This window comes from Saccostrea echinata, unplaced genomic scaffold (genome assembly GCF_033153115.1).
Source record: "Saccostrea echinata isolate AGI-Se365-2 ecotype Australia unplaced genomic scaffold, CSIRO_AGI_Sech_v1 ptg000012l, whole genome shotgun sequence".
NCBI lineage: Eukaryota > Metazoa > Mollusca > Bivalvia > Ostreida > Ostreidae > Saccostrea > Saccostrea echinata.
The window spans coordinates 15204426-15276514 of record NW_026889761.1 but is presented as its reverse complement, the minus strand read 5'-3'; the positions used below and the strand labels follow the sequence as shown (position 1 = coordinate 15276514).

At 32.7% G+C, this 72089-nt stretch overlaps 3 protein-coding genes across 4 annotated transcripts in view; all 3 read left to right on the top strand.

The window, feature by feature from the left end:
* LOC133185412 (hsp90 co-chaperone Cdc37-like) overlaps positions 1-7443 on the top strand; it is a 16964-nt gene extending 9521 nt beyond the window's left edge. Inside the window, exons 6-11 of the mRNA XM_061320598.1 lie at positions 405-464; positions 798-956; positions 2619-2734; positions 4099-4219; positions 5644-5712; positions 6222-7443. Coding sequence (XP_061176582.1) covers positions 405-464; positions 798-956; positions 2619-2734; positions 4099-4219; positions 5644-5712; positions 6222-6446 — 750 coding nt within the window. The 3' untranslated portion in view covers positions 6447-7443. The remainder of the gene's footprint in view (positions 1-404; positions 465-797; positions 957-2618; positions 2735-4098; positions 4220-5643; positions 5713-6221) is intronic.
* A 13313-nt stretch (positions 7444-20756) lies between these two features.
* Positions 20757-26714, top strand: LOC133186001 (ras-related and estrogen-regulated growth inhibitor-like protein). The gene is made up of 4 exons (XM_061321283.1): positions 20757-21443; positions 24529-24585; positions 24711-24787; positions 25821-26714. The coding sequence occupies exons 1-4, from the start codon at positions 21377-21379 to the stop codon at positions 26292-26294; spliced, it is 675 nt and encodes a 224-aa protein (XP_061177267.1). The 5' UTR covers positions 20757-21376; the 3' UTR covers positions 26295-26714.
* Positions 26715-47028: 20314 nt separating this feature from the next.
* Positions 47029-64315, top strand: LOC133185417 (phenylalanine-4-hydroxylase-like). 2 transcript variants are annotated; one of them, XM_061320605.1, is made up of 14 exons: positions 47029-47152; positions 49514-49639; positions 51059-51248; positions 53425-53439; positions 57568-57656; positions 58326-58393; positions 58498-58548; positions 58641-58786; positions 59377-59512; positions 59690-59816; positions 61056-61151; positions 61442-61575; positions 61784-61899; positions 64061-64315. In XM_061320605.1, exons 1-14 carry the CDS (start codon positions 47099-47101, stop codon positions 64108-64110), a joined length of 1398 nt encoding a protein of 465 aa, XP_061176589.1. In that variant the 5' UTR covers positions 47029-47098; the 3' UTR covers positions 64111-64315. The 2 variants fall into 2 exon arrangements, with proteins under 2 accessions (XP_061176589.1, XP_061176590.1); XM_061320606.1 differs by lacking the exon at positions 53425-53439 and having other exon boundaries at positions 64061-64314.
* Positions 64316-72089: the final 7774 nt, after the last annotated feature.

Genomic DNA, 72089 nt, shown 5'->3' with positions numbered 1-72089 from the left:
AAGATGTGTTTTAGTATAGCGTCTGACTGGATTCTTTGCCATCTTTGCATTTGATTTCTCCTCTGTTTTCCCTATGTAAGTTGAAAATTGACATTATTTTCCCACATTATTTAACATTGTTGTTAATAAATTTGTATTCAAATTTCAGGTAATGTATAAAGTATATTTTAGTTTGTTTGAACATAGCTAAGAAATATTTGTTGGAAAATTTTAAGATACAGTGTATTAAAAAATCTTGAATATTACATGTATGTGACTTCATAAATGATATTTTATATTGAAAACAAAATAAAATTTAATACATGTAAAACATAAAATTATTGAAAGGGGAAATTCTTCCCAATCACTCTTATCATGTTGCTTTAGTAGAAGGTTGGTAGTAAATGTTTGAGTTTTAATTACAGGTGATAAATAAACCAATACCAAAGAAAGAATTAACAGAAGAAGAGAAAAGTCAGAGACATGTAGGTACTCCAACAGCTAGAGGTTAGAAGTAAAAACTTCATTTTCAAATATCATTAATATTAATTTTCATCGTTAATATTAACCTTTCATATTGTGAAGGAACAAAATATACTTCTAGAGACAGCCAGAATTACTATTATTGGATCATAATTTGTTACATCCCATATTCTTTAAATTATCTCGCAGTATTTTGTCACCAAGAAGTAGCTTTGTTATAAATTGATATTTATTAAAGTTGATATAGGTACATGTAGTAGTTGTACACAATAAAGCTAAATCTGAAATATCAACAGTAAGTAATTACTCATTAGAAATTTTTAATCTCTTCTCAGAAAGAGTTTGTTGAGAAACATAAAGCTGATGCTAAGAAGTTTGGCATGTTGCGTCGGTTTGAAGATAGCCAGCAGTTTCTCATTGACCACCCTGAGCTTGTTTGTGAGGAGACAGCCAATGTACTTGTCCTCTGGTGTATAGATCTTGCAATGGAGGAGGTAAGGGCAGACAACTCCTGTGTACTTAAACTTTTACTTTTCAGTATGTCTTCTTGTCTTGATGATCTAAAATCTGTATTTGAGAGTGAATAAAAAGTCTATTTATTTATTGTCAAACTTTCAAACTGAAAATATAAAACCTGGTAGTAATTTAACAATTTTACGATTTATGTTTAATAGCTTAACCTTATTTCAGTCAAATGTTTATTAATAAATTCAAAAGTACTCACAATAAGCATATATTGAGGAGAGAATTAGTAAAAACTTTTCCCATATTTAACAAATAATGATACATAAACCCACATTTATTATGTGGATTATATTTGATTTTAAAACCAATTTAGAGAACATGCCAAGGTGATTCAGTGTAAGATCATTGTTGTCCTTGGGCCTTTTGTTTTAAGCTCTATTGGTCACAGACTAGAGGAGATTAAGTGATAGAAAGGTGTCAGTTGGCTGTCCATCAGTGTGTTTGTCTGTAAACAATTTTCAAAATGCTACTTCTCCTACAGTTTTGGTCCAATTTCAGTATAACTGGGTACACAAGAAAATTAGACCATGATTCATAATATTAGTTATCCAGGTCCAATCAAGGGTGTAAGGGGATTTACCCCAGGTTTTATTCCATACACCCTGAGGCCGAAGGCCCGAAGGGTGTATGGAATACAACCCGGGGTAAATCTCCATACACCCTTGATTGGACCTGGATAAAGAATTTATTTCCTATGTACCCAAATAAATTCTTTGTAAACAAATCCAATCGACTGTGTTTCAAGCTATCGATAAGATTTACTATATGTCCTACAATGCATCGTGACGTCATGTTATTTGCTTTTTATCGTAGAGAAACTATGCATTGTGACGTCACATTTTTTACCCCCGGCTCAAGTCGGGTGTACGGAAATTTACACCGGACTTTGTAACCAATCAAAGCTCATGTTACATAGGAAATAATTCTCTTTATCAGTTTTCAATTTTGGTGAATGATGTTGGCATGGTTATTATAAGTAGATATTTCAATGAAATCTTTTTTACCTCCTACAATTTTTGCCTAATTGCAGTAAAGCTTGCCACAAAAAAGAGACTAAATCAAGGGTCATTATTCTATTAATTGCTGCTGCAAAAGTTTGAAGTCCAAGTGCTTCCTGTTATATGTTCAAACCAGTAGAGCTAGGGATGCGCGATTTTATCAGTATACCGGTATATCACGATTTTTCACTGCGTGATACGTATCATGATACAGAGACTAAAATACTGGTATTTGGTACATAACTATAAATTCCAAAAAATTATTCATTTATTTGTTCAAACTATTGAATGACAATTATAGGAAGTGTAAAAAAGGTTGAAAACAGTTAAACAACATCATCAAAATATGCTTTATATTAAATAAATGAAAATTTAAAAAGTAAAGATATGTTTTTATAGCATATTTTTAAAAAATGTTATGGAAATTCATTTGAAATTTTAGTAAAAATTGTGTGTAAAAATATCACGATTTATCGTGAAATTTTTGGGAAAAAATCATGATATATCATGATACGAAATTTTTGCCGATACCCATCCCTAAGTAGAGCTACATTCTTGTCAGAGATTTCTGTTTAATATTCAGACTTAGCTTAAAACAGAACTGTAAGCTGTTAAATTTTTGTTTTTACTCAGAAAACTGATCTTATGAACCATGTGGCTCATCAAACCATTGTGATGAACTTTATTATGGAGTTGGCCAAACAGATGGACGTAGATCCAAGAAGCTGTGTTCGTCCGTTCTTCTCCAGGTATAAATGGCTGCTTTTGCTGCAGAAAACATTGCAAGAGGTTTTATAGTGAAACTGTTATTCTGAAATTTAATTGTATTATAACCATCAGAGCTTCCTTAATTAAAGCAGTTCATAAACTTTATTGTATGCATCATATACTCAAAATACAATTAACTTTATGCAAGAAAATTTGCAAACATTCATGTATATGAATGTAGCTTCTGAACTATAGCTCTCTGGTACAGAAAATTCAGAAAGACATACCAGAGAGCTACACACAGTTTCACCCATTGTAAAAACCTTCAGGTAATGGGTTTGATGTGGTGTCATATAATTTTTAGTAACTGGTTAATCACCTGTCTTTCTGATGGAGTACTCAAGTACGCAGTCATTATAAAAAAAAAGAATCCAAATTTAAACCTATCAATCTTCATGATTGTATATTGTTTTTATAGTTGTATGTAATTTTAACGTTAATTAAGTCAAACAGTGAAAAGAAGAAGATAAAATAGAAATATTTTCAATAAATATAAATATACAAAATTATTATATACATTCAATTTTAATTTAATGCAACTTTGGAATGATTATCAATATGAAATCAAAGCTAAATTTATGTATTACATTCATTAATTTCACTGTGCAATGTGTTTCGACCATTCGCACCATTGTGTAAATCCAAACTTTCTTTTGAACTTACATGGCTCCGTTATATCATCAGATTGCTTGCCTCAGTCACCTGTTAATTTTTTTTGATCTGTGGAAAATTTAGAAAGTTTAAAACAGTTGTTCCTCTGGTGATGTCACTATATTTCACACATAACATTAAATGATTTAACTTATTAGTTGTTCCTACCATGTAAGTAAATTCAAAGATTAAAGATTAAAAGTTGTCAGTTCATTTAAAATATTTCCAGACTGAAGATGGAAGCATTTTTGCTACAAATTAACAAAAAAATATTTTATCTAAATAATTTGAAGTGGAAATGTCAATCATGGCATGCAAGCAAAACCATGAGCTGCTGCTGACCAAGTGTTAATGGCTTGTTGTCAAAACATGACAGGGTCCTATATCCCTGCTAGCTAATTGAGATTATAGTATGATGATCACTGAATGTAAAATGTGCTTAACAGAAAACAAGCATTGTGTGGTTATATTTTTTCCCCAATACTTGGGTACTGATTTTAATATTCAATACTAGGATCTTTCGACAATTAAGCTGGGTGAAATCAAAGTCAAAGGTTTTTTTCAATGGATGGATATATAACTCTCTTATGTCTCCAAATTTTCTGTCAGCAAGGTACAATATTCTGCAGCTAACATTAACATAGATCATTTCTCAGTACAAAGTCCAAAGTTAACCTTTGTGGACATTTTTCAGGATTAAACTTGGAGAAAAGCAGTATATGGAAGCCTTCAACAGTGAATTGGATGCTTTCAAAGAGAGAATTACAAAAAGGGCCAAGGAAAAGCTACAGAAGGCCATGGAAGAATATGAAGAGGTTAGAAACTTTTAAAGAAAGCAGTAGATTCACTTGAATTTCCTCCGATTGAATTTGTGGCCTCTGGGTAAAGTCAGGCTTGACAAGGATTGAAGCTCAAAATTTTATCTAAGAATGCATTGGAATCAATGTTTTTAAGAACAAGATTTAGATAAGTCAAATAAGAAATCATAAAATTTATTTGATAAAAAGTAAAAAATACTTTTTTTTTACATTTTGTTTTATTTTTTTGTATTTATTATGTTCCCCAAACGAAGTTGGGGAACATATTGTTTTTACTCTGTTTCTTATTATTATTATTATTTTTCTTCTTCTTCTTCTTCTTCCTGGGTACTTTTTTGTCCGCGAGTGATCTCGTCAACTACTCATCCGATTGAGGTGAAACCTTTTTTAGGGTTAATGGGCATGTTATGTAGATTTGCGGAATCAAGGTCATTTTGAGCGCATGTGCATGCACGTGCGTGCGCGTGCAATGTGTAAAATGACCAATATACTTGATATAGCTGTAACTTTTATATTTTTTGATGAAATGCTTTGATACTCAGAATATAAGGATATATTAAAAGTGTAAACAAGATGACATGGTCAACATGTGCATGCATGCACGTGTGCGCACGCGCAAAGCGTAAAATGACATATACTTGATATACTCGTAACTATTATACGTTTTGATGAGATGCTTTGATACTCAAAATATTCATATATATTAAAAGTGTAGACAAGACGACATGATCATCATGCACATGCATGCATGCATGCATGCATGCACGTGCGCGCGTGTGCAATGTGTTAAATGACCAATATACTTAATATAGCCGTAATTTTTATATTTTTTTTTTATGAAAAGCTTTGATATTAAGAATATACAGATATATTAAAAGTGTAGACAAGATGATGTGGACATCATGCTCATGAATGCACATGGGCGCGTGCAATGGGTTAAATGACCAATATACTTAATGTAGCCATAACTTTTATATTTTTTTTATGAAAAGCTTTGATACTAAGAATAAACAGACATATTATAAGTGTTGACAAAATGGCATGGTCATTATGAACATGCATGCAGGTGCGCATGCGTGCAATGCTAAGATGACCAATATACTTGATATAGCCGGAACTTATTTATTTTTTGATGAAATGTTTTAATACTGAGAATATAAAGATGCATTAATAGTATAGATGAGATGACATGGTCATCCTGCACATGCATGCACGTGCGCGTGTGTGAAATGCAAAAAACTATCAATATACTTCATTGGCTTATTTAATGAAGCTTACAGGAAATAAGACACCAAAAGGGTGTTGGGGAGCGTTTGGGGAACATCTGTAACGGTCCCCGTTACAATTATAACTAGTTTTTTTTTTTTTTGTATTTATTTTGGATGTATTTTTTAATTCTGATTCCTTCTGATGCTGTGTAGGAGGAAAGACAGAAGAGGTTAGGACCAGGAGGACTGGATCCAGTGGAAGTCTTTGAGAGTTTACCTGAGGTAAGGCATGAAAACACACAACAACCTCCTGAACCCCCCACCCTACCCCCCAAAAATAAAATAAAATAAATAAAAACAAAAAAAAAATGAAATTAAAAAATCCGATATTGCTTGATACTGTAAATCACTTTTTATTTGCAGGAACTTTATTTTCACATAATTATGCAAGACCATATACTTGTGAAAATTTCAAATATTTTTATAATTAAAGATTATATACAGCATTATCCATAATTCATTAAAATTTTGTCTTGCTTGTTAATACCAAAAAAATTTCTTGTGAAAATACGATGTGAAAATTTAGTGATCTACAGTACATGTATTGCATTTAGTAATTTCAGGAATTCAAGTAAGACTGTTTAAATCAATTCAGCAAGTAAAACTATGTCATTTACATTATAAAAACATTGCAGAATTCACCATATTTAAGCTCATTTTTCATGGGCACCATCTAACCCTTACATTTTTGTCATCTTTTCTGTTACGATTTACTTGTTGCCTAATTTCAGTGCTTACAAAAGTGTTTTGAGTCAAAAGACATTGCATTACTACAAAAGACCATCACAGAGTTACCAGAGGAGGAGGCTCGGTATCACATCAAACGCTGTGTTGATTCAGGTCTCTGGGTCCCTGATGCCAACAAGGCACCAGAGGGCGCTCAAGAAGAGGAAGTCTACGACAAAGTGCAAGAAAGTGCCGATGGGGATGAAAAAAGCTTAAACAAACTTGATTGAGGAAAATGAAAAAAAATGCCTAAACTCTAGCATGCTTAAAAAACACTGGTCCTCAAAAATATGAAGAATTTTTGCATCATTTATGTGCAATTATTTAAGATATTTCAGTGCTCATAAACACATTATGTAAATTTCTGGTCCCACTATTTATCTTTTTGAAGATTTATCTGTGTCCAGATACATGTGTAGTATTTACCTTTACTTTGAGTTCTATTTGACAGTTTATTGTGAAGGTAAATGTTTCAGGACAGACAGGGACATACTCGCAACTCAAATATAAAATTGAATATGAGCTTGCCATCATTGAAATTTGCCATTGTTTGGGGCATTGGATTCACAAGCACATGTTGTTTAGTGTTTAGTGTTTTTTCTGTAAAAGTACAAAAACAACAATTAATGTTAGTCTGTGAGAATTGTTTTTGTCAGAGATGGAAAAGAATTGTTAAGTTTTAGTTTTGTGAATGATTAATTGGAGAAAGGAAGTGGCATTTGAAAAATTGAAGATTTCTTTTTGAGTAGTGGTACATGTATTTTGCTTGTACATGTGTTAGATAAATGTTCTCTTTAATTTACATACATTATATGTATATGTAGGTATCTGCAAATTTGTCATTACTACACTAGTATTTCAAGAACAAAGCATACATTTTTACCTTACCTCAAGCAAATCTTCATTTTTTTGTGATCTGATAATGCAATTTTGGCATATTTGTTCCAACAAAGAATTAAATGATTAGTTTGAAATGAGTTTTGTCTTGTGAAGATAATGCTGATTTTCCATGATCATTCAATCGTTTGATTAGTATTACGAGTTCATTAACATGAATAGGGAAATTAATAACCCAGAAAGAAGAGGAGTAGTGCATGTGTACCTGATCAGCAAAAAGTTTTTATCTTTGAATTGAAGTTCATGTTGTTAATTTCCTATGTATTTATTCACATCTGTAATTCATCTTGGCTGTTAAAACCATTTATTGAAATAAACTTAAGAAGTCACCTTCATGCAGTCATTTGGTTTGAACACATTGCCTTTAATTTTACAAATGGGCTAGGGCAGTTTCTAAAAACTTCCCCTTCAAATGAATCAAACATTTTTACAAATATATATGGGTTGTTGCAACCACTATTGAAATAATGCCCACTTCTGAAATGATTATTTCTGTAGTGGTTGACAATGTATTTCAAAATGAAGACCATTTTGCTTTTTACCTCACCTGAGCCAAAGGCTCAAGTGGGCTTTATTGATCAAAATTTGTCTGTTGTCATTGTTGTCGTAAACTTTTTAAAATTCCATCTTCTCTGCACCTGGATACTTAGAATAAAAACAAACTGCATGGTTATGATGAGCAAGAGTGCTTCTTCCAAAATTGTGAAGTTCATGGCCCATGGGTCAGGGATTCTGGAGTTAGGGCTGGGCTCCATTGATCATATACTGAAAATTCTTTTATTCTGCTCCTAGGTATTTAGAATACTAAATGCATGATATGATGATCAAAAGTGATTCTTCAAAGAGTTGAAATTCATGGCTCCTGGGTCAGGGGTTCTGGAGATGGGGTGGGGCTCAATTGATCATTTAGTGAAAATGCATTAATTCTTTGAAAATCTTCTTTTCTACTGCTTTGTACTAGGCAGACAACTATGTGCATATATAATGAGCAAGGGTGCCTCTCCCAAAACGGTGAAATTCAGGGCCCCTGCATCAGGAGATAGGACAGGGCTCCTTTAATTATATAGTGAAAATGCATAAATTCTTTGAATTTTTTTTTCTATGCTGTTGAGTATTCAACAAAGAAACTAAGTGGACGGTTATGATGAGAATTAGTGCTTAGTGCTTTTTTTCAAAATTGTAAAATTGATGGCCTCTAAGTGAGACAGGTGTTCTGGAGTTAGGGTGGGGCTCCATTATAAATTTATAATCATTTACTCTGCTATAAGAAAAGTTATTCCGGATCCCCTCCTTTTTTCACATATGATAATTAATGTATATAATGTAATTGACAGGTAAATTGAATACTAGTAAAAGAATTATCCTAGAATTTTTGATAGATAGTTTAAAAAGTACTTTCATGTCTTTAATAGTCAGGTAGATTTGTAAATAATAAATGAATTGAAATGAGACGTAAATATCTAATATATGTACATTAAATATCATTCAAAGACCAAAAAAGGCAAATACATGGGAAGGATTGTGCTGGGTGTACTCTGGCAACTTGAATTTTATGCTTAAATTCTAATGTCTAGTGTTTGGTGATAGTGATGGAGTGTAGATATCAGTGACATGTACAGGCAAGTTTCCGAGTTGCTGATTACCAGACTTACTATTGTGTTGAGCCCTGATCATGCTTTTTATTGTAGTTTATTTTATATTATTGTATAATTATTTACCATTCCATGAATTTTTTTCAGGGTTGAATTACACTTAGGTGACTGTTAATGCCCATGAGCCTCTTGTTAAATAAACAAAGTGGAAAAAGCCATTCAAAAAAAATCTCCAGGAGTCGTGAGCCTTAAAGGCCGCTGAACCTCCTTACGATTTTCCATTTCATGATGACGGCAGCTCTGCCTGAGGTGTAAAATTTTGATCGCCTTTTGTGACACATCCTTCCACCGGTTATCGTAATTTGAACAAACTTGAGTCTACACTACCGTAGGATGCTCCTTATCATCACTAATCACGCCTTTGCTGTTCTTGAGAAGATTTATTTTAATTTCCTTTAACTTGACTTTGACCTTCCATCTTGGCTCCACCCTACCCTTGGTTTGTGATTTTAACAAATTGAAAGCTATCATGTTATAAAGATTTAACATGAGTTTCAACTCTTCTGGCCATGCGGTCCTTGAAAAGAAGATTTTTAAAGATTTTTTTCCTATATTATCCTACGTAAAAGTTTGATCGCCTATTGTGACCCCACCCTATCCCCGGGGGACTTAATTTGTACAAATTTAAATCTACACTATATGTAATAAAGATTTCACGTAAGTTTCAACTCTTCATGCCCAGTGGTTCTTGAGAAGACGATTTTTGAAAGAATTTTTTTCCTTTAAAACTTGATTAAATGTAATTAATTCTTAACTTTCTCCCTTTAAAAGAGGGCATGTCCCTTCATTTGAAGAAAACTGAATCCCCTTCTGCTTTTTGGCAAGTTTGGTTGAAACTGGTCCAGTGGTTCTGGAGAAGTTTAAAATGTGAAAAGTATAAAAATACTCACAGGCAAAGCTCACAAGTTTGAGCTTTCAGTGCAGGTGAGCTAAAAAGGTATACATGCAATTCATTCTCAACATCAGTTGACGATTTATCTCCCCGGAGTAAAGTATGAGTACCAACGGCATGTAATTTCACTCTTCGCAGAAATTTATTCAAAAAGTCTTTTGTGGCTTCTGTATGAGAAGAAATAATAATGAGTATCTTCCACACTTCCACAAGACCTTACTAGCCTAGTGGTAGGGCGTTCGCATCGGGAGGCCTGAATTCGATTCTCGTTTGCAGCGCCGCGTCTAACTTAAAACGTTAACTTACAGTGTAGGTAGTGAATACTCCTTCGCCAAGCACCCGGCACTATACGTAGAAGTGGAATTCACGCGTCTTTCGGACGAGACCTTAAAAACCGAGGCCTCGAGACACGGTAGGCGTTGGCACGATAAAGAACCCTCACTGCTCAATGGCCCTAAGTGCCGAACATAGGTCTAAATTTGAAGCCCTTCACCCGTATATATGGTGACGTCTCTATATGATTGAAAATTTTGGGACGTTGAATAACATACAATCGATCATCAAATCCACAAGTGGACAGGTGACTCAAAATTACATCGAGAAAGGACTCTATTAACCACTGTGCACAGAATTGTGATGAAGCCTTGTATGTAATATATTAAGCGTCAATTTCCACAATTTTATAAACGAGGTGGCATTGGTTTATTATTAAAAATCGATGGATTAAAAATACATGTGGATAATGAGGACAAAAATCTTACAGCAAGGGGGAGCGAATTTCATTCATCACTAACAACAAAAAGTTGACTTTGCAGTAGGTATATTATAGTTTTTTGAATTTGTGTAGTTGTAATTTGTTGAATTACAACACGTGTTACGCAGTATGTCACTCAGATAATCAGACACTAGCGTTATCTGCTAGGTTATATTGTCGTTCAGCCATTTCTGTTTCGCCTTAACAAAGTAACAGTTATATAGGTTGTGAAATGCCCAAGCGTCTTTGTGCAGCAGATCAATTTCTTAAGTAACAAACACCTATCTATCCTTCTACAATACTTGGATTGGTACTATTAAGCTGGAAGGATGAACAGAATTACATACAGAGTAGGAGGGGAACAAACAGCTTTCTGGGGAAAAATGTTCAATATGAATTTCATGTACTGTACGAAAGCCAACTTCTTACTGCCAACTGCCCTCCGCCACTAATTATAGATGATCTTAAATGCACATGATTGAAATAACCTATGATAGCAACAATATTATAACATAAACAAGATGTATTCGTGAAACACTGATGAACCCGTATGGCAGCTCAAGAATAAGGTTAAAGTTTTTCAAATGCAGGTTAAACTCCAAGGTCAAGAGTAAAAAATTGTTGATACCTAAAGAAAGATCTTGTCACAAGGAATGCATAAGTAAATCCCTATAGCAGCAACCGTTTAATAATTATAGGCAAGGTTAAAAATTTTTCAAATGTTGGTCAAACTCCAAGGTCAAGGTCATTGGATAAAAAATGTTGGTAGCCAAAGAAAGGTCTTGTCACAAGAAATACCCATGTCATATATGAAACCCTAGCCAATCAAAAAATATGAGCAAGGTTAAAGTTTTTGCGGAGAACAGACAACAGTCTAATAGACAAACAGACAGTTGGGCGGACAGACCAAAAACCATATGCCCCCGAATCTTCGAATACGGAGGCATAAAAAATTCGGGAATTTCTAAATTGGGAAGGCGTAGGAAGGAGCATTTCTTCTTCAATTGAAAAACGACAACCTACTTTAGCAAAAGTTTACCAAACTTTAAACTTGGCCATAACTTTTGAACGGTTGGGGCTAGGACTTTTATATTTCACATGTTTATTCCATGTGTCCAAACCTTTCTTTGGGTACCAAACTTTTTTTACCTTTTGACCTTGACCTTGAGTTTTTTTTCTACTTTTGAAAAACTTTAAACTTGGCCATGACTTCTGAACAGTTAGTGCTAGGGCTTTCATATTTCACGTGATTGTGTATTTCTTTTTTTCCAACAATATTGACCTTTTGTCCTTGACCCTGGAGTTTGACCTGCTTTTGAAAATTTTTATCCTTGACCATACCTTTTTAACAGTATTGGGTAAAAATGGTAAAAGATTTCTTAAGACTCATATACATGGCAAAATTACTTGTGATTAGTCGTTCCATATATCATAAATTTTTAAGACTTGGTAACATTTTTAAGTTTGGCACGTTTATCCACAAATTTTATTCATTAACACTGCTAAACATAGAAGTCCCTTCTTCAGACATATCGGAGCAACAACTCCAATGAACTGAACTTTTAACGAATCCAAACTGTGGCATATATTATCTATCGATGCCATGTTCAAGCGCAGGAAACAATCAAGTGCCCTGATGAACTGACCCTTAAATCGAACATAACTGGGTGATAGACATAGTTTTGGTCAGGGAAAAGAGTAACCCGCCATCCATCACGCGATTTCCAGCGGTTTTGTTTGTTGTTCATCATTGACAATGATTGATTCACAGACACGCATTTAATCTAGATATGACCTGCATTTAGTTGGATTTAAATATAGCTTCCTGATAAGTCAGTAAGTATTTAGTTGATTTAATGTAAAGCTGAAAAAGATAATTATTTGTCTTTATCATTTTATTTTCTTTTACCTTGCTGGAAACTTTATTTTGCATGTCCCATTGTTTTGTCAATATCAAAATCTACTACATTTTAAACCATTAGTTCAGTCAATATCTACCCATTCATCTTTTGAAATTACGAGTAACATCTTGCAGATGATTGGAAATAATTATTCAAAGACAAATTTATTTTTAAAAAAATCAGTTTGCTTTTGTGGTCATTGAAATGTGTGCTAGAACAGCAAATAATTTATACCCACAATGCACCAATCATTGATCACAGAAAGGTGAAATATTGGTGGTCCAGGCACCATGCATTTTGTTTCATCATTGATAATTTTATTAAATTAAGAATTTAAATTGAGATGCCTTCTATAAAAGCTATATAGCCTCCAACTTAGCTTCAGATGCCTGGATATGTATGTCCTCGTTATAACGGCATAATTTATCATTCAATCATAAAAATAAATCCATCATTATACGATTCTTCTCCATTAATAATGTAGCCATTTTATCTCATTTTGCTTCTTTTGATATATTAAATATGAAATCCTTTTTTCCTGCAAGCCTCAATCAAAATGGTACACGTTTTGGCAATTAGCTTTTTAAAAATAGATTCCCCTATAAACAAAGAATAAAAAACCTTGGAAGGTTTGTGTTTTAATACAGTGTTGCCATCATCTACATTTTAAACGGTCTTCAAAAGTGGGCTTATCTCATCTAGTTACATTTTTTCCCTATTTGTTCCCAAAATATCCATTTCCTTGGTTTCTTTAATTACTTTCAATTGAAAGCAGATGAAGAAATCTAGGATTTAACCTCAGAATTAATTCATATGTCTGTTTCATTAATTTGATGCCAATTATCATTATACATTGGTCGTTAACGAAATCGTTGATTTTTGAAAAGTCAGCACAAATGAATTTGTTTCATGTAATTCACATTTTATAATTAACTAGTTAAAACATGTCAAACCAATTATCTTACACTCTTATCATCCGGAAAAATTCTTCCTATGGTAAACTTTACAATATTTATTACATCGTGTGACCCCATTCCAATTTATTCCTATCTTGTAGAATGTGTGCCAGTAAGTGCCTGGTAGAGTTTTTTCGCCCTCAGTTTTTATATTGACGACGTTTGACCCCTTAAATCTCGATACCGTGTCTCCACCCCCAGCAGGGTTCCATCAATCCATCGACTTCAAATTAACGAGCCCCTCCAACATCTTCAACCCGTCAGCGTCAGAGAAATAAATTACCAGATAGTTCTCATCCACGTTATCTCTTTACCTTGATCCTTTTTCCATGATACGGTGTACCTTTGCTTAAAATAACAAATTTTTAATTGATCACGCAAGCAATTAATTGAAGAGCTTGGATTCTGTTATTTTTGCTATGCATAAAATTACATAACAGTACTTTTGTGAGCATATTTTTTACATACGTATAAGGCACCAGAAGGACATGCATCCTATCGCAAATTTCAAAATTTCAAGAACTTTTCAAATATTGCTCCCATATATCAAGATACATATGTATATATCTTGATTTTTTTTTCCATCTATTTATTTTGGCTCATGGACCACAACGCTAACCAAAGTTACAGTAAATCACAAAACCTGATCCGAATAGCCTTCGTTAGGAGGTGAAGAATTTCGACACAGAACACGGATGTCCTGGCTGAATGTCAATTAAAAAGAAATACTTGCTGCTTGAGGAAGTGTACATAAACCAACGGAAAAACTTTAAAAATCCTTCTGTTGCTTCACCATTCAAGCCTGCAATCCTTTTTCTCGTCAGAATAAGAAAATCAAATTATATATTTGTTCAGCATGCAACAAAACAGGAACAACCACTTTGTCAAACAGATCTAACTGGCAATCAAAAAGTTATACTATATGAAAGATTTCCCCCCTAATATTGCTGTATACATTGCCTTTTGTGCTTGGCCACATAAGTATTTTTTAGCCTGATCTTGAATTCCCACACAGTCAAATTCTTGGATAGTTTCCGTATCTTCATCATTGTACTTGAATGTATGTTTTGGAGCTGGTCCTTTTGAAAAGAGAATACATTTTTTGTTTTCTTTAAGTTTACATGTAACAGTGCTTAAATTTAGAACAAGGAATCTGAAGACTAAGCTTGTGTGCATCTATGGGTGATATCTTCCAACGGTGTGTCAATGTGACACAATCATCGCTCCGATGGCAATGGTTTGGATCTGAATCTATATCAAATAGGGATGCTTGTACATATTGATTTAAATTAATTTATTGCCTTGCTATTCTGTAAAAGGAAATTTTCAAAGATTATTTCTATACATCTGTGAGCAATATTTAGTTTATCGTCTCAAATTAAGAATTTCCTTCATTCTATAAGACGAGGCAATAAAATTTTATTTTGTATTTAAGCATTTGAAATTTTTGATAAAATATAAAACCAAGGGCAGAAAACCAATTTCCCAATTCCTGATGTGGGTCTGTGTGTCGCTAGGACATTTTAATTTTTTTGTTTTCTAATCATTTCCATTAAATAAAGTTCCGGGATGGATCCTGCAGCGAGTACCTTGTAACTTTACGTTGACATCGGAATATTCTTATTTTTTCGCCTTTCAAACTGAGAATGTATAGATTATGGGAACCATTTACAGATTTTCTTTAGAATGGTGACCTGCGTTATCAGAATATTTAACGCTGATTCTCTAAAGTTGCAATAAAATGGGATAAATCGCGGCAATAGCTAATGCACAATTTAAAATGCATTGAAAATGCTTGCATTGCATATTATCATACTATTTTTTACCACTATCATTAAAAAAAGAAACATTTATTGATAAAAATATTGTTTTACAGAGTGGAAAATCTAGCATGATGGGGGGGGGGGGTAATTTTACTAGTACGAATCGATCTCTTACATAATTGTATGACAGAAAAAAATCTTCAAATTCATTCTTTTGTTGCCCATAAAGCATTATATTTTTTGTTTTTCACTCACATGGAGTGAACATGAATTTGAGATCCGTAATTAACACATTAAAAATAAGATAAACAACTCTTGAACTTTTGAACGATGAAATTATAGGTTGAAACCTAAGCAAATTTATACATACGTATATACACGATGTGCTAACATTATAATGAAGTTCAGGGGACATACATGTAATGAAGCCTTATATACATATAACAGGTTATTCTTTCGTGAATGTAGACTTTCTTAACTAACAGAGCTGATAAAGTACTCAAAAAATAAGTTTTAAAATGCAATATGACGAAGATCTGAATGCTTATTGGCATTATTAATGACATTTATAATTATACAATTGGTGATGGAAAGAGCACGTAAAATAATCTAAGGAATGCACTCTTTTACGAACCTTTACCGATTTGATACCTAACTTGGTATTTATAAATAAATTTTACGGTAAATATAATCAAGCAACCAATTTTCGTGCACTGTCTTGACCACATGGGGTTATATTCAGGAATGTGAAATATGCAAGCCTATTTAACTTTTGATAATGGACTTCGTCAATGTAATGTCATGAAGTCGACGTAAACATCAAATAAAGTGGGAATCTTTTCTGTGTGCTCTATTAAAAAAAGGTAGGCTTATGAAAAGAGTTTATTGTATTCCCAGAATGGGGCGGTGATCTGCCCTTAAGCTCTAAAGAATCAAATTAATTTCCTTTAAACATGCCTATATCGAATTTTTACCGGCTAGTAATAAAAGTTGACTATGTATTGAGCTTGTTCATTAAGAACTAAAACTTGATACACCTGGTGATGAGGCGGGTAAAAAATAAGCCTTCACAAAAAGCTTATTCTCTTCTTTTCATAGTGTCATTTTGCAAAGAAAAAAAATATTTGGCACTGCCTTGCCAATGTTCTTGAATTCAAGTGACAACTGTCTCGCTCTGATGTTAAAATTGTCTGTAACAGGATGAAATGCTAAATATAGATTCATGATTGATTAACCACCCCGAGATAACTGTTATTTACACAATTCAAGGTTACTAGGCAAACTAAAAGATCCAGCAGGGAGTAATAAAACTCGATGATTCCTCAACATTTGTTATTTTTAGCAATATAAGTGATAATATGCAACATAAAAGTGGCATGCACATCTTTTCATGCAAGAAATTAAACAAAATATATTTTCTTTCAAATGAGGAGGACACATCCGTAATCCACACAGACATAATTCTGTCGATCCCCCGTATAACTGCTGAAATGTTAATAGATGTACAGACTCTTCACGTTCTATTTATAACAAATCTTTGAATAAAATTCAAATTGAACTGATGCTGACTAAAAGAGATGATTTATGTAAATGATCCTGTGACTATGGGAGTTTCTGGACTCGTCATACTTTTTAATTGTCCCCCGCTTTCGCAAAAGCGAGGGGACATTAAATCTCATTCGTCTGTCCGTCTGTCACAAAACTTTAACCTTGGTCATTGGACTTTCATGTTTGACCTAATTTTCAAAAATTTTAACTTTGGTGATTACTTTGGAATGACATATGATAGGACATACATATTTGACACCATGTGCCATAAATAATGGCATCCCATCCACTAAGACACCGAAAGCAGGGGATCATAATTCTCTGAATTTGCTTGTTTGAGACAAATATGTTAATTAGAGATTTCGAAAGATTTTTAGTCATATTTTTGTAGGGATGTCGTTTTTCAATATGGTTGTGGATTAATATTTTTTTTAAAATCTCATTTCATAAAGACAAAATTATCAATCCCAAGAAATATCAATATGAATGCAAGGTACTGTAAAAGTATGATATTTGGCTGAGTATTCTATTTAGCGCCTTTAGCGGAAAGCAGTTTCCGCTAAACCAAGTACATCGCTAATTGTCTTGTATATATAAGATAAATCTCATCTACCCTTACTTGTCGAAAAATCAATTTCCGCCAAGTGAAATACATTTACAGTAATTTCGTCTTGAAAGCATACATAAAGATAAAGTTGTCTTCTTACGTTTGCAGAGAATTTGAAGGATGAAATGGGATTATTTCACTTAACATCTTCAATTTAGATGTAAAACGGCACATTGCCCGATCCCAGGCCAAGAAAACATTAATGATCAAGCAACCAATTTAGTTATTATACCTCTTAAATCATACATTTTCATTTCAAATCATAAACAAAAATATGTTTTTCCTGAAAGATTTCAAGTGTTTATGTTTCGATAAATCTTGATTAATAGTGATTTTATAGATTTCTTATACTCACCTGTTCTAGCTCCCTCTAATCAGGGTCATTAATCAAACACTAACACAGCTTTCAGCCATGTTAACAAGTGCCAACATCTCGCTCCTATCTATACATGAACAATTTTCACCCATTCACCCCTCAAACTCACTCTTAATTCAATTACCTGGGAGGGGTGTTATGCTTTGTTTATTTTTCCTCCCCAGTCTTTCACCTCGCACCTTTTCTTTAGCAGCATTCTTACTTTCTATATCTTTTTGTGATAGACTGTAGAACTTTGGGGAGAAGTCAACTAAAGATGTCGTCTTACTCCGCACTCAGCCCGGGCATTATTGTCATCAATCGTACATTGTAACTTTTTTGTATATATGTAAGTCATTTTTCATTGTAATAAAATATAAGAGAAGTGTCCTCAGGTAATATTATACAATCAAAGCAAAAATAATTAACTGATGTGGTTAAAGAAAGGCATACAAAGGTCCAGATTTACGTAAATTCAGAACTAAGGATTTACAATGATGACTCAAGTGTGAGTATAGTTCCTTGCAGATTTTAATTCAATAATTCGAAGATCAAAGACGCGAAAAGCGAGAATCTTGATCCTTTCATTAAGGACATACGCAACGTAGTTTGAACTTTATTGTCTTTTTCCATGGAGTTGAAGAGTTCCAATACTTTAAGGAACTGTGTGCTACATTTTAATGTCTATATATGCTATTGTACACTTCTTCTAAAACAAGTTTGGATAAACAAAATATCTAGAATATATGTTTAGTAATTTTTGTATATTTTTCTTTGAATTACACAAGAATTTCCATCAATTGATATCTTTTCAAAACCCCTGGTAACGCATGCTGATTTTTTGTCTACAAACATCTGATGGCACTATAATCTTAAATTAAGAATATCTCGAAAAATTATCAGTATGTAAGGTACGTTGCGTATGTCCTTAAAAGGCAGAAACGGAATAGCCTTGTCGTGATCAAGTTCCTGTGTTAAAAGTTATGATTCAGACAATTCTGTTATTGTTGAAAGATTAAAAAGAGATAAAGATTTTTTTTTTATCTAGGCTCATTTAGAATTAACGATGTCTGCGTTAAAATTGACATCAATCATAAAAAACGAGCCGCTAAAAACTTCAACCCAGTAAAAAAGGATTTAAAATTTTCCAGTTGGATTGACGGCTCCTTAGTAAAAGCTGTGATGTGCATTAACAATGTTTAAAAAGATTCCTTTATCAATTATCATCCGACAGGTAGATATTTATCAGAGTTTTAAATTGCAGATTTAGAATACTTAAATAGAGAGGAAGGGAAAAACGGGATATATTGTGGGACATGGTTTCTAGATATACATAGTTGATACTACGTACAGATAATGTAAGAAACATGCATGAATGTTTGATAATACAAATGTATTTTAAAGATTAATACAAGAAATAACAATATTGGTAATGAATAATGCTTGAACTGTAGATCTATATACCAGGGATGGGGGAGGGAGTATTGTAAGATTGTTACATATTCTTTATTATCCGTGAGTACAATATCCTTTTCATCACGATCCTTTCATGCTTTAAGATTATATGAATGGATCTATATATATATATATATATATATATATATATATATATATATATATATATATATATATTGGATAGTCCTTATCTTTTTGGACCAGCATATGGGTACATTGTTTCAAAATAACACAGGCAATCCAAGCTTTGTATGCATATAGAAGTGTAGAAGTGTACAAAATCCCCCACAATGTACAGCTCTTACAAATTCGTAATATCTTATCGATTCCATTAGTAATTTATTATCTACAAGGCGATAACAAAATTTAAAATTATTATCTGGAATCTATTTTTCAAATGAAATTAAATTTACTTGGGTCCGTTTTCTGATCGAGAAAGCGAATGACACGAAAACTAGGCGAATGCCCTCGTTACTAAGTGACGGCTAAGCACTTCGCACGCGAGATCTAACAAACTTTCAAATCCAGGAAAGGTCGGAGAGATAGGTAAAGGACTCCCCTGTCCTTATTATGGATTATTTGAACTGTGTGTCATATACACTCAGAGAAAAATCGCAGTCTGGGTCAATTCACCTCGCTTCATCTGATCACGATGATAGGAGACCGGTATTTATGATACAATTTTCATCGTTAACTATCATAAGGCTTTCAAGGTTTATTTATATTAGATAGAAGAATCATGAAATGAATGAGTTGATGAAATTCTGAAGGCGAAATGAGGAACATAACGAACATTCTGATATTGCGAGAAAAGGAGGGGACGTTTTTCTTTGTTACAGCATTGTACCCCGATCCATTTTTGACATTTCAAATCTTAAAAATTATCATAACTATTCTGTTTATAAACAAACAGATAACAGACTCATACACTGTATATTAACGGGATTCCTTGAGTAACAATGGTCATCGTGTGATGTACGTACACCTCAAAATAATTATTAAAGAGAATCTCTTAAATTTAAAATTATCGAGGTATTATCATGTAGCAGAAAAATTTTGCTTATGCACGTCACATCCCAACACACATAGGTCTTATATTTATAGGTATACAGTGATGTTCCAGGGGGAAATTATTCTGAAAAGGGCGGTATACCTGTGAGAGTAGGACTAAAATACAATGCACAATATTATAATATTGAATACAACAAACAGGTAAACAAGGAATAAATTAAATAAGAAATTCAACCCTATGTCTAGATATGACTAGATATTATGTCATATATATAGGCTGGACAAAAATTGAGTACATTAGCATTTTAACCAAAGGGATTTTGTCGTTTTGAATACCACAAGATAAATGCGTTGCAGTCGACCTGTGTGTCAAACAGTTAAAATGACATAATCGGAAATCATTGAAATTTCACCTCCATGTGCAAAAAAGTTTATTAACCGTATAGTACAATAGATCTCAATTCGTGTGAAGAAAATGACCGCAGGATCTACTCATCCCCATTAAAGATTGACCCAGTGAAACACAAATTTACTCAGGTGAGAGGGGAAAACAAAAGGTGTTGTATGAGTAAGTAAATTAGGGATGACCGGAGAATTTACTCAACTTCATGGCTCGGTCTGACCCAGTGATACACATTATATTGGCGAAAATAGACAGAATAGGTAGAGAAAAATATAAATAAAAAAGACGACTGAGATGTACATAAAAAATATTTGAGGTTATTGACAGAAACTGTGTCTCTTTGACGTTAATGTTTACATTGTGAGGAAAACTAGTCAAAATTCAGCCCTGTTTTACCTGCGCGGCTTTCTGTATTAAAGCACCTGCGTACACCTTTGTAAGCCCAGTCTGTCTGATAGCACACACTAAGACAGGAAGAACTCTGTTGTGGAATAAGCCCACTATTCTAAAAATATTGATTCAAAGGATCAACCTTGACGTGCAACACCTTAAGTGCATCGGTAAAGAAGAAATTGAGTGAACTTTTTTTTATTCATTTCTTACATAAGTTATTTTCTACCAACACCAGGTATTATAAGCTCCCACACAGAAGCCTGGAGAGTCATTGATGCCACAAGAAGCCCGGAGTGCAGTGTGTTCATGGTTTTTATGGAGGAGAGCCAGATTTGCAGCTGTATGAATTAATATCCGAAATCGTCTAATGGAGTAAAAAAAAGTCATCAATTATCGAACTCTGTCACCAATTATCTATCGGCTTTACTCACTTTTTTTTTAAATTTTGGAGTATATATAAGTAAAAGTGTTTACAAACGATGTAGATATACTTTGTGACTTAGAACTGTGGCATATAGCTGGGACATTAACAACATTAATACTATATAGTAGATCTAGCAGGACTATTTCCTAATGAGGACCATAATGACGTCATCACTAAGAGTCATGGTCTTAGGAGCAGAGAAAACTGGAAAATCTGGTAAGTTTATAAGTTATTCTGTATTGGGATTTGCAAATCTGAATATGTTTGTTGGGATTGACTGAAGCTTTTTTGAGCTTTATTTCAGAGAACTACTTGGACAGTTAATTTCACAAAGCCTTTAAATTTTAGGCTTGGTCATGTATGTCGACATATTAAACTGAATGAAACAAAACTATCAAAATAAACCTTAATAATTCAGTTGATGAAAATCTAAGTGCAATTCGTTTGATTTTGAATATGAAGAGTCCGGATATTAAAGATACAGTGTTTGAGATAAACGATGCTTGATCCTCTGCGTTTATCATGGGTACACCAATAATCCATCATAAAAATGGGCTGACTCTCTGACCATCTGTACGTAGGAGGGACATCTGTTGAAACATCTGACTACATGAAGGCAAATTCCGACTTAACATCGTAAATCCTACTATTCTAGAAAAAAAGATTAGTTATATATGTTTAGATTTCAGATCACGAAATCCAACCACATCAGCGTGTCTCTGTAGATATTATTCTTACTTAGCTGTACACAAATCCATTTGGAAAGTTTTAAAGTACGCAAAGCGTTCAATAAGATCATTGTTTGCTATGAAACCTCTTTGAATTTTTGAAAGACTGGTTACGAAATTGAGACTGTTGAAAATATTTTCACACATTTCAAGGACAATTCAGTCATTACGTATTGGAATTAAAGCAGCATCATGGTTTAACACGTGAAAACAAAAATAGAGAGAAAAAACCCTGACAAGAGGTGTCAGTGAGAACAGAATAACAAAAGACATGTTAACAAAGAACAGTGCATTTTATTAAATACCTCTTTTGGGAGCCCAGTGCTCTTAAAATGACACTGCAAAATTCCAAACAGATAGAAAGTTCTTTGATTGACTCTATTTTTTGTTAAGGTCAAGCATTAAATGTTCATCAAATAAACTGAAATGGTCAAGTATTTTTGCATAAAGTAACTTACTTTATTGCTTTAAACGATTTACAAGAAGTCCCACGAATAGTAAAACCTCAGCATAAATTTCTTTACATATGTTAATGTTCTGTTATTGTTGGGGGCTTTGTTAAAGGACATCACCAGACATCAAAGAAATATTTTGACAATTCGAGGCCAAAAGGACGGTTCCTTGTTGGGCCATTTCGTGGTCTGATGCTTTTGTCAGTGGCACAAAAAACAGAAGGGACGAGCTCGTACGTATAGAGCAGTCTTGTTTTTCGTGACAGCAAATGAGGAAATACAACCTTAAAACAACATAGATGAGAACTTTAAAAGAAATTTAATTTAGAGAAACGTAATACACTCTGACTTTGGAATGAACCAACAAATTTCTCAAAATAATAAAGCACATTTTTGGGATATAATTTGGGGTTGAATAGAAGTACAATTTGTACTGTTAACAGACAAAGGTAACAGAATGCACCAGGGAGTTCGGGGGGAAAAGCCAGACAACTGTTCCACGCACCATTAATATAATGTTATTTGAATTGTTATTTTACTTTTGTTGCTAAGGATAATTGACTTTACATGAGATGTTCTCTTTTATTGCAAAGTACTGTTAATGCGTGCAAACTTCTTCTTCTTCTTTTTTTTTTTTTTTTTTTTTTAAAAGATCTCACAAATCTATTAATTACATATTACTGTGAAATTTCGTTCATAAAAAAAATACGCGCATTAAACAAGCATAACCTCCTCTGTAACTAACTAAATTTTTTTTTTTTTTTTTTTTTTTTTTTTTTTTTTTTTTTTGGCGTGTGATTTTCTGATATTGGCCCTCGGGAACAATAACACGTGCCAAATCGCTCGATTACGCAACATTTAACAAAAATAATGTATCTCTTATTAAATGTAGCAGATAAGCATAGAGTACATTTCTTCACATGATAGGCTGATGATGAAAGGAAGAATAGTTCAATCGAGGGTAAATAAAATAAAGTCATTCAATGTATCGTTACCGGGATCAGCAAACGTAAAACAGTTCGTGAAAAAGTGCTAGAATTTAATCCATTCATATTATTTCTTTTGAAAAAGGAACGAGTTCAGCATCTTGGTTATATCTCGGGGATTATCGATATAAATGTATAATAAATCGGATAATGAAACTCCGGGTAAAATGTCGGTCGAGGAGATTTCTTCATTTCTCAACAAAATCGTTTATAACTATTTTTTTTATCAAAGTCCTATGCCACCAAATATGAATTGCAAAGTTTGAGACTTTGATACTTTTGAACCTGTATATGCATGATTTTCTTTAGATAAATAAGAACTATGATATTTTTGTCAAAATTCTGGTGGCTCTTCATATATATAGGTCAATTACCAATGTAATTGTATATTGTCATGAAATGAAGACTTGTCTTTGAAGAGACAAAACTGTCTCTTCAAAAGGATGATATACGGTACCAAAATACACCACGTTTTTTTGATGTGTTCGTCAAGAATTTTTGTGTATTGAATTCTCTCACATAGACAAGACGAGCAAAGGCCTTTCATAGAGACGAGACAGGCATCTTAAACGTTAGAAATTTAAATTCGTGCGTGAAATACAGTACGGGAATTAAAATGCTTCGGCGGGATGCTTACTTATTAGCGCCATGAACAACTAGATAAATAGGACGTTAGATATAGACAACCCCCCACGCCACATTTAACAAAGGACATCTTACCCTCGACTTTAATTAAAACAATATTTGTCAACGAAGTGTAATCCTAGGGTTTCACGACATTGGCCTCTTAAATCTTCTATTTCACGACACAATATACATACAGGGGGCTGTTTGACCTAAATATTTCTGTAAAGAGTGGCTCTTTAGCTGAGGACCATCTCCTCTGACACATAAAAACTAAGAAAATAAGAAAAAGTATGAAGATTTAACAAATAAAACATCAAAGCTTTTAACGATAGTGGTTTACTTTAAAATTCAAAACAGACGTTATAAAATCTGAGTAGCAGGAATGCATTCCAAGAAGACAGAAAAAGGCGGGGGGGGGGGGATAGAAATTTAAACTTTAGTCACATTTCAATTTGATTATAAATGTGTTCATTTTTTAATTTTTAACGCATTTTTCTTTATTTTTCAGCTGTTACCGTAAGATTCTTAACCAAAAGATTCATAGGTGAATACAACTCCAATATAGGTAAGAAATATTGAGACAAACATTGCTTTCTTTTAAATTCGGGACGACTCTTTACATATATGGTAGTCAATTGTCTTATAAATATTCTGATTTGATGACTCAATGCTAAAGTTCATTTTTTTCAGATTTGTTATATAAGTCATGCATTAAGCAAGAAGACTATTTGACAGACATTGAAATCCTAGACACCAGTAGCAAGAAGGTAATTTTCATTATTAATCATCAACAATTAATTAACATTACAGTGGATAACAACTTTTTGATATTGATTGCGTACTGTTATAGATGTTTGACGCAAGAGAAAAAATCCTAACTTTTTGTGATGTCATGCAAGAGAATTAAATAAAAAACACGCAGGTTATCTTTAAAACATGAATGGAGATTACACAGCTTTAGGGAGAAGCTTTTAAATTTTCTTGTGCCTTCCATTTGTTTTGACGGGAAATCCAGAATATATAAACAAAAACAGAATATTAACGTTCTCTTGCAGCAAGACACCGAATTTACTTGGATAATTGGTATACCTAAACACATTCCATGTCAAAATATTAACCGCTTTAGTTCATAATCTATTAAATATGTTTTGGTTATATTTGCTTTGGCCTGACTTCGATCTTAAGAATGTGTAAATTTGGCCGCTATTGTTATTGACATTGTTTATATGGGGGATGGAATTACGGTGGATTATGTAGTAGACTTAATACTCTCGCTGAGTTATCTGTCAAATTCGTGCTAACATTCGATTGTATGTAAGCATTTAATATGATTCCATATCGTATATGGGTCATTTAGAATGTTACGCAAACAAACCAAAACTGAAAATTTTGGCCTGTGAAATAGACTGTGTTTATACCGTATAAATTGGGTAGCTATTAAATTCATTCCTTATAATTTAATTTTCATTCATTTGGTGTAAGAAAAAAAGACGATTGTCTTTAAAAATGACTTCAATTTGTACAAAATTTTGAATGTAACGTCAGGCGGATGGATACGTTTTTGACGCAAGTCATTGTGACTTAGGCAACCCATTTTATACGATATAAAGTAAATTTTTATCCAATCAAATACAGCGTTACAACTAGAATTAAATTATTATTATGAAATGTTTCACAAGAAAAGTATTGATATGAATTCTAAAAATGTAAACGTAAATTAAAAAAATATATATACCATATCAAAAAGGCCATACAAAATATCAATTTATAACTTTCAATTTTCTATTTTTTTTTTTTCAGAACAATTCCTCCTCGCCATCTACCGAGACTCAGTTGAACTGGGCAGATGCTTATGTGATTGTGTACAGCATATGTGACGCGTGTTCGTTCGAAAGAGCTAAGACTCTCTTGGAGAGCATTAATAAAGTTCGTTCAAACTCCTACATTCCTGTACTTCTTCTTGGAAACAAAACCGACCTCGAACACAGAAGAGCTGTTGGTGTTGAGGACGGCCACCAGGTGGCGATTGAGTATAATTGCCAATATTACGAAGTTTCGGCGGCGGAAAATTACGTCACGATCAACATTGCATTCCAAGCTTTGCTCAGAGAAGCGAAGATAAACCAGCAACAGAAATCTATGTTAAAACGAAGGAGAACGTCTTTAGTGAATGTATCAAAGAAACTTGGTGCCATGTTTAGTGGGAAGAAAGACTGTGATTTCGATAAAAGACGGACTTCCGTTGATATGAATTCTCCCCTCAAGCTCACGTGAAACAAACTTTGCTTACATCTCAAAGAAAGCGCCATGGGCAGATTGTCTGAATGTTTTGATGCCACAGAATATCATATCTGAGATCTGACATGCGAACATTAAAAATAAAAGGGGATACAATTCAATTTCTCTATATAATTAGCAAACAATTGCTTGACTTTAGGATAAATTATCTCTTTGTGGAAGAAACAAAGATGTTTTAAGACACGTGCTGATTTTATAATGCTCCCTGTGATGTATTAACGAGAGAAATGATCAAATCATTGCTCATCTACAGAATGCCTGTGAATTAGAAGTGGAGACAGAGTTTATTATTAGCATTGAATGCTTCGTTGTTTTGTTACATTTGTTTCCTTTTTATGTTATTTCGATTATCTTTGTATATCTACAAAAATAAACAATGTGATTTCATACAACACTGTTCCAGTTTTCTTCGCTCTGTCTTCAAAATACAAAATGTGTAAACGTAAATGAATAAGTTTTATCAAACGTGCTCTTTCTGTAAATCGACCTATGTCAACAACTTGGTGAAGGTTGTTATAAAAAGGAATATTGATTTTGGCAGAAAGATAAAGGTTTCCGTATTGGCATATTTACACGGCTTGACAGCCTGTTACTCAAGTCGACATGGTGTAGATTGGAAACCATACGATGTGTACATTTATCATGCAGCTAGTGCATTTGGTTTGCAAACATGTCAAAAAGGTGTAAGGATTAAAAAAAAACGTACGCACAGACAATATACCCAAAACGCATTATGGGCAAAGGCTTCAACAATGAATTCAAAAATCTTCAAAACGTTATTTAGATGGAGACTTTTGATCTCTCTCATGTTTGCTCCTTCCATTGCCCAGTATTCACATGATACATTATGATAATATGCCTGCTTTTTGGCACATTTATCTTATTCTAAAGTCACGATATTGTTGTTTTGTTTTTGTTTTTTTTAAAACGGATGTTTCCTCGTCGTGCATGTGTATTCGCTCTTCACCTATATCTGCTCCAGAAACCAGGTTATGCAACCGTTTAAGTATCTAAACTTGGAAAGTACTTAAGACTTCCATTTGAAATATTGTAATCTTAATGCATTTAATGGATTTGTCAATGTCTGGACCGGCCAAGGTGCTAGAGACAAACAAATCACACCGATTTTCGTTATAAATCAAATATATATTACATAAGAAGGTATTAAGAAAGTTCGTTCCCATGCATTTTGATTCGTTAAAATTGGCCTTTTAACCCATTTGAAGGTCTTTTAAGGAACTTGCTTTATACTCTTTAATTAACAAGATTTATGAAAAATTAAAGTCCAAGGTTTTTGCCTTGTAATTACATATTGCTTGAAAAAACGAAGCATATTTGTATATACGGTATCAAAGAAAGTTAGGCGTTGGTTCGTCCTCATAAGAACAAATGCAATCGGTAATCAATATAGAGGAGTTCTATATAAAATTCAGATTTCCAATTTTCGTGCGTATGGAGTGCATCATCGGCATTATCCGTTCTTATCATTGATATCTGTGATTTTAGGCCACAGTGTTTATTTAATAAATGATAACAGTAACATATATCTGAATGGATATATTAACTCTTGACAGAGAAGACGCAAACAGACAGACAGACAGACAAGGGGGCAATTATGTCTCTAGATCTATTATGGTTCCACGATGATAGAAAAATATGCACGTGATTGTTTCTCTTTTTAATGCACCAATTTCCCCAAAACCAAATCTAGATTTTTTTCTCATAGACTTGTAACGTCTGAAACTGAAATAGAGAATTCAAACCCTATTTTTTCTGTGGTTCATGACTTCATTAGCTAAACGCGAGTAATCAACTTTCTATCAATGCCAAGAAATAACAGAAAACTAGAGCAATGTCGTTCCTTTGCAAATTTTATTAACTTATTTCAATGAACATTAACCAAGATATAGATATCTGTTGATAAGTGAAGTATAATTCTTTGAAAAATTGATAGCTCAATCGCGTTGCGTCCTCAACACTTTCCTTGCAGGACCTGTCTCTCCCGCATGGAGAATCAGACTTTCCCTGCAGGACCCGTTTCTCCCGCATAGAGAATTGCTGGTGATTTTTGGGAATGATCATACTTCCACAGCTTCTCTGAAACACGAGTGTAAGACTCTTGGAAATTTTCCTCCTCCACCTCCCCTGGGACCTTGTCCTGATCAGGAAGTTTAATTAATTAGGGGCTTAATTAGTTCCTGTCTGTTGATACTTTTATTGTGCATCTATAAGGAGCACAGGTTGATACTTAGAGAGTTGCCAAGAAACATGATTCTGCGATCATCCCACTGCAGTGGGTAGATGTTCAATTTTGCAGTGCATTTCAGTTTTTAAGAAATTTATGCTTCAAACAACATTTGAAATACGGGACAATCAATTGCAAAGATGAAAGTAAAAGAATTAGACTGCAGAAAGCCTATAAATAAGATTTAAAAAAGGCGCATTTTATATCATATGGCCAGATAGAAAAATGTATTGAGTCCGGTTTCTTACCTAACGGTAAAAATAAATATTTTTAGACATGCAGATATTACGGGTACTAATTAATAACATCGTGAAATCAAAAAGACCTATGATAGCATAATGATGGATATATACAACTACGTAGTGTAATTTATGTGTCTTTATTCTGAATAACAGTCTTCTGTATGAATATCCATATTTCAAAGAAAAAAAGCCACTATCATAAAAGAAATTGAGAAAGCTTTATCTTTAACCCAGATCTCAAGAAATTACTGTGAATTAGATAATTGCCCAATTTTATTTAATACAGAATGGATTTTACCAGTGGTCATGTACGTAAAAAGATAAAATTTTGTTATACTTAGTACTAGCATTTCAAACTAAATAAAAGAAACGAATCCATTGTTCCATGATCCCTTGCCTTGAAGCAAGTTTGTTTGAATAAGTTTTTTTTTCTATTTGTAATATCACTAATTATAACAAATTTAAAAAAAAATGGATCTCACAACCTGAAAAAAGCTTCCATGCACGTAAGTTTTACGAAATTGGCTACTGCAACCGGCACGTACCTCTTTTGTTTCCAGTGCAGTTGATTAAAATAGCAATATAGACTTCCACGAATTTATTTTCTAGATTTTTATCACCTGGTTATGAAATAGAGAATACAAATCTTACTTTGTTTCTACTTTCTAAGCTAAAGTCAAGCTATCCACTTTCTCTGAATGCCAAACATAAAGGAAATTAGAGCAAAATCGCTCCATGCAAATTTTATTAACTAATTTCAATGGAGATTAACCAAGATATAGATATCTGCTGATGTTAATATGTGAAGCATGATTCGTTGAAATATTGATGGCCCAATCGCGTCCTTGACCTTTCTCTGCAGGGCCAAATTCTCCTGTACAGAGAGTTGATGGTTACTGGTGGGGATGATTAGACTTCCAAAGATTCATAGAGCCAATGGTTAAAGACTCTCGGAAATCATCTTCTTCCTTCTCCCCTATGACCTTGACCTTAATTTATTAATTATTAATTGAGTAATTAATTAGTTCCTGGCTGTCGTTACTTATTCTATGCATGTTCTGTGTTTTGCATAGGAGCGCTGAACGATATTTAGAGAGCTGCCAAGAAACATGACTCCTGGATCATCCTTCTGCTGTGATGTAGGTGTTTACCCTGTCAGTGCATTTCACTTCTTCAGGTATCAATACTTTTAGCAAAGGCAAACATCAATTGAAATGAAGAAAAACGATAGCACGCTATTGCTTGTTACCTGGTATAAAAAACTAAATATATATCATAAACTGCATTAAGCTTTCATGCACATTAGCTATAGGATATACAAGAGTTTCTGCAACTTTTCCATGTTTACATTTATAATTAAATTAATTATAATTAGATTAGCATGCTTTATACAAATTTTCCTTTATTGTCAGTCAAGATCTTTTCTAGATTTGTAACGTCTAATTTTGAAATAAAGAATACAAACACAATATTTTTGTAGTTCAATAATGTCGAGCAATCCACTTTCTCTAAATGCCAAAAAATAACAGGAAAATAGAGCAAAATCGCTTTTTGCAAATCAGCCAATTTCAATGAAGATTAACCAAGATATCGATATCGATATATTTAATAGCTCGATCACATCCTCGACACTTTCTCTGCAGGACCCACCTCTCCTGCACAGAGTTAATGGTTATTGGTGGGAATGATTAGATTTCCAAACAGTTACATGTATGTAGTCAAGACCGAAAGACTCCTGAAAATAGTCTTCTCATCCTCCCTTTTGACCTTGTCCTTAAGTAATTTAATTAATTAAGTGAAAAAAACTATGTGCTCCTACGTATACAGTTTGGCAAAGGAACGCAGAATGATAAATAGAGAGTGGCTAAGAAACAGGACTTTGGGAACGTATTGCAGTGATTAAGTTGTAGGTGTATATCTCTTTTTGAGGCATAAATATTTTTTTAAATAAATAAATAAATAAAGAGTTGAAATGTAGTCATAGTAGTCAATCAATAGCTTTGAGGTCTCTGAAAGAATTACACTGTAAAACGGCTCCTTAAATGGCGCTATGGGTACGTAGTATATTATCTGACCAAATAGATACATGTGCTGAATCCAGTGTCTATTCTAACGGTTACTAGCATACTGCAATGGCAAACATTATTTACCAGGTATAACAAGAAATAGCGTGTAATTGAAAAGAACCTAACATGAGACCCTACTGTGAATTGGATAATTGTTCAATTCTGAAACAGAGCGATTTCTTTTTTAATTTCCATTGCATTAAATAAAAAAAATACAAGTAAATTTAAAGTGGAATTTTTTGGCAATCACACACCCACTTGTACACCCACTTGCACTTTGAATTAATAGGAAGGTTGCATAATTTGATCATCAATTGATACTAAGTCATGATAAAGGAACCAAAAAACATATTCACATTGTCTTACAGAGTCGCCGACGTGGCGCAGTGGTTAGAGCGTCTGCTCTAGAGTCGCGGAGTTGATCCTTTAGTCGCGTGTTAAAATCCCACTGTGGGACGTGGAGACCTGGTCCTTCGGATGAGACCGTGGTCCCATTGTCGCAGTACGTGCTGGCACGAGAAAGATCCTTCACTGCTCAATGGCCTGAGTGCCGAGTATAGGTCAAAATTTGCAGTTCTCCACCGGCAAGTTGTGGCGTCTCCATATGAGTGAAAAATTCTCTAGAGGGACTTTAAACAACAAACAAACAAAAACAAGAAACATGGGTTCAAATATATTTTTCAACTAAATCAAAAAAAGATTTAATCTGTTCAAATAGGTTTGTAAACCAATAAAAGTAAGTTTTGCTTATTGTATTGAGCATGAAAAGATATATTTCTTTGTATATCTCGTTTATAGTCATCATTTCGTAAGTTCTATGGTCGATACAATGACCTCGTCAGCAAATACAAACTAACATTAAGTCATATGCTGACTGACGTTTTTTATACTAATTGTTTGGCCATTATTTACACACTGAGTTGTCGACGGATTTCCCCGTTATTTCCACGATCATAACAAGGAGCACACGGCGGATGTGACCGGTCGGCAGGGGATGCTCACTCCTCCATGGCACCTGATCCCACCTCTGATGTTTTTGGAGGTCCGTGTTTGCTCTGCTCCCGACTTGTATTGTTTCACTGAATTTTGAGCTTGAATACTGTTCGTTATCTCCATATTTCATACACAGAATTATGGTTTCCAATTCTGTTGTCTTTAGTAAGTGGTAATTCACTTAAAATGATATTTGTAACATTGAATCGCACTCTTTTGGAAATGTTTCTATATAAACGCAAGTTCCTCCATAGATATATAATATGGTCAGAGCTGACAAATATATGCAATATGGTTACTTTTCAGTTTCCTGACAACAAAACTTGCATTTCTTAAGATAAGAGCCTACATGGAGGGAAAAAAATACAGGAACTTAGAACAAAAAAGCTTTTTTTTTTCGCAAATTTCATTAACTAATTTCTATTAATAAATGAAATTTAACCAAATTCTCTGATAAGTGAATCTTAATTCAATAAAATTGATATAGCTCGATCACGTCCTCGACACTTTCTCTGCAGGGCCCGCCTCCCCCGCACAGGGGGTTGATGGTTACTGGAGGGAATGATTAGACTTCCATAGATTCATGGAGCCACCTGTAAAAGACTCTTGGAAATCGTCTTATTCCTTCTCTCTTGTCTCTTGTGACCTTGACCTTCATTTATTAATAATTAATCGGGTGATTAATTAGTTCCTGTCTGTAGATACATGTACTTATACTGTGCACGTACTGTGTTTTGCGAAGGAGTGCTGAATGATATTTAGAGAGTTGCCAAGAAACATGGCTCTAGAACCAGCCTGCTGCTCTAGTGTAGGTTGTTACTTTGTCAGGCATTTCACTTTTTGAGGTATCATTTTTTTTAAACATAAAAGACAAATATTTGAAATACACTAAAGAGGATATTGAAAAAAAAAATGCAGACAAAAATATAAAGCATTGAAACCATGAAATAAGTCCTAAAATGGCTCTATGGGCACATTTTACATGATTTGACTAAATAAATAATGATAAACTATATAAAAAAAAAGATCATATTGTTACTAGCACGATTATACTGCATGCAATACCAAACATTATAAGTCAGGTACAACATGTAGTAGTAACACCGTGATATAGAAAAGACCAAAAAAGAGCATAATGGTGGATTTATACATGTAAACACAGGTGCATAGACTCTGAAAGTAAAGTCGAAAGTATGAATACATAAATTCAACAAAAAATATGTATAATGTACAATGTTTAAAGAAATCAAATAGTGTTTTCATTTCAAATTTGAGACCCTACTGTGAGTCGGAAAATTGTCAGAAAATTTTAATTTAGAATCTAATAGATTTTTTACATACTGTGGTCATCATAGTAAAAAATGAAACAACATAGTCATACTTAATAATCTAATATCATACTCTAAATGTGTCAGTTATGCCATGCCATTATGAAATCTTGTTTTACTAACTGTTTTTTTTTTAAATTGAAATTTTGCTTATTATAACAAAACAAACTGTATTTCACAGCGTGAATAAAGCTTAGATGCACTTTAGCACCACATAGTACAATAGTTAATATTGCAACCTTTCAATGACCTTTGAGCACGTTGGGTAACTTTGTTTTAATTAAAACAATAAGCTTAATTCCTTGTTGGTCAATGACTTATTTAGTTCCAAAAATATTTTCAGGAAACCAAAACAAAATAATTTTTCACCAAACATCAACAGAAATTTTATAATTAGAGGTTGTTCACCAACGCTTCATCTATCCCAGGTGTTTGTCTAAGATACAGTTGTATAAAGTAGAACAATGGCTTCCGATTTCCATCTGTACAGTTTTTTTCACGTCTATTGGTTTGCCTTAAGCCATTGACTTTGTTGTTTCCAAGGTGCAAAGCAATTTAGTAAATGTTCAAGCAGTATGTTTCCTGCACTGAAACATGTGTGAATGGTTATTTGACATTCATGACTGCAACCTGTCTATTTGAAAGTACATCTTTTACTATGTTTATGTACGTTTTCAGAAGGACTAGATGTAATTAAAGACTCCTAAACAACAATTAAAGAATAAATTATCCCATCATAGATGCGCCACCTTTGATATTTCAAAAGTAATTTTATGCTTGAAATCCATAATGTCTGCTTTCATGTAAGATACACTTTGTATAGAAACTGCTTGTCTGTTTTCAAAGAAAAGTTAATTTCTACTTAGATATATTAGATGCCAGGTCTTCAAAATGGTTATATATATATATATATATATATATATATATATATATATATATATATATATATATATATATATATATATATATATATATATATATATATATATATATATAGTATATATATATATATAGTATATATATATATCTCGTAAATTGCAATTTCACTAAGTGACATTTATTAATGTTGTACTCTGTCTACAGATATCACTTTTCGACTCCGATAAACTCTTTGTTTGAAGTTTTTAGTACAGAACACTTTCGTTGAAGAGTTTGTATCTTCGCAAACTCCTACACACGTCTGGTTACTATCAGAATGCTGTCTGTTGCATGTCAGGCTTTCCATTGTTTTACAGACACATGAGATTATACCCGAGAACACAGAGGTTTTCCGAGTGGAGTAGATGTGATCACTTGGAGAAATATCATTTATTTGGCTGTATATTTCTTTTGTAGATACATGTATCTGTAATGGAAGCACAGTTTGCTTTTAAGTATTTTCACTGGTTTGATGGTTTGAAAAAAATGTAAATGCCAAAATCTTATATAGTTGGTACAGGCCGCCTGATTCTGAAGCATGGATATTTCCTGTTCCGGTCGGAACCTTAAAATTATACAATTGGTTCCAGGTTTTGCTGGAATAATGGTTCCGGCCTTCGATTCAAATACATTGAATAAGAATATTGATTCTATCAGACAGGTATCAAAGTGTACTGATTTCGCTGTGTTTAAAAACGATTTATCACTATATGTCTCAAGGCAAAGGCAATTAAATTACTGTGTTATTAAATTTTTTTTATATAAGTTTAAGCACTCCGACTATTATGTATTAATTTGAAGACCCCACCAACAGCGATGGTTAGCACACACAGCAAAAATATCGTTTTGTTAGTATTTTAATAATTCATATATTTTCCTCTTATATACTAGTTTTTTTTATGTTAATTACGTCCCAAAAGTTTGCTTTGATTTTTTTTTTACAGAACCAGTTTCTGTCAATGAAAAAAAGGGAAGGATTAGGGTCCAGCAGGCATGTTCACGAAGCTATCTTAGGACTATGATGTGTCCTAAGAACGTCTTAGAAAATATCTTAGTCTTAAGTCAGTTTCTCGAAGCTTTCCTAAATTTAGGACCTCGCCATAAGTTCCTCCTATCTTTAGGACAACAAAAATCTTGTCCCAAGATCATCTTAAGTTTGTGTTGATGTTTATTTTTCTGAGTACCGCAAGTATAAGCGACATTTTTTTTTGTTTCTCGACAGTCTGTGCATTAGCTGATACTTACAAAACATTTTTTTCCCAAATGTTATCCCAGACCTCCTTCTTTGCAACATTAGTTACAAGGTTCAATAATTTGTAAACTATATATATATTTTTCCACCTTATCAAAAAGCACCTAAATTTTGCACTTAAAAATTTTGACTTCGATTCATATTTATAATGCAGGGTTGTCAGCCTTTTTTTCAAATGGGGAATTGGGCAGAAAAAATACTTGACGTTTAGGGTAAGGGGGCAAAAATTATATTTGACTGGCCAAAAAAAAATCCCTGATAAACTTTGACGTCAAATTAAAAAAAAACCTGACCGCATCAAAAGCCTACTTAATGTGCAGGGGTAGTGGTGGTGATGGGGGGGGGGGGGGGTTAGGGGGTCCGTCCATACCACAACAGAAAGTGGGGGACCAGCCTTTTTATAAAACAAAAATCCATACTAGATTAAAAGCAAGAGACTATTTTCGGGCGTGCTGTGATGATACAACGAAGCTATTTAAAACATTCATACAAGTTTTACGTGTAAAGGACTAAAAGTTAAAATTATTCTCTTATTTTTAATTATGGTCTTGGCATAAGTAACTCGGAGTATATTGTTTTCATTTACATCAATCAAAACCATTGAGAGTTCCAAAACTCGAGGATTAAGCATTGCCTTTAAAATAGTGAAATATTTCCGTATTTGGATACATGGTTTCGATCCCTGCAAAATTTTTCATATTTTTTATCAGTTCATTTTCAAAAAAATAGTTCCGACTTTTATAATACGTCATATCATAATCTTCATTGTGGTAAATTACTGAATTCAATATCAATTTTTTTTAAATTTCAAGTTATTCAACATATTGTAGATATTGCTGAAATGTAAACGAAATTAAATCTTTCACTTTGATAGGAGAAAATTCGTTTGTTTCGTTGCGATTTACATGCATTAATTCTAAAAAATAATTTCAAAAGATGCAAACATTAAATTATTCTGGTCATCGTGTAAATGGATATTTTGTTATGTAATATAGAAGGGTTTTTTTCTTTCTTTTTTTCCCTGCAAATGTCTCCAAAATTTTATATGTAAAGAAACAACAGTGTTCATCGTATGTTAGGATGTCTTAACTTAAGATGTTCCCAAGATACCGTCGAGTTACATCTTACGATATGTCTAAATTTGATCTAAGGATATTTTAAACGTCTTCCATCAATCTGCTGGAATTCCTACTGGTACCAACTGCGCCCCGCAGACCTAATTTTGTATTCATATGAAGCAGAATTTATTCAAAATCTTATACATGAGAAAAAGAAATATCTTGCTGTGGGCTTCAGCTCGACATTTTTATATATCGACGAAGTATTATCAATTAAGAATAGTTATTTCCATTTAATGTCGACTACGATATATCCCAGTGAGATTGAAATAAAAGATACCTGATAAATTTGAACCATATTTGGATATTTTACAAGAAAAAGACGTTAACAGTAATCCAACAACAATGCTTTATGATAAACGTGATGACTTCAACTTTTCAATCATCAACTTCCCTTACTTATGCAACAATATACCTTATCATCTGCATATGGGGTGTATATCTCTCAGTTGACTCGATACGCAAGAGCATGCTCTACGCATGAACAATTTCTAAAACGAGGCAAACTATTGACAAAAATGTTGATGAAACAAAAATATCAACAGTCTCGTTTAAAATCATAATTCCGTAAGTTCTATGGTCGATACAATAACCTTGTCAGCAAATACAATCTATCATTAAGTCATATGCTGACTGACGTTTTTCATACTAATTGTTAGGCCATTATTTCCACACTTAATTATTGACGGATTTTTCCGTTATTTCCCGATCATGACAAGGAGCACATTTCGGGTGTGACCGGTTGGCAGTGGATGGTCACTCCTCAATGGCACCTGATCCCACCTCTGATGTTTTTGGGGGCCCGTGTTTGTTCTGCTCCCGATTTGTATTATTTTAATGGACTTTGAGCTTGAATACTGTTCGTTATCTCCATATTTCATTCCAAATTATTATGTCCCGAACACCTTGCCGCAAATGCAGAAAACGAAATAAGAAATTGATCATAAACTGTGAGACTCGTTTTATTCAATTTTATATGTACTTATTGACCGAAAAATAAAGCATCATGTACATTTAGTCTGTAAATATATGTTACAGGTACAGGTGTTAATAGGTTATGAATATCTTGGCAATATTTTTCTGCAATTTCTTGCATGTTCTGCTTTCATGCTGTGAGATTTATTCACTATATTTGATATAATAAGCAACTGTTATGAAACGAAAAGGTTTTCTGTCATTTCATATCAATATTTTTCGCATTTATTGACCACCCATGGTGAAAAAATATACATCTGCACGTGCACTTGGTGATTTAAAGGTTTATTTTCAGAAAATGTGCAGCATATCTATATTTTTGTATCCAAAGGTATAATTTGCAAACGCAGAAAGGATATAATGAAAGACAGAAATACAAAGTTAGGGTATTAATATAGCTAATAAAAGAACAAAGTCAATAAACGAGACAATGTATTTTATTATGTGATATAATTGTTCATCTATTGTCCAAGCCTACTCATTAAGTTACATAATCATTTCCATTTACCGGTCGTTTGATCCTTAATTACCGGCTGTTCTAGTTACGTAATATGAGAATTACGAAGGACAATTCGTAATTGAAGAAAATGTTTAGGAAGCCAATCTAAGCCAATAATATAAACATAATATGCACAAAAAAATGAAGACGAAGAATACTACTAATAAATAAGTGTCATGGTATCGTATAATGCTTGTTACATCATCCGTGACATTTTTATGTCTTCTAAAAAATGGATTGATATGCAATACAATCTAAAGCTTTTGTTGCCATAAATTTGTTTTTATTTGGATACATAGACAACGTTTTCTCAATTTACAATATTCAAACTGAACTCGAAAATAAAGATTTCAATAATCGGACACATCTGTTTCATGCATGTATTTCGATAGAGACGTTGAAACTAACACTCCGACTTTATGATAAGCATTTTTATTTCAACTTTTCTATCTTAAACTATCCTTATCTATGAAACAATATTCAATTATCGCCATCACATGGTGTTTTAGTCTCCAAGTTGATTCAATTTCTGAATGGATCCAGGCTGCTGACAAATAAGTTGATGTTACAAGGGTATCAGGTAACCATTTTACAGACTTTATGGTGGGTACAATGACCTTGATTGTAAATAAAATCTGTTGTTAGGTCAAATACTGACTGATATTTTTTTATTATAAATTACGTCATTATTTTCGTACGAAATTATTTGTCTACGGAATTCACCGTATACTCGAAACAAAGGACTAACGGCGGATCAGACCGGTCGACAGGTTATGTTTGCTCCCCCATGGCACCTGATCCCACTTCTGGTAATCCCATTGTTTACGCTGTTCTCAATTTGTAATGGCAAATTGGACTTTTAAGCTTTGATAACGGTTCTTTATCTTCACATCTTATTTCCATATAATAATGTTTCATATTTGAATCTCAAATCAGAGATTGATATTGTTAAGCAATTTGACTACAGACATAAAACTCACGGTTTTCATCTTAGTCTTTGTTCCAATCAATTTCAAGCAATACAAACCATCGAAAAACTTCCGAAAATTACGTTATACATTTCTTGTATGAAACAGAAGCTTACAAGAGTTACTAGTATAATGTAGCTTAAGACTATAGTGTATGTCATAAGAGATGAAATAATGTGGAAGTCGGATTTGGTTCTTATTTTTTACATACAATACAAAACATAGTAAGATATGTGACAGTTTGTATAGAGGTACTTGAATGTCACTTAGTTCAAATTACGTTTTGGTTTTGGTCTGTAGCATACCAGGAGACCACAAATGAATTAAGGAGGGAAATTCCAGATTGTCCTCAAATTTGTTGAAATATAACCAAAATTGAGATAGTTTTCATTTTGTACAATACAGCTCTTTCTTGCCAACTGGAGATTTTCGTACTCGAAAAGCATCTGATACTACTGTCTAGAATATGTAAATTATTCTTAAAAAGGTGACCTGCACTCTGACGTTATAGTTTAAATACACGTAACTTTTGCATGCTTTCACTTAAAATCAATACTCATTTTAAAAGTAATATAATTACAGGTGTAGCAAAATTTTTAAACATCCAAAAGCGAGGCCAAAAGGAACCTTACCCTGACTAGTTCTTTTTCTGTGTGGTTTTATTTTTGGTTGCACTGAGCTCAAAGCTTGTATGAGTTATTCCCATGTACTTCATTTGGAACATTTAGATTTAAAGTACACATACTTACTGAGGACACAAAGTATGTAGACAATAAAGATGTTCTGATTTATTTTTGGCTTACTCCACCTATTTCTTTGATGCATGTTCACCTAGAATGAAATCCAGGTTTCATTCTCTTTCTGGTACGTATGCACTCGAGATTTTAGACAGGGTCAAAGAGAGGGATTTGCATCTGAACATGTAAGTGCGCTCCATCAATCTCCCTTGTTCTTGCAAATGTGCATTTCATAATCAGCCTTTTAATTATCTGGATATTATATATTTACACAATATGAACTTTGTGAACCAACCGAGAGGTTTCCAGTGCATGAAATGTGTATAAATATAAACTTTGTTTTAAAAGGTATTATTCATTTAATTACAGATAATAATTAACAGACATTACATGCAGTTTGAATCAAAAAGTCTCACTAATCAATTTACTTTGTTTTGAAATCTTGTTTTCCTTGAAGGTTATGAAGTACCGAATTTGAGTGTATACATTTATATAATAATCAAGGTATTGTGAAACTTTTTTATATATTATACCACTTTATTCAATTCCGTTGATCACACATTATGGAATACAATGAATTATAAACATATAAATAGAAATAACGTTTTTTACGATATTACTACCTATATACGTACATACATAAATAATGGATCTGTATTCATTTACTGAGGTTACACAATCTCAAATGGTGCACTCTTGCAGGAAATCTTTGCCGAACTATTCATGCACTCTTCGTTCGTCTTGAATGGGTATACAAGGAGTGTATTTTTTATTATAAATGAGTTGAATATCAAGAAACGATACTAGAACTCCTGCCAACTGTTCGCTAGACAAATGATGGTGTTCTTCACAGAAAGTGAAAAGCCATTGATGATCGTGTAATATCATGCCTCATTGTCTCGATTATTGTCTGCCATTTAGTGTTACAGGAACTGAAGAAAAAGCAGTGATTAAAGAAAAGCCATTTTGTTGAATGTAAACTTAGAAAGATATTTAAGTAGCCTCACCGCTTAAGCACGATAGCATACATGATTTCCTTTTAAATTTACGGAAATGTATAATTTTAAACATTTTGATTTTAATTTTTTTTTAACTAAATGTTTGTGTTAACGACTTTATGAACTCACTGTTTTTTGTTTTGTTTTTTTTGTTTGTTTGTTTGTTTGTTTTTTGGTTTCGTATTATTCATCTATTTGATATATTTGCAACAGAGGTCTTTCTTTTACAGTCTAAAGTGAAAACATCAAAAATTAAACAACAGTGAAAATATAACACAAAGCATAAATTATCAGATCAACAGAAAAAGAGGAGTTTTTCTTATATACATGTTGGAATAAAAAACAAACTTTCCTCGTTCTTATATTGATGTACTTAAAAAATCGGAAAGAAGCCTGATTTTCTAGATTTCTAAGAATTTATTTGTCTATTTGGAAAAGCACAGTCACATAATCCTGATTAATGGCACCCATGTGAGGTTAAGAAGCTACAAAAGGAAGGAGGTAAACTCGAAAATAGATATAGATCATGAAATTGTATTGAGCTATAGGTAAAATTTAATTGTAGGTGAATTTCATTTAGGAATTTTCTATTTGGTACTGCATGCTACTTAGAGCAACCGGAAACCGTAGTTTTAATGAAATATATATATTTTTTATTTTCTCTATAAGATACTTAGTAGTCATTTACTACATATTTTAAGCACGGAATTAAAAGTGGCGGAGACATGACTTTGGAAGTTTATAATTAAACATTAGGTGCTGTTAACAACCTGTGACTGACTATATTGTATTTGTATGAACACTTGACAGGATGAAGAATGATGGAAGAAGGAAGATACAATGGTAAATCTGCGCTCGTCATTAACTATGTTTGATCATACAATGGTAGAAGCTGAGACGGATACATATATGTTTAACTACTAGCATTGGAAGACAGGTCCTCTTATGATACTATTATCTTTAATGTTTGTGGTAGAAAGCTTTATATATGATATGTATTTCGGTTATAGGAGCACCAAAGCTGAATAAATACCACAAAACTCGAGCTCAGTAAACAAAACATATATATCTATTTTCTTACTACAAAGTTCAATAGATGAATTGTAATTATATCTTCCTGGTATTCTATTGCCTACTTTTTTAAATATGTGTTTCTATATTTATTTTCGATGATGATGCTTAAAATCAACAGAAAGTGAACTGCAGCATAAAGACCTTGCCGAACTCTGCTAGCACTCTAAGACAAGATCGTTTAATACAGATGTCAAAGGAGTGTGGTTTTAATAATGGAATTGTGTTCAGGAGCTGCTCCAAGAGTATCCATGCCAATTATTTGTACGATAAATGTTCACCGAAAAAGAAGGCGATAACTTAATGTTAACCTGTATTATCTTAATGAATAAAACGATTCATGTCTGCCATTTATTTGTTACAGGAAGAAAAGAAAACAAGTTCTTCAACTCCTAGAAGTAATGGAAATCTTTGTAGCAGTTGAAATACAAGCTTCCTTCTCATTCATGAGCATGTTTGAGAATGTCGGAGACCATGTTTTGTGTAACTTGTGTCTGGTGAAAGCTGTTACCGATTTTTGGGCTTCTTTTAAATGAAGCAAAAACTGATGATCAGCTGTTTCAACAACATCCATGAGTAAATGTATTCAGTAAAAATTACAATAAAGAAAGAAAAGATCACAACTCTGTAAAACATGCAGTATTTTTGGAATAAAATGATTGTAGGCAAAATTTGCACGTTTTTGTTCTAGGATGAAGAGGAAGTATAATTTATGTAATAAAGGGAATGTAATTTAGAGCATCTTTTGTTTGAGGCATCATTCGTTCTCTGAATTCATTGTAAGCTTGTAAAACATTTTATATATTTAGCTTTATAATCAAAAATTGGAAAGTTAAAAGGAAACAAGTAGTAAAAGCATGTCTCCTATTATTAAAAGCCTTAAAGGAAATTGTTAATCAAGCATCAATACAATATTTCACCATTGTAACACCGGAACTGGTACTTTGATGTATTCACTTTCTAAAAGTATATAATTATATAATATGGATTTCTTCAATATAAATTAAATTTCCCGGGGACAGATAACTTAAAACAAGAAAGATGCAAGCTACTGAGTTTTGTCACTGTCATATTTCGTTGTTTCCAGAAATGTGGTTGATATTTATGTCAAAGATACTATGTTCAATAATGATATGCCTCCTATACAACCAAACGGCTGGTTTATATATGTGTAAATACATGTACGTCCAATTTTATTTTTAGTTGTATCCAGCAATTTCATTATTAGAAAAAAGAAAATTTGATTTTTTCAAAAAATGGTTTGGTATTGTACTATCATTGGCATGCAATATAAAAAAAAAATATGGAAAAAAAGTATTTTGTACAGTGTTTCATAAGCGACCTATTATCATGTGATAATAAAAATTTACAAAGCCCACTGAGAATCTTTATATCAACTCTACAGTCTGGTTCTTAAAATTCATTTTGTATATAAGCACCGAGGTAGGTATAGAAAGAACAAATTCTTATACGGGTACACTAAGAGATGATTCATGTTTTTGTTTTTCAATGTCAAATTAAAATGAATGAATCATTACCCCTTTTTTCTTCTCTTAGCGATAAAACAACAAGTGAAATAATTAGCCTCCTTCCAGATTATGGCATTTTTATGAACTTAATAGGTGGCTCAAGGTTTCAAAAAAAAAAAAAAAAAAAAAAAAAAAAAAAGGCAATATCGGTAAGTTACGCTTACTGCCGCGTAAAAGCAGGTACATATGACTTTCCCTCAGTCTCTGTATGTCAAGAGCTGACGAAAACGAGGGCATCAGATTGTGAGCATGCGCGTGAAGGATTACCACGTGAGGGTGTTCGGATCCTGTTAAATTGCGATCAATGCCAATGAGGATGTAGAGATTTGCCCATTATTTTAAGAATTGTTTTCAAGTGAAAGCGGAAATGTAAGTTAATGATGATTTTTATAGCTTAACATAGTTTATTTCGAAACCTCGTAGAGACCGACTTAATTTCTTAAATTTACACTCCACTGTCGCGACCACATTTTGGCACAATTTACTACTACATCACAATCGGCTTATAACGAAGTGTAGTCTGTTTCTGAAGGATGTGGTAACATTACTCATAATATTATTTCCTCATATCCAAGAGTAAGCTGCTATAGAGTCAGATACATCTATTTCATATTTAGATCTTTTACTGACTATAGACGATAAATAGAGAATAATACATGGCAAAATCTGTATCACACCCCATATCAACCCGAGACTTCAATATCAGCCCGAGGGCCGAAGTGTTCTGTTTTTGTTGAATTTCCATTTCTCATTTTTTTCCCAAAGGCATTACATTCAGTGATAAGAAATGAAATAATTACAAATTTAAAAAATAATTATTTTGAACAACATTAAATACCCGATGAAATAAGATTACAATTTAAATAAACTTCATTAACAATTAAATTAATAGAAAAAGATCCGAGGAACTCCGAATGAAAAATACAGAGATGTTCCGGATAGGTGTAATAAAGGGTGTGATAAAGGGTAAAATAAAGGGTGCCGATACAGGGTGTGTAATACAGGGCGCGTGCCTGTGTTCATATCAGGGATGCAAAAACCCTGTATTATATTACAAATATATAATAAAGGCCAATTAACAACTATAACTTGTGCGACAAACGAATGTTCATTTATTTGTTATTTAAGAACGTAATTTATTCATTTATGGTCTTTGTATACATATTATTGCACATACTTTACGAGCGCCATTAGTATAAACACTATGTTTTCACAGGCTGCACAGTCCAGTCCGATGGATTTTAAAGGATGCAGATTTCTGGATTTTTCTTTTTTACAAATAGGTCGAATTTTTAAATGCATCGGTACATATACTAGTGTGTCATACATTACGACCTTCCATTTTCTTCATTGAAAGAAAAACTTGCCGATTATTAGTAAAGTTCTTAAATAACAAATAAATGAACAAGTTGATTCACAGTAAATGGACTGATTTTAAAGCATATACCTGATTATCATTTTATTTTATTCTACTGGGTATACGCCCCTTGCTCTTTTAATTCCTCCGGTGCATCTGGATTAGGCTTATATCTGCAATGCAACCAAAGAGCGACAACTCTCCTATTCGAAAGACGTATCAATTGAGATAACATAGGGCATAAACGTCACAAGTTCCCTTCCTGCACTTTTAAACCCTGAGTCTTTATAATTGAAGTTATTGTAGCAATTTTGAAAGTGTTCTTTGAAGCAATTTCGGCTGACCTGTACAAAAGTATTGGATGGGATCCATGATTTCAATGTGGGGATGCATCCTCACGACGTCAGGGGTCCTGCATTTTACCTGGTAAACTTCAAGAAATACTAATAACATTTAGAATTTCAAACCACCACTTCCCAACTGAGACTGGTAGATGGTCAAATATTTCATTAGATGAAAGATTGTGTACATTGTATACTGTACCTCTTGTTCCACTGATGTTGGTGTGAGTGAAATAAATGAATTTGAACTTGAGTCCGCATGTGGCCGTGAAACCCCTGAGGTTTTTTTTCTCCTCTTTTGGAAGGGGGGGGGGGCAGCTTCTCTCCATGAGAAGCACTTATAAAATAAGGGCTTTTATAAGTTGATAAAAAGGCCACTCGTGAACCTCCGACGTTGTGAGGATGATGGGGATTGGGGATTTGGCAGAGTTAAAAAAAAGGAAATTGTACAGGAATGTTAAATAAAGTTTCTGAGTAAAAACAGTGCATTATTTTTCACGTTTGTCCGGCCCTATTTAAATTGTCAAGCGTCAGTTTATAATAAATATTTCTTTTGTGAGCCTAAGACTCTTTCATGGTCCTCGGGCCATCTCTCTCTCTCTCTCTCTCAAGAGAAAGAGAGAGAGAGAGAGTATTGGTTCCTATCTTATGCTATATACGTAACAAGAAAACATCATAATGTTTATAACAACCTGTGGCCATACACAGTTAGAAATAAACCAAAGTATGATAAAATAATATCACACGTATGATTTCAAGTGTGTATATGAGACTGCGAGAATAATTTTATTCATGTAGGGAAGATACATTTTCCAAGAAATCAAAATGCATTCTTGATCATGCTTATGTAGTATTTTGCTATTTGATATTATTTGTCATGAAACTTTTATTTTATCTTTATCTATATCTATAAATATTACTGGAGGAATTTGTGTTCGAATATGCAATTTGTCTTCCAAGGCTCTTCCTGCAAAGATTATTATAATTTTTTTTTTTGGTTTAATATATATAGAAATAAAAATTTTAATTTCCGAAAAAATGCATAAGTATAATACATGCACTGTTAACAATAATATGACTAATTCAGTGGAACCTAAAGTTTATAATTTAGCTCTTGTTAATGAGTAATATTTTAAAATCTTTAGTAAGTTAATCTTACCGATTTTTTTTTCTTTCAAAGATATTTACTTCAAGAAATCTCGTTTGATTGCCAGGACTTTTTTTTGGTTGCCTGAAATATGCTATATCTTATACGAAATGAAATGAATTAATAATATATAAATTTTAACTCTTCTCCTTTTCAAAGTTTCGATTGACGGGACGAAAAAATGAAAATCTTCACAGTTTTTGTCATTTATTGTAAAAACTGAGTAAAATAGTTTATTATAGTGACATATGTCATGCACAATCACAATAAAATACACGTATAATAGGATTTTAAACACCCGGCCCATCGGGCCTTTGTGTTCACTTTTAACAATATGTAACATTCAATAAAGATACAGTGATATTACGCACGACATTTACTATATATAATATAATATAGACTGTCTTTTAGTATATGCTGATCAAAATAAATAAATAAATAAATAAATAAATAAATAAAATAAAAAATAATAAATAAATAAATAAATAAATAAATAAATAAATAAATAAATAAATAAATAAATAAATAAATAAATAAATAAATAAATAAATAAAATAAAATAAAATAAAAATGCAGTAGATTTGTATTTTTATTTAATATTTTAATTTAATGTATTTTCAATAAATGTACAATGATATGGTGCTTTGATCAATTGTCATTGCATTGGATTAGAGTAAAACATTTCTTAAAAATTAAATTAAAAATATAAAAGAACACTTTTCAAAAGTGTAGAACAATCAATTTCAATAATCATTAATTAACCTGTGACAGATCTGATGCAATGATATCCTTTATAAGAAAACGCATGATGAAATCAGGAAAACTCCCAATAGCTAACATATTAAAGTTGGCCTAATTATTTATAAATACCGTCCAGGGAGAGGTGTGCGTCATTCGTCCAATGAAATTGCTTCGTTAAGTCAATGTCAAGTTCGTTTGACGGCGATTATAAACAAGTCCGGATTGAATTTTTGCCTGTGATCGATTCTCACTGAAATGGATAACGGAATTTCTCCTGCCAAAAAACAGAAAGTGGCCAACGGTGCCAATGTAAGTAGTGGTGTCATTTCAGGTTTCCAAAATATTCTTTTTTTGCACGAAACATACACTTAATTTATGTCCATTGTGTGCTCACGCAATACACTTAAACAGGATCTTTTCTACTGGATAACGTCCAAGTCATTGATTATTTTGTATAACAACATTTTACATTGACCGACTCCGAGGTATTACTGTCAATGCACTATGCTCCTTTCAAAGTCGAGCCCTTTTCTGCTTTGTTAGTCTACATGTTTACTGTGCAATATCCGATCGATTTGATAGTGCACAATTGTTTTAATAACATGTTAATTAATGCATTATCGATCATACTTTATGTTTGGGCTGGGCTATATTGGGTTTAGTAAAAATACATGTTATATCTCTCACAAAATAGAATGAATTAGTTTTTGTAAACATGAACATATGGCCTCGTTTTTGGATAATACGTAACACATTTTTGACAATTGATAATTTTCATACGAAATGCTGATTTATATAATTTTAAAAATGTATGATATTGAATTTATTTTTCTTTCGTAAGAGATGGAATCCCCCCGCCCCTATATTTCAACACGTTCAAGGAGGCAATTAGCACTGAACCCGAACTTGACAAATTCATTCAAAAAATTAATTCAGGATGTAAACTTTCACTATTTTTTTTTAAATTTCATTTAAATATTTATTTTAAATTTAAAACTAACATGGTATTTGAGAAAAATTTAAATATGAAGGTATAAACGATTCATGGGAGCCCGATTCGTTTTGTATTTGGCAGCATTTGCATATGGTATCTGAAATTGTCTGGCTTGTCACAATTCTGGCACATATACGAGTTATTTATTACACTGCGGTGTTAATAGTTTAAAAACTCTGATCCCTGGCACGGCCATCGGAAACAGCTATTTGTGTCCTCAACCTCTCCCGCATGTACATTTTTTTATTTCAACATGTCACTTTTGCTTGTAAATAAATAGTGCCCGGAAACATGTATAATTTTTATGTTAACTGGATGGTACAAACTAAGCATGGATATGGACACGTTTTCTTGTTGAATTTTTAAGCATGTAAGTAACTGAGTAAGTGACATCTGACAAGTCGACATAATAATCTTAAAAGTCGAAATAATTATCTGACAGTCGACATAATAATCTTACAAGTCGAATTAATTATCTGACAGTCGACATAATAATCTTACAAGTCGAAATAATTATCTGACAGTCGACATAACTGACTAGTGATGGCAGAACTATGCCACCATAAGTGGAGACAGTTTTCTGACAAGTCTACATAATATTCCGACAAGTCTACTTTCTGACAAGTCTACATAATTATCTGACAAGTTGACATATTTATCTGACAAGACGTCACATATTTCGCACAAGTCTTCATAATGTCTGACGAGTCAAGCCCTCCAGAAGCTCCTGTATCCCCCCCCCCTCCCCCAAAAAATGTTCTTTACACTCTTTTGTCGGATGAATTATTTGTTTTCAAAGAAAGAAACATGATTTTTTAATTGTCAATTTTAGTTTGTGGGGGGTGGGGGTGGGGGTGAGGGTGGTGGTGGTGGTGGTGGGGGGGGGGTCTCTGCCACTGGTCAATCCTTGTTAACAAGATATATTGAACAAGTTTGAAATGTATTTAACGAAATATTACAAGAGTTCAATTTATACACGCAGTTCTCTATTCCCTAAAAACCAAAATTATGGTAGACCAAGTAAAGTACAAAAATGTACATACATACAGGAAATGTAAGCGAACACTGTGTGTACAACCTTAATTAATTCATCTCTTTCTCATCAGTCACCCTAATTTTGTGTTTGTTCATTAAAATGCAGACAAACTTATATAAGCCAGCGGTAAACAAAATTAACTTGGAGATATTTATTTTCTGCATCTCAAACTATAATTTGATATTAAAAAAAAAATCTCTGGAAATGAATTTGAAATAAACATTTCTTTTACCACAACATTCCTCTATTCTGACTTGAAGTAATTTTTATTTAATGTCAAAATTGGAAAACAGACATAATGCTTTATATAATTATATCAAATTGAAAAGATGTTAACGGTCTTAGAGAGCAGTGTTTGAAATTATTCAGTGTTTCTCAGCATTGAATATACAGGTCATGGGTATTTGACGATTTTTTTTTGTTTGGTAAGACTAAAATGATAATTATAATCATGATAATATCATACGCTCTACCTTTACTAAGTGAAGTTTTATCTTTTTAAAAATGAAATTATTCCTTCTTTTGAGAAAATTTTATTTTATTTGAAAGTCTTTGCATAGCGAAGATTTTAATGCACATGTATTTCTCTGCATGAAATGGACTTTGAACTAATATTTCCTATTTTTCTTTTTTTTTTTAGAATGACTCCAAGTCGGAGAAGAATAGTTACCTTAAGGTCCAGAAGGACCCAGAAAACAGTGTCAGCATTTTCTTCTCCCTCCCAGAGAAAGTTGGTGCCTTGGCCCAAATTCTGAAAATCTTTGAGGTACATGTTCACTGGAATGGTAAATTGTTGAATGACTGTAAAGGTCTGAGTGGATTTTGAATTTTTCAGAGTATATATATATACTACTCATGAAAGTCAATTAAGAACTGAGATACTGAAGAACAAGGAACGAGTCATTCTGTTTTTAATACCATTGTATATATGCCTGTTCTTCTAACGGTGGATGACCATGGATTACAGCTTTGCTATCTGTAATTGGAATGAACTTTAATAGAATATTGTCACCTTTGTTAAAATTTACTATGAATTCAATGTTACGGGGATATACAACACAATTTTAACCTGTAAATACATGTATTTATTTGAATGAACTACTAGTATAACATACGAGGGCTGATCAAAACGTTCGTGGACATCGTTCGTGAATCCTTATTATATATTCAACTTAATGCTTTTTATATTTACAAAACTAAATAAAATAAAACAAAATGAAATAATATAAATAAATAGAAATAATAACAATTCTATTAATAAAAAAATTAAATGAAACAAGTATGTATCCTCGAACAACATCAAGACCTGGTGCAGCACGTCTATCAATTTTAGACGACAGCAACGTCATGAACAGTTTTTTTTTTTTTTTTTTTTTTCAAAATACTAGTATTTCCCATTCTCTTTGATACATCTATGTTGTCGGCCATCCACATACTAATACAGATTTAGAATTTTCCGGGTTTTGGTAACCAAGTTTTTGTAACATGAAAAACATCGTTTTTCGACCCCCATTTAGCCACAGTGAGAAAATGAAAATTCGGAAACCTTACTGTACATCTGCAGAACACCCCCAAATATCTTGAAAGAAATGACAGGGCTGCTGCATAAATTGTAAGAGAAGTTTTGGGAACCAGATTCTATTAAAATGAAAAATATCGTTTATTGAAACCTAGGGTGAAAATGAAAATTTCAATTACAACCTTATTGCACATCTACAGTACACCCCCAATCATCATGCAAAAGATCAAATGGCTACTATGTAAAATGTATTCATGAGGAGTTCTGGAAAGCAGGTTTTTGTTAAGAAAAAAAGAGAGGATATTTTCAATTTTTTGTACTTTTTTATTTAAAATTATTAATTATCAAACTAAGTTAGTAATTGATAATATGTGTATAATGATATTATAAGAACCAAATTTAAAATAAAGCGATTTTATCGCGTCAGTCCACGAACTTTATGATCACCCTATCCCCTATCCTCGTATGTCTCATAATATTGAGGGTCATATTTCGTCAAATTCACGACACTCTCCCGAAAGAAGTGGAAACATCCAATTTTGATTAAAACATTAAGTTGATAATGACTTTTTTTTCTCTCAAAAATCGTCCCACTTAACTCCATTCCATTTGCTGCAGATGTATTAGACAAAGAAATACAAAATTTTTATGCATATTCTCTTACAGGAACGCCAAGTTAATTTACATCACATTGAATCCCGACCTTCCAAGCAAAGCAGCACAGAATTTGAGTTCTTCGTGAGTTGTGATAACAAGACTGGTGGCCTTAAAGAAGCTCTGGAACAAGTGAAGGGAATCGCCAAGACATTCCGAGTATTATCAAGAAAAGCAGGGGAATATCCATCTGAAGATACCGGTAGGTGGCGCGGTGTGTTGATTGACAATCCGCATCGCAGGCTCTACTGATCAATTTCAAAAATATCAATCTTACCCTTTACTTTTTCGGACTAGATAAATTTTATTTTTCGACATTTAATTGGAAACTAAAATCCATTTGTGTATTTTTTTCACTCAAGTTTATAATATAATAAGTAGTGAATACATTAAATCTCCCTTATGTTTTTCCTGGTAAAAGACAGGATTTTTTATGTCCCCGTAATCGATTCGGGGCATATAGTTTTTGCCCTGTCTGTCTGTCTGTCTACCTGTCTGTTTGTCCGCAAAAACTTTAATCTTGCCCATAACTTTTGATTGGTTGGAGCTATGGTTTTCGTATTTCATATGTGTATTCCTTGTGACAAAACCTTTCTTTGGGTACCATAAAATTTGACCTTTTGACCTTGACCTTGGAGTTTGACCCACTTTTGCAAAATTTTTTCAGACTTTAACCTTGGCCATAACTTTTGAATAGTTGGTGCTAGGGCTTTCAAACTTCACATGGGTATACCTTGTGACAAGACCTTTCTTTTGATACTAACAACTTTGACCCTTTGACCTTGACCTTGGAGTTTGACCTACTTTTGGAAAAAAGTTAACCTTGGCCATATCTTTTGAACAGTTGGTGCTAGGGCTTTCATACTTCACATGTGTAATCCTTGTGACAAGACCTTTCTTTCAATACAAAAAAAAATGACACATTGACCTTGACCTTGGAGTTTGACCTACTCTGAAAAACTTTAACCTTGGCCATCACTTTTGAAAGGTTTGTCCTAGGGTTTTCATACTTCACATATGTAATCCTTGTGACAAGACCTTCCTTTGAATACCGACAACTTTGACCCTTTGACCTTGACCTAGGAGTTTGACCTACTTTTGCAAAACTTAAACCTTGGCCACAACTTTGGAATAGTTCTTGCTAGGGCTTTCATACTTCATATATGTAATTATTTTGACAACACCTTCCTTTGTATACCAACAACTTTGACCCTTTGACCTTTGACTTTGACATACCTCTTGAAAACTTTAACCTTGGCCAAAACTTTTGAATAAGTGGTGGTAGGGCTTTCATACTTCACATATGTAATCCTTGTGACAAGACCTTACTTTGGATACCAACAACTTTGACCCTTTGACCTTGGAAATTGACCTACATTTGAAAGACTTAAACCTTGCATATAACTTTTGAAGGTTGGTGCTAGGGCTTTCATATTTCATATGTGTATTTCTTGTGAGAAGGCCTTTCCTTTGGCACCATCAATTTTGACCATTTGAACTTGACCATAGGCTAGATGTTTGACTTACTTTTGAAAAACTTTAACCTTTTCCATATTTATTCAATGGTTGCTACTGGGGTTTTCATATTTCACAGGTATATTCCTCGAGACAAGACCCTACTTTCGGTACCAACATATTTTAATTGCATTTGAAAAAGTTTAACCTTTGTTATGAGTTGTCATACGGGGGCATCAGTGTTTCACAAACACATCTTGTTTCAAATGTTCTCCACCTAATACCCAAACACAATATCTATGTTCATTGATTCTTCTCTCTTTCTGAAGGGAGACAAATACAAATGATTCTTTTTGCTTCTTAGCCAAAATTATTGAATTATTAAAAATCACACGGTTCTTCCATCTCCCGAATTATTTTGTTAGAGGAAAAATGTATCAAAATGCAGTGTAGCGACTGAGATATTCAGAATACATTAAAAATAATGTGTGATGAAGCATCCGTTCACAGAAATAAATCAGTGTAAGTGGGATAGTTCCTTTCTCAAACCCGCGACAGGAACTATTCCCAAAGGGCTTGAAATCGAATGCTGCCGGTGAATAGTTCCGGCGATATTTCACCATAGGCAAATAGCACAAAACACTATTTCACGACAGAGGCTGCTTAGAAAAAAGTAACAGGGTCTATTTTTACAGAATAACGATTTTAATTGTGAGTCAATCGCTCGGTAAAATCAATAATCATAACGGACCATTTCATTTTTAAAAGTCATTCTGCAATGATTTTATCTGCCTCCTGAAAAGACAATCTCTTTAAATGAATATCTTGCCCTATTGATTGATTTAATATTTCTTTGTTCTACTTTGAATATGATTTTGAATAAAGGCTCAATATTATAACTTTATATATTATTTTTCATTCAGAAAGGGAAAATACAGGTAATGATATTTTTATTGTGTGATTCGGAATTAATAATTTTCTCTCAAAGCTAACATTATCACACATTTATAGATCTCTATCAATGAGTAGTTACATACATATACCACCATACGTATACGTACTTTTTGCCAAGAACGGATGAAGACAGAAAAGGTTACCTTAGCATATAGCTAGATATTCTTACAGAACTGACATGCATTATGTTGTCATTATGAAAAATGCATGTAATTTTCCATTTCTAGATTAAATAAAATAAAATTTGGTAATTTAAGGATGACGTTTACTCAGATGACAAAAAAATTCTTTGATAAAAATGAACCACCTATTGTACATTGCAGACCTATGATTGTAATGCTTTAATTCACTTTCAAATAACTGGTCACTTTTATGCTAGTGACCTCTGACTATTTTTTTGAAAATCCATCACAATTTTACACTATGACCCATAATTTCCTTATTAAAGCAAAATATTAAGTATAAAATTAAGTATTATTAAGTATTAAAGCTCTCTGGCTAATGAAATATAAGAAAAAAAAAGACAGTGTTGCTAAACAGAAATAAAAAGTTAAAGCCTGAACAAAATACGTGTCAATTACTCCCGTTTAAATTTCTTAAATTTCTGAATTTTTAGCTCACTTGAGCTGAAAGCTCAAGTGAGCTTTTCTGATCACATTTTGTCTGTCGTCCGTCCGTCTGTCTAGCCGTCTAGCCGTCCGTATGTCTTTAAACTTTTCACATTTTCGACTTCTTCTCCAGAACCACTGGACCAATTTCAACCAAACTTGCCACAAAGGATACTTGGGTAAAGGGAATTCAAGTTTGTTTAAATGAAGGACCACACCCTCTTTAAAGAGGAGATGATTAGGAATTAGTGAATATTTGGTGGCATCTTTTAAAAATCTTTTTCCGAAGAACCGTTTGGCCAAAAAAGTTGAAACTTAGGTGCAACCTTCATAAACCCCGTGGGTAGGGTGGGGCCACAATGAGGATCCCTGCATAGGAATATAGTAAAAAAATCTTTAAAATTCTTCTTCTCAAGAACAGAAAAGCCATTATTAGTCATATTAATCAGAAGCATTCTTCGGTAGTGTAAATTCAAGTATGTTCAAATTATAACCCCTTGCGGTAGGGTAGGGCCTTAATGGGGGATCAAAGTTTTACATAGAAATATATAGCAGAAAATCTTGAGAAATCTTCCTCTCAAGAACATTAAATTTATGATAAGTCATATTGATATGGAAGGATCCTCAGGTAGTGAGATTCAAGTTTGTTCAAATGATGGCCTCCCGGGGGTAGGAGCCACAAAGGGGAATCAAAGTTTTACATAGAAATATATATATATAAAAATCTGCTGATGAAGAACAGGGCCATATTGACGCAGGTGAGCGTTGTCGTCCATTGCTCTCTTGTACAAATTGTGTAATATATAGAGAATATTACATACTAAAATCCATATCATATGTCATATCAGCCCGAGTGGCCCCATATCCACCCGAGGGCCAAAGACCCGAGGGCTGATATGGGGCCCGAGGTCTGATATGACATATGATATGGATTTCAGTATGTCGTATTCTATTTATCATATATCTAAAATACTTAATATGCGAGTTCACATAAAGTCATTGAAGAATGTTTCGTGCTTGTTTATGAACTTTTTCTTTAAAATCTAATAGAGCCAATTTTAGGTATTTGAAAAAAAAATTAAGTCACTAATGTTATTAAAGAATTATTTTACATGTATATTTAAGTAAAATCAAGTTAATTAATTTTTAAACTTTAAACAAACGTTACTTCCGGTTTGATATGGATTTTTTGCCCGCCGGTCCGATACGTGATATTGATTTTCGGACCGGTCCTTGATATGGGGTATTGTGACGTCACCCGTATAGCACAGTGCAGAATCGGTGTATTTACTACTAAGTATATGATAAAGTTATATACACAAATGGAAAACATACAATAGAAATGAAAAAAAAAATAGAATACAAATGGAAAAGATATATTGCAACGTTTGACATGCTATACGTTTAGGATAAAGAAATATTTGTTAAAAAAAAAAATGAATCCGTATTTCTTCTGCATTACTATAAGTATACCTTTGTTGTTGATTTTGTTTTCAAATTTCAAAATGATAAATTTCAGTATTTTCAATTATTTAATTTAGTAAATAATTATTTTGGACGTTTAAGTAATTTTTCATTTCATAACAATCTGTTTCTATCAATGAAAATCCTTATAAAAACGTCATCCTTAAATGATTGAAATAAATGACTATTAAATCTTGCATAAGATACAGCAATTTGATATCTTAAATAAAGAGTTTAACAAAGAGAGGCCGTTATGTTATACACAGATATTAAATATTGTCAACTTCGTAATCACATGTATTACAAGATGCATGTAATGTACATATTCGAACAGATTGTAAAAATAAAATTCTATGTTCTAGACGAACACTGTTTAAACCCAAACATAAAACATTTTAGATAAGATCGTTTACCTTTGTCCAGTCTTTGTCTTCTGTGAGTGTTTCTTTGTTGTAATCCTCTCGTCAACTCTTTATTTATATCTTTTATTACACGTGTTTATTATGTTATAAAAAAAAACTCTTGAAGAACTATATATGATGGGCAAATGTCAGTCGTATGATAGGCAAATGTCAGTCGTGAAATGTAAAGTTTCAGAATTTATTCTCAGTTTTTTTTTTAAATTAAATCTTAACACGTAATAATTGAAGATAAAGAATATTCTTAGAGTTGTTAAATTTTAGCAATGTTAAGTATTCTTTTTAAATATTATAGATCCTACCAAACAAGGTAATTTCTGATAAATATAGTTTAACATATTTTGAACATACGATTGTTTTAGTATGTTTAATTTCTTACATGATCATTACATAATGTACATATTGTAAGACTGTTTTGCAAATACTTTTTACAATAATGACGTACATGTACATAGCTTCCCACTAGTTGAAGTATTTTTACTGGTCAAGGTAGATGAAACACAAGAACACAGCTCATGCTTTAACACTGTTACAGTGTGTATTTTTATTATATTCACAGTAGGCACTATTATTGAAATAATGCGGGGTTCAATGTAAAGGGAAAATTGCAACGTACAGTGTATATGTATACTATTTAAAACGAGATGAATATGTTTAACGTATGTTCCATATATATTAATTATATAAATTTTACGTAGTATGTTCGTTATATGATTGAAACATGTTGAAAAAATTGACGAGTTGAACTTATGTTGAAATATTTAAGAAAGATATTTCAATTTTTAAAATTCAAGAGGACAAATTTCAAGAAGCTCATTAGCGCTTCATCAAACTTATGTACGAGTGAACGTCGTGCCAAGTCACATCATCATAAAAAAAGTCGAACTGAAATACATGTATACATGTAGTATGACATGTTTATATCATCCTTTTGATGCGATACTTGATTTTTTTGGTTACAGGAGTTGCATTACATGTATATGATATAAATGCTACATTTCAGAATACTAAATAGTCATCAGAACCTCATTGTATTAATATAAAAAATATAAATACTTATTACAATGTACATATATATAAAAATCAGCATTTAACTTTATACAGGTATATATAGATTAACAAAAAATCATATTAGATATTAAAGAACATTTTTTGTGGCAATGTGTCTCTAGCAAGTTTTACCTTTTTTTTTTCATTTAAAATTTTGCAATTATGAAAGTCATTTTTGCAATAACTCAGTGGTCATCTTAATATATACAGAGCATTGTTATTTCTTTTTGCACATAATAAAACTATTTTCAGCCTATAAAGTCATCGTTTGTTATAGCTGTACTTTCATAAGAAAATACGGATGACTTACCTTATCTCACCTGTAAAATGAATATCACAATATTATTTAATATGAAATCTTTAAACATAATTAATAAAAATGTGCATTTAATGTTCAAAGTATTCAAAACGCCCAAAATGAACTCAAACTATTGTATGATGAAAATATATAATCAATTACAAAAAATACTCCTGGTAATTATGTTCATTGTGCTTTATTTCACAATGCTTTATTGGTTCAAAGATTTAAACAAAATGTATTTGAATATTTAATTTGAGTCTTTCTCTGTAGCTCCTTGGTTTCCCAAGAAGATTTGTGAGTTAGACAGATTTGCAAACCAGATCTTGAGTTATGGATCTGAACTGGACGCTGACCATCCTGTAAGCATATTCTGGTACACAAGACTTCTTAAACTGTTCGTGTAATTCAAGTGAACATGTAAACTGTGAAAAACTTGTACAATATTTACGTAATACTTATGGCATTAATTGCGGATCAAGCATATGCAGGAGTAAAAACACAAAAATATTTGAAATAACGTTTTGAAATTTTTATTCAGAAAAGAAAGGAGGAAGCACTTATTGCAGTCGATAGCATATAGCTTAACGATTCTTCATCCTTATTGACTTTTATCTGAAATATTTGAGGTATATTTACATGTACAGGATTCATATATAGACTGAATTAAAATTCCTTAAAAAACTGGCAAAGGTGTATGAGAGTACATGTATTTAGCAGTTTAGGAGAAACCATTTTACCTAGACTTTGACGTGGGACATAATTGTTTTGCTTGTATATATTTTGAGCATAGCTTTCCGTTTTGAAATCTGTAAATTGAAGATGCATGATGAACATAAAGTATAGTTACTGCTCCAACAACTTAAAAAAAGGAATACAAAATTGATATTAAAATATCAATTCTTTTTCTTTTATACATATATTAATTAATTTAGAATAGAGGCATTTAAAAAAGGGAAAAATTTCATTTTATTGTTGCATTATTATAGGAATAAGTAGGATTGTGTTGTAGGTTTCTATTTTGTTTACAGGGATTTACAGACCCCGTCTACAGAGCTCGCAGAAAGGAGCTAGCAGATATTGCCTTCCATTACAAACAGTGGGTACTGCCTCTCATATTTAGTTTTAATGTGCTAAAAAAGAGAAATAGTGCAATATTTAAGTATTTCTATTTTTGCTTAAAATTTCCATTCCATTATACAGTGGGCAGGAAATCCCCAGGGTAAAGTATACAGAGGAGGAAATTAACACATGGTAAGTGGGATTTCAGGTAAATAAAATCTAGAATACAATTGCACATACAATTGAAGAGTGTTGTTCAATAAGAGAGATACTGACCATTTTAGGAGAACCATCTACAATGAACTGACAAAGCTATACTCGACACACGCCTGTAAACAGTTCAATCATGTCTTCCCACTGCTTCAAGATAACTGTGGATATAACGCAGATAATATTCCTCAACTAGAAGACGTCTCAAGGTTTTTACAAGGTACAGTCCATACTATAATTACAATAAAACCTAATTAAATCAAATAACTGCTATTAACATAGTCATCTTTACTCTATTTTCACAAATTACATATATTTTTTTTTACTTCTGATTTGTATAGATTTTAGAAGTTAATGTTGTATTTCTTGTAAAAGATTGTAAAAGATTGAATATTACCTTAAGTAAAAATACTGGTATACCTAGGGTGATTTTGTGTCAATTTTTGTCAGCATTGAATAAAAAATAGATACAATTGTTTAAAATTTTACGATATAGTTTCTTTGATTGAGGGATAGTCAGTACATGTGTTTTCTCTGACTAAAACTTTATTCTAACGAATTTGATGTTCCAAACATTATCACTTACTACTATACTGCTTTATATCCAACTTGTACTAAAGTCAAGGATCATAATGACTCTGTTCCGTTATTTCTGGAATTGGAATGCGGTCAAATGTTTGGACACATGAAAACAATGTAATCAATCTGATATTTAATATTCATTCCTACAGAAAGTTTACGGATTTAATCATCGTATGGAAACATTTACTTTAACACTCTTTTTAAGTAGGTTTTGATTTTTTTCCGTAGATTGCACTGGATTCAGACTGAGGCCAGTTGCAGGATTGCTCTCATCACGTGACTTTCTTTCGGGCCTCGCTTTCCGTGTTTTTCATTCTACACAGTACATACGTCACAGTTCCAGACCTATGTACACCCCAGAACCGTAAGTAATTATCATATCTTATTTTTAATTTGAAAGATTTTAGTATTAGACTTATTTCATTGAAATATGTTATTATATTACAACACACAATTTTTTTGTAGCAAATGTTCTCAAGTTGCCAATAATGTATTTACATATTTGCTTTCCTTTTGACAAATTTTATTTGATGAATCATAGAGACGTTTGTCACGAATTGCTGGGCCATGTCCCCTTATTTGCCGATCCAGCATTTGCTCAATTTTCTCAAGAGATTGGATTGGCTACCCTTGGAGCCCCGGATGACTATGTCAAGAAATTGGCAACGGTAAGATTAATCAAATCAAAATGCATATACATCTATTTATTTTAGTAAAACAAATATTTTTTGTGAAATAAATTGTGTTAAATAAAGAAACTGAAAAAAATCAGTAGGTGGATGAAATACTAGTGGTAGCAATATCAATTAGTTTAAGTTGTATTTAAGGAATAATTGTTTAATTTTTTGGTTTCATGATGTGATCAATTGATTGACTTGCGTAATAATTTGCATAAACGCCTTTGGCGTTTATGCATAAAATTATCACGCAAGCCAATCGATTGATCATCGTCATGAAGCCAAAAAATCTGACAGTTATTCCTTATATTTACATGCCCTTGATTCTGCAAATTCACGTGCTACAAATTCCGCTTCTTTCTCTATTTGTCCCGCCCCGCACGTGGTTTTTTTTCACCACACCTATCGATGAACTTGTAGATTTATGTAGAAATAAAGTATTTTTACTATTTGAAATTTTATCTCGGACAAAGACATCGGAAATGTAAATATTAAAGATTGATTGTATGTTGTTTAACGTCCCATTTGAGAATTTTTTACTCATATAGAGACGTCACCGTATGCCGGTGAAGGGCTTCAAATTTAGACCTATACTCGGCACTCAGGGACATTGAGTAGTGAGGGCTCTTTATCGTGCCAACGCCTACAGTGACACGGGTCCTCGGGTTTTAAGGTCTCATCCGAAAGACCCGTGACTTTCAATGCTGGGCGCCTAGCGAAGGAACAGTCACTACCTATATTTACGCCTTGGGTTAGATGCGGCGCGGCGAACGAGAATCGAATCCGAACCTATCATCACGAATCGAGCGTTAAGTTGTAAGAGGGTATTACAAAAATCTTTCCTTAGTTGCTTAAAATGAAATTAAACTTATTTTCATAAATCTTACAAGTTTTAAACAAGATGTGTTTGTGAACACTGATTACCCCGTATGACAGCTCATTGTCAAGCTTTAAGATCCTCAAATACAAGTCAAACTGCAAGGTCAAGAGATCAAAAATGTCGAGAGAAAGGTCTTGTCACAAGGAATACACATATGAAATATGAAAGCCCTAGCTTCAACCGATCAAAACTTCAAAACAAAGTTAATTTTTTTCGGACAAACAAACAGACGGATGGACAGAGCAAAAACTATATGCCCCTGAATCTTCGATTACGAAAAAAAAAAACCCATTATAAACTACATGTACATCAGTTTTGCTTTAAAATCTAAGTGTTTTTGTTGATTTTAGTGCTACTGGTTTACAGTGGAATTTGGTTTGTGCAAGCAAGGGTCAGATATGAAAGCCTATGGAGCTGGTCTGTTATCTTCATTTGGAGAATTACAGGTCTAAGCTGATATTTATTTTTTTCTCAGTAGTGTTCAAAATAGAAATAATGAAAAGGCTCTGACTAAATTTATAAAATGATAATGATGAATTACAGGTCTTAGCTGATATTATTTCAATTTTTTTTTCTTATTCAAAATTTGTTGAAATTAAAAAATCCTTGAATTAATTTATAAAACGTTAATGATGGAAGTACGTACAAATTAAATAATTTGAATAAAATATATTACAACATTATCGATATATTTTTCAGTCGTTTAAATGATCAAAATTATATTTTGGTTATCTAGTACTGTCTAACGGACGCTGCAGAGAAGAAGACCTTTGACCCTGCTGTCACGTGTGAGCAGGAGTATCCAATCACAAAATACCAACCTCTGTACTTCGTAGCAGACAGTTTTGAGAAGGCTAAAGAGAAAATGAGGTTTGCACATTTAAGTGAAAATATAATTGCATAATGCAATGATAATAACACCTAATTTTACAGCACTTTTTGATAAGCTTTTTTTGGTCCTTTATATGGGTAAACAAAAGAAGTAATGTACTTTTATTTCTTATTTGTTTATACAGTAGTTAACATTTCTTTACTTTGTTTCTCGTTTGTTTATATGCTGTTTATTATTTATTAACAGAGACTATGCCAAGACCATTCCCCGCCCATTCAGCGTCCGTTACAATCCCTACACCCAGAGTGTAGAAGTGATTGAAAACAAAAATCAGATCATTAATCTCACACATGCCATTAAGGGTAAGCAATCTTACATAAGTATGGCCTTGTTTGTAAATACGTTTTGGTCGTCCGGCATATTTCATACCAATTGTTAAGTCGTTTATTCTGTCCACCTAATCAATCAATAGGGCTTAAGGCGGGTGTGACCTGTCCACAGGGGATGCTTACTCCTCTCAAGCACCTGATCCCACCTCTGGTGTTGCCAGGGGTCTGCATTTTTACCCTTATTACGAATCCCATTCTTTACTAAATTTATGAGGTTGATCACTGTTGGTTATCTTCACCGTTTACATTTTAAAAATAATTAATCTCATAAGGTGAAGGAAAAGTAAGCAAATTTACACCAGGATTTTGTCATTAAAAGTATGTAACCTCTAGTCATTGAAAGTAAACTTTACTTAAGTTATTGATGGTTAACAGTCTAAAACTGTTTTTTAAGGTAAGTAACGTCATTTGTATTATTAATGGTATTAATGATATAAATGGTAGATAGTTAGGTTTACTGATATCAAAAACTGATAAACCTTTAGAGCTTAATGTTTGTAAGAGCACAAAAGCTCATTTAAACTATTTAAAAAAAAAGCATAAACACTATTGTGGGCTTTGAGGCAGATGAAGTGTGAGAAATAAAGCCTCAAGTTCTACTACATTGTGCTTTTAAAAATGTCCAAAAGATACAACTGTCTGGATTTTGAGTTGATACCTAAGGGTATATATAAATTGGAGCATAGGCATATCATACAAATTAAGCTTGTATAACCCCAATCAAGGCATAAAAGCAAAGAACTCCAGGCAGGGCATTAAAAAAAATATATGTTTTCTTGAAATTATTTGCATTCGTTTTTGATACTGCATTTCTCAGTAAAGAGCCATAGCTGCCTCTACGACGACACGGCCGACTCAAGAATTTGAAAGGAAATCATCTGATTCTGTTTATAGATATACCTTTTCAATTCAAGATCAAACTATGTAATATGGTTTGAGGACGAGTATTATATTTTCATAGTTGCAAGTATGTCAAATGACATTCATTTAATTGGTTCAATATTCTAATTCTGAGACAAAAGATTTAGAAAATCAATAAAAATAAAACAAGTAGCTATGAATTTACAAACTTTAGAGATATATATGGCTTATCTGAGCTAAAAAAAAAATAAATAAAAATACGAGATTGAGTGAAGATAAACGTGATACATGCTTTTTACGTTCAAATAAAAATTTTCACCGATTTTGAACTTGAATAACCTAATGTTTCCATAGTTAAATTGATTTTAAACTGTGTCTGTTAATTAAATGCGGAGTCGTTAAATAAATCGGATATTGTATTAAATTTCTAACACCTGTGAAACGTGATTGATATTAATTGTGTAATTTACAGGAAAGTCCTATCTTTATATAAAGTAATAAAACAAATAGAAAGATCTTCTTAATTTTAGTTAAATACGCCATATATAACTTTAATAAAATAGTTTAGGACTGTCTTTTCCCGAGATACTTTCAAAGTGTAATGTGTATATTATAACTTCCTGAAATTATGCAGATTATAAAACATAATAAAGAAAAACGTAGAAAAGATATACAAAGAAAAAAATTTAAAAAAGCATAAATGGAAAAATGTGGGGCTCGAACTCGCAATCACCATATTTACATTCCAGCAATCATACCACTGCGCCAATGAAGTCAATGACGTCGAATGGATAAATTTAAGTCAGATTGCTAAATCTTACGATTATATGAGAAGAAAATTTGAATATATATTTTCATCATTTTCAATATGAAGACCACCTTTAACCAAAATTATCTAAATGTAATGAAGTCATATCCAAATAAAATTATTCAAAAGTTGTTTTTCTGGTTAAGGGTGGTCTTTGGCAACAGTTTGTCATCTTTAGGTGGATACCTCAATATTTACTATATGCTCCATACAAACTGGATAAATTTTATATTTATCATATGAAGGAACTATCAATATTGAAATATCATTTTTGTGTGGTTTGGTTTTACGTATGTATAAACTAATATTATATGACAAAATTTTGGATAAACAATGAATTTAAGAAATTACTAGTAGAGTAGGCGAAAATGCCTATCAAATGCGCTATGGCTCTTTGTATTTTTCGATAAAATCTTTTAAAGTCTATTTGTTAATAAATGCTTAATTGACTGTTACGTATTGCAGGTGATCTTACACTACTCGAAGATGCTTTGTCAAAAGTTGGAGGAATGTGACCAAAGAACCAGACCGATGATTTTCCTTTCAAAAGGAGTGTAAACATTGAACAGAGAGTGCTTTTCTTTTACTTATGATGCATCGATTCATAGCTTTTGTTTTCGAGAAACATTTAATTTGTATTTGGAAAAAATGAAGTTTAGCATACTTCACACTGGAAATTATTAATAGTATGAAAATATGTGTCAATTTATTTTTTGTCATCATCACGTATGTGTATATATTTTTTTGTACAGTTTCTTGTTAAATTCACACAAATATTGTTATGGTATGTGGATAGTTTTATCATCATAAATGATTTTTTTAAAAATAAAAGTATATTATTTTAATATAACTTAATTCTGATTGTAACGCGTCATTTGGTTGGAAGAAAAATTTAGATTATAGCGTATAACCTGTGTTGCCTACGTCACAATGACTTACGTCAAAAACGTATCAATCCGTTTGACGTTACATTTAAAATGTACAATTTGAAGTCATTTTTGAAGAAGAAATTGTCTTATTTTCTACACTTAATGATGGACAATCAAATTATAAGGAATGAATTTAATTGCTACCCAAGTTATGCTGGTATAACCTGGGTTGGAACAGTTTACGCTTTATAAACCGCAAAGCGGTTTACAAAGCGTAAACTGCCCCAACCCAGATTATACCAGCATAACTTGGGTAGCAATTAAATTCATTCCTTAACAACTTACGCAATCAATGAACACTACAATGTGTACATGTTGTTAAAATCAACAAAAATAATTTCTAAGCTCTACTTTTTTTGTTTTAAAAATGGTATTTTTCTTAAATATTGCAAACTGAAATGTTACCCTGTGATGTTTTTTCACTGCATCATGCATATTATTAGCTTAAAGCAGAACACAATTCGTAAAAGACAGAGATCAATGTTTGTTCGCCATATAATTGTAAAATTCTCGATAGCGACAAGAGTAACTGTGTGCTTCTTCCCCGACAGAGGAGAAAGTTACCAGTCTGAGAGAAACTTACATTGTACATCAGTTGCACAGGTCAGGGCGGTACAAACAAACACAAATACACGTACGTAACTGCAGTAAAATATAGACAAAGGTAATGTAAGATAACCAACACGAACACGTGTCGTATATTTCACGCAGGTACCCGTGACACGAAAAGTCAGGTGTAACGAATTAAAGGGTATATAACCCACTGCTGATATAGGAGATAGAAAAACTAATATGGCGAATGCTTATTTACGAGTCGTGTTCAGCTTTTAGAAAAATCTGTCATTGAGTAGCAAATCGGCCATATTTCTCATAAAATATCAATTTTGACCATTTTTATGCCCCGCCATGAATATGGCCGGGGCATATAGTGTTTGTCATGTCCGTCTTCCGTCCTTCTGTCCTTCCGTCACACTTTGCGTTTAGCTCTGTTCAAAGAAACTATCCAAGATATTTTTATCAATCTTCATATGCTGATAGATATTGATGAGAGCTATGCAACTGCATCAACATTTTTTGACCTTGACTTTTCCTTTGACCTTGACCTCACTTTTCTTAAATTAGTGTTTAGCTCAGTTTTAAAGATACCATTCAAGATAGTGTAATCAAACTTCATATGTTGATACATACTGATGTAAGCTATTCAACTGCATGAACATTTTTGACCTTGACCTTTCCTTTGACCTTGACCTCACTTTTCTTAAATTAGTGTTTAGCTCAGTTTTAAAGATACCATTCAAGAAAGTGTAATCAAAATTCATATGTTGATAGCTACTGATGTAAGCTATTCAACTGCATCAACATTTTTTGACCTTGACCTTTCCTTTGACCTTGACCTCACTTTTCTTAAATTAGTGTTTTGCTCAGTTTTAATGAAACCATTTAAGATATTTTTAACAAACTTCATATGCTGATACATACTGATGAGAGCTATTCAACTGCATCAATATTTTTTACCTTGACCTTTACTTTGACCTTGACCTCACTTTTCTTAAATAAGTGTTTAGCTCAGTTTTAAAGATACCATTCAAGTTCGTGTTATCAAACTTCATATGCTGATACATACTGATGTAAGCTATTCAACTGCATCAATATTTTTTGACCTTGACCTTTCCTTTGACCTTGACCTCACTTTTCTCAATATGTGTTAAAATTTCGTTACTAATAAACCCTCGGCGGGGTATTCATGTCCTATGGACATATTTCTAGTTTTAGTTTACTTGAGCAAATGGCTCAAGTTAGCTTTTCTTATCGAAATTTGTCCGTTTTTGGGCTGTTGTTGAAGCCGTTGCTGTAAACTACCCCAAGCATTGGACCAGAGTATTTTGTAGTGAAGGAAAATAAGTTTATTCAAATAAATGGACATTTTCCCTCAAAATGAGAGAGAGAGAGAGAAAAAAAAAAGCAAAAACTATAGGGGATCATTTATAATTTTTTTCCTCAAGAATTTCTTTGAAAGGGATGATTCAAAAGACAAATCAAATTTACCGTTCGTAGTATTTTTACAAAGTAGGTCAAAGTCGAGTGGACTTAACAGTGGTATTTATCTTTATATCTCATGACACACACAGCAAATGCTAAATAGCACATATATGTACTTATGTCTTAGATATCAAAAACATGCTGTTTATCGGTACTATGAACTATTTTTGAGGAGTAGGTCAATGGTCAACTTCAAGGGTCACGAAATCGGTAACTTGTATTTTACAAAAGCCACAGTTCCAAGCAACATATGTGCCAATATCAAACCTCCTATAGTTCTCAAGATACATATATAAAGTGTGACAGCGGACAGCCGAATGGTCGGATCACTAGAATTCGCCAAAATTTAATTGTTTCACTATCCCTAAATTCTCGAGTGATCACAAGGCTAACCTTTATCTCTGGAATGGATGCCAGACTAATCCTACGAGTGTTGCTCGAAAAGTGTGCAACAACTAACCTAGATATCTTGGATGGGAGACTGACTAACTCTGATCAGTCGCATAGTATGCAAGGATCTACCCTAAATCTCTTAGGTGGGTTTAGAGTTTGATGTGTGATATTGGATTATTGCAGCCCGGAGGACCGGGCTGCTCTATACATATAAGTTTAAGTGTTGGTATATGGGGATTGAGGTGGGAGAAGTTATTCAGAATTAAAAGTTTTCTAAACATTAAAAAGATTGTTAATCAGAATGTTCTTTCCCTTTATAAATTACGAGATACACAATATATTTACTTCCATAAAGTGAATCTGTAAAAATATATATGTTTTTCATATTTAATATATAAAGTTGCTTATCATTTACTATCGAAAAAACGACAGGTCCCTTTTTTTAGAACATCGAATTTTACTTATCGCATAAAAACGTAAAAACGTTCTTTACACAGTTCGTGTTTTATATTCTTAAAGTGATAGACATTTTTGAAAATAGGTGATGCATGTGTCTGGTTTCAATTTATATTTTATGCAGCCAACATTTACTTGAGGAATTGATAAAGTTTAAAAGGATATCGTTTTTGTTCGATTTTCATCCGACTATAGGTTTTCAAAATATTCTCGACTATCGTCTCCATCATTTAGACGCATGCCTTTTTCACACATATCGAAGCGGTTTGATGATCAAGACTCATTTCCATTGTTTACTTTATTTATTTCCCGGGCGACAATTGATGGTTACATCAATGTTTTCTTGTTCCTCCCCTGTCACAGCAATAATTGTAAATCAGAGATTTTCATATCTTGATTGGTCATCTACAAAATTAGATAAAATCATTTTGTTTCTTAACACAAGTACTCTGAAATTGATATTTTTCTTTGGTGCGAAGCATGTTCTGAGTGCGATTATTTTTTTTAAACAAGACAGGCTAAAGACAGAATAAAATGTTGATGTTGCAGGGCTTTCAACAGTCTCATTTTTAAGTCAGTGTTTCGAATTTCTATGATCGTTATAATGACCTTGTTTGCAAATACAGGCAATAGTCGGGTCGTCTTTTGATTGACATGTTTCATACAAATTGTTAGATCATTGTTATTTTTCCTCAATAATTTTGACTATGGATTACTCAGTTTTCCTGATAAAATTGATGGCTTAAAGCAGGTGTGACAGGGGATACTTATTCCTATAGGCACCTGATGTCACCTCTGGTGTTTCCAATTTGAGTGATTTGCCCAGTTCACATTTTGTTTTGTTTTCTGAATTTATGATATTGACCACATTTTCACCCTTTTCATTCACTCTTCCAACAACTCTGTCCAACAATTATTTCATTCACGGTTCAGACACATACCTGTAAAATATACCTTGACATAGCTAGAAAGTAAAGCTGCTGTGTCATGCATCCTCGTTGCTGCTGGGATGGGGTCAACTACTCTCAAAAGTAATCAATTAAATATAATAACTTAGGATTTTAAAAGTAATCGATTACATGCTGATTACATCTATTATCTAAAGTAATCAATTACGATAGATTATTTTTCTGCGGTGTAATCACAATAACTTCTGATTGTTTTAGATTAAATCAATTTTTAAAATAATGTATTTCTAGGAAAGATAATTATTTCACATGGAATATTTTTTTCTGAAATCATATATCATTTACACAGTTTTTATTGATTTAGTTATTAATATTTTTGAAATGTAGATTTAAATTTTGGTGGTCTTGATCGTTTTAAACCAAATCTAATATGTACGTTAAATGACCAGCTAATACCTCGTAGCTCATTAAATTGTTGACAAATGCAAGCAAAGAATAGTCTGAATAAGACCTTTGATACGAACTTTCAAAAAAAAAAAAAAAAAAAAAAAACTGCCTAAACTTACAAGATTTTGTTTATATTTATAATTAATATCTGTTTCACTGTATGTTCTATAAATGACTTATTTGAAGACATTTATAATTTAACTTTAAGTGAAAAGTGCAGATATTTGTCTTTTCCAGTTGTTTTCTCTGTAGCTTAATGTAGGGGGTTTGTAGATCTTTTTTCCTTTTCTACTTCTTGGAGCATTTGCTCTGGGTGGATTTTATACAGAGGTGAACTAGAGGTGACAGACTGCTAGATTTGATTGCGCTTTGTATGCTTTGTCACTAAATGCAATCCGTTTGTCCTAAAACATGTTCATAGTATTGTTGAAACTTTCTACACATAATCCTGTGGATATCTAAACAAATTCGAACTAGTTATTACATCACGTAACAATTTTCTGACACTTTATCACATATTACAAGTCTTGATAGCTCATAATTTGGATCTGTTTTGCACCGTGATGTAGGATGACAATCAGAATGATTTCCTTCATAATGTTCAATGATATTCAAAAGGAGATTTTGTAATTTTTTGTGATTTTGATCACATTTTCTCTGTGCCCTGTGGCAGTGAGTGGCAACTGGCTCAACTTTATCATATAGATATTCAGACCAAGTTTCCCCCTTCTGATATGCTGGTCAACTTGATTTTTTATCAAAGTTTTCCCCTTCTGATATGCTGGTCTACCTGATTTTTTTTCTTATTTTTTCTTTAATTACTTTTAACTTCATGCCTGGTATCATTTTGATTCGTTGTTCCTCCTAATTCTCGGACAAATTTATTGATGGACATATTTCGATCATGGATATGGACATTAACTGAAACACCTTCCTCATCAAGATAATTGTAGATTTTCTCCGTTCCAAGTTTTTCGTGTCTTTGAGATACTGGATCGTCCACTTTGGTGACAAGTTCACATTTTATTACTTGGTGTGTTTTTTTCTCCTGACGCAACAACACTTGAATCTTTGGCATTTTTTCGCCATCCATGTCGAGTATCTGTCATGATGTTAATTCCTTCATCATCGCTGCATCCTACTTCTCTCCAAAGTGCCATGTTAGTACTGTCTTCATATTTTGATTCAATAAATTGATAGATATTCTGTAAGCATTTGTCATGATTATTTTGGTTGATGGTACCAATTAAGCTCCCTGTGAAAATCTGACGTAATGAACAGGCAGCATTCCACTACAAGCAAATCCATGAATAACTCTTATTCATCAAATATTCATTATTTGGTAGGTATGGTGATGAAGACCACAGAAGGCTATGATGTTTTTGAATTCAACAATTAAATCTTGCTGCAGAAACATGTCCCTTTTCGGTAATCTTTTTTAATGAAAGATCACCATTACAGAATTTGGAATGATTTTCCACCAATTTTACTAAACGTCTAAGTAACGATTCTAGAGTAAGGAAAATTTTCTGGTTAGAATCCTTTTCCTGTACCTGAATGTATGTGTTCAAGTCCAAGGTCTCCGTAGCCACATTTGCTTCTCCATCTTCCCTGTCATATTTCTCTAAGAATGTTTTCAAAACCTTTTTTAGGATCTCTGCATCATTTAGAGGATAATTCAGCTGTCTCACTAAAATATCTTGCTTTATGAAGGAGAGAAATATTTCATTTTTCGTTGGTCATTTCCAGGAATTGATATTTTTAATGGAGGTGGACGTGTTTGGTTGTAGAAACCATATTGTATGATCAGTAATAATTCAGAAACTTTAGTGATCATTAAATGCTTGCAATAAGCCCAACTTCAATTCTTGCAAGGGGTTTTCAAGTTGAAAAAATCCTATGCTTTTTCTAGTTTTACTATGGATGCTAATTCATTGAAAAGCAGAGTAGATAAAGTTCGATGAATGTCACGCCTTACTGAAAGTTCAAGCAGAAAAGAGAATTGTACTATTTATATGTAAAATAAATCTGACAGATAAATGCCTGATGATGAGAGGAACTGGCATAACAATTTTGAAATAGCTAAATCTTGATTTTTGCAAAATGTGTGCTGCAATCTGAATGTGACCAGAAAATTCATATCTTCCACCATTGTCACCGATTGGTTGCTTTTATACCCAATTGCTGGCCTTTAAAAGATACTTGAGTTTCTGATTGACAATGTCTATGCATTTTTTTGAGACCAGGTCTTCCAGCAATCTGTTAGAATTTCTGTGGGTAATAATTGTACCCAGCTATGTGCTGACCTGTTTGTGCATAAATATCAGATTTTATTCAAAATGTGACCTTCAATTTCTAAAACGAAGCAAGCTATAGATAAATAAGTTGTTGATAGAAGGATATCAGCAGTCTCGTTTAAAGTCGACATTCTATTGTCAATACAATGACCTTGTTCGCAAATGCAATCTACCGTTAAATATAATGTTGACTGACGTTTTACATACAAATTGTTAGGCCATTATTTTTACACGAATTTTCTACAGATTTTTCTGTTTACCCGAAAATGACAAGGAGCACGCGGTAGGTGTGACCGGTGGACAGGGAATGCTAGCGCCTCCATGATACACGTACCTAATTCCACGTCTGATGTTTTTAGTTGTCAGTGTTTGCTCTGCTCAAATTTTATATTGTTCCAATGGAAACTTGAGCTTCATTTGTCTTTGTTGTCTTCATGTTGAATGTACACGACTGCGACCAAGCAGTTTTGGGGGTAAAATTTTAAATATTCTTGATAAACTTTGACTAACTTCTAAGGCCACTAGGCACTAGGGACCATGATTTGAAGAGACCTGGGTAAATTCAATATATATATATATATATATATATATATATATATATATATATATATATATATATATATATATATATATATATATATATATATTGACGCATTTAGAAGTGTACCAAAAACTGCATACATGCACTTATCAATGGAAGTCTTGCAAATTAAAATTTATTTGCATGTCTCTATATTCTTCATATAAATGTATAAGATTTCCCTATTATTGGTTCTTCTGAGTAGTGAGGAAAAAGAAAGAAAAAAACCCCAACCAATTTAAACAAACAAAAAACCGCCGCGCTTTCTACGTTTCATGAATGATTTTGTAACCAATTCAGTGGTGTATGCTTAAGTTTCAAGATCACCGGTAAAGGGGCACAAGTGGGGTTTCGATTATGTATCAAAGGGGGTTTCAACTCCAGAGCGGATGTTTTTCGCGTGAGGCAAGTCCATTTGTAAAAATTCTTAACTAATGAATTCTT

What these genes read in the sequence shown, in the direction of transcription:
- LOC133186001 (XM_061321283.1), top strand. Translation starts at nt 21,377, where the DNA reads ATGAGGACCATAATGACGTCATCACTAAGAGTCATGGTCTTAGGAGCA. An exon ending in AGAGAAAACTGGAAAATCTG is followed by an intron (nt 21,444 to 24,528) that starts GTAAGTTTATAA and finishes TTTATTTTTCAG; the next exon opens with CTGTTACCGTAAGATTCTTA. An exon ending in TAGACACCAGTAGCAAGAAG is followed by an intron (nt 24,788 to 25,820) that starts GTAATTTTCATT and finishes TTTTTTTTTCAG; the next exon opens with AACAATTCCTCCTCGCCATC.
- LOC133185417 (XM_061320605.1), top strand. Translation starts at nt 47,099, where the DNA reads ATGGATAACGGAATTTCTCCTGCCAAAAAACAGAAAGTGGCCAACGGT. An exon ending in ATTGCCTTCCATTACAAACA is followed by an intron (nt 58,394 to 58,497) that starts GTGGGTACTGCC and finishes TCCATTATACAG; the next exon opens with TGGGCAGGAAATCCCCAGGG. An exon ending in AAGGCTAAAGAGAAAATGAG is followed by an intron (nt 61,576 to 61,783) that starts GTTTGCACATTT and finishes ATTTATTAACAG; the next exon opens with AGACTATGCCAAGACCATTC.